This window comes from Abramis brama, assembly GCF_963993115.1.
Source record: "Abramis brama genome assembly, chromosome: 4".
Lineage (NCBI taxonomy): Eukaryota > Metazoa > Chordata > Actinopteri > Cypriniformes > Leuciscidae > Abramis > Abramis brama.
In genome coordinates, this window is record NC_139966.1 from 27407450 (window position 1) to 27479185 (window position 71736).

A 71736-nucleotide genomic window follows, 5' to 3' on the forward strand; every position below is an offset into this window, starting at 1 on the left:
TTTCCATGGCTCCATGTCAGTCCTGGTGTTGAGGGTGTATTGTGCTTTTACTGCTCCAAAGCCTTTAACTCTGAGACATCACCTCTTGCCAAGAATGCTGATTCAGCATTCATTTCATCTGGGTTTAAAAATTGGAAAAAAGCCCTTGAGCGATTTACTGTGCATGAGAGATCTGATAGTCATAAGACAGCCATGACAATGCATATCTATGAAGATCGATCCGTACAGGTTCAGCTATCTAGTGCGAGTGTGAAACAGCAAGAGGAAGCAAGGGGATGTCTTCTCAAAATCATTGGTGCTGTGCAGATGTTGGCTAGGCAGGGCTTACCTTTTAGGGGCCATGAATGTGGTGAGGGAAACAGGTTCTGAAGTACAAATCAGAGGATGACCCCTCTCTAACCAAGTGGTTGACAGGTGGTAGAAAGGATGTATATACTTCAGCTATGGTTCAAAATGAAATTCTGACTTTGTTCAGCAGCGTGATCATACGCGAAATAGTTGAAAACATCAGATCACTTCCACACCTTCAGTTCTCTGTGATGATGGATGGGACACGAGACGTGTCTGGAAAAGAGCAAGAGGCAGGGTGTTTGAGATATGTTGACAAGGATTTAGTCCCTCGTGAAGAATTTATTGGTCTTTATGAGGTTTCTTTGACAACAGGAGAAAATCTAGCAAAAGTAGTCATGGATGTTTTGCAGCGCCTAAACTTGCCTATCACTGGGTTGCGTGGCCAAGCATACGATGGGGCCGCAAATATGGCTGGCAAATACAATGGAGCACAGGCCATTGTAAGAAAAATACAACCTCTGGCTCCCTATGTTCATTGTGCTGCCCACTGTGTTAACCTAATTACACAGAGGTCCTGTACTGCCTCGATATTTATCCGGAATTCTCTGGATTGGGTCAATGAGTTGGGAGTGTTGTTTGGGCAGTCAGGGAAACTGATGGACATATTTAAGGGAATTGCAAGGTCTGAGGAGGGTGAGGGTCCATGTCACACTATAAGACCTCTGTGTCCAACAAGGTGGACGGTCCGCACTAGTGCCATCCAAAGTGTGCTAAACCAGTACGAGTGCATAAACAAGGCTTTGGCTGAGATGGCAATGAGTGAGTCTGATGCGGCTAGTAAGGCACAGGGGCTGTATGAGACATTTCAGCAGGGAAATGTTGTCCTTGTGTGTGCTTTGGAGATCACAGGGGAGTTGGAGGTTTTGAATATGTCCCTCCAGAGAAGAACACAGACCCTAGATGGTATGCTTTCAGCTGTTGCCTGTGTTAAGGAAAGTTTCAGCAAAAAGAGAAACACAGAGAGTTTTCAGGCTCTTTATACGAAAGCAACAAGGATGTGTGAGACACTCCATCTCACTCCAATTGCCTCTCCTCGTGTCCGTATCCCACCTCAGCGCTTCACAGGTAGTGCTCCTGCACATGTACATGTGTCCCCTTCTGACTACTACAGGACTGAATTCTACAAAGTTCTGGATGTTGCTGACATGCAGTTTAGAGAAAGATTTGAGCAAGAGGGAATGCAAATGTTAAGGCACCTGGAACAAATTCTCTTAAATGGAAAGATACATGATGTTGTCCAACAGTACCCAGAAATCAACCCAGACATCCTCAAAGTTCAGCTTGCGTTGTTCAGAATGAAGTACAGCTTCCAGTCTAGTACTGAAATTGTTGCTGTTCTTCAAGGGATGACCCCAGAGGTCCGTGGTCTCTTTGACCAAGTCGAAACAGTTGCCCGACTCCTCCTAGTTGTGCCTGTGTCATCAGCAGAGTCAGAAAGGAGTTTCAGCAGCCTCCGGAGGCTGAAAACATGGCTACGCAGCACCATGACCCAAACCCGCCTCAACAGTGTTGCTGTGTGGCATGTACATAAAGACAAGCTGGACAGGGTAAACAGAAAAAAGATTGCTGAACAGTTTGTCTCCTGTAAGGAGGGCAGAAAGAGCACTTTTGGTTCTTTTAAATGAGAGGTAGTTTGGTCATATGTTCATTGGTCAGTTGGTTGTTGTTGGTTGTTGTTGTTTGCATATATATATATATATATATATATATATATATATATATATATATATATATATATATATATATATATATATATATATATATAATATATTGTTCTTAATATATGTTGTTTGTATATCTGGAGTTTGTAACAAAAATAATTTCCCCCTCTGATTATTAAAGTATTTCTGATTCTTTAGCAAGTCTACTGTTGTGTATTTTCACTTATTTTCTTATTTTCCGTGTGTTCCGAGTGTGTTTTTATACTTTTCTAGTATCACTAATTTAAATGGGAAGCTTTTTATATCTTGTATGCTATACCTTTTGTACCCTTCTGTCATTGTATTCATCGTTTTTATTATTAATAAACAAACCACATCCATCCCCGCACTTTTAAAAAGCTTGCTACGCCCCTGAAGTCATGGCTAGCTGCCTTAAAACTGGCTAACCCTCCGACAGCCCCTGGATTTCGAGTCTGTAGTGAGCATTTTTTAGCGACAGACTATTTAGAGAGTTGTACTTTCAATACAACAGGTTCACTGGTGAGGGTTAAGACCAACAGACTGAAACCTGAGGCCATTCCGTCAATGTTCAACTTTTCAGGCTATAGTACAGGGCAGACCGATAGACCAACGGCAAGTACTAACACCACCGATGCTATCTAAGTTACCGCAGAGACAGGGCGCTGAAACGCTCACGTCAGGCAGAGGACAGAGAAGTATGTTAACTGTTATCATACTAGCAAGTCTACTAAGCAAAGGGCTGGATGTAACGTTATCACATACACAAAACATGTACATATTCACTTGCGCGCACATATAACGTGTAACGTTAGGCTTTATAGCGTTCAACAAAACTGAGACTGACACACTCGGCATTCATTGAAATTGAGCCACAAAACCAAGCTAGATACCAAACGATCCAACCTAGGGAAAGGGCTAGCAGCTAAACACGTTGGAAGCACTTTTGTCAAACTCCACAAGCTAGCCACCACTCCGACCATATAAACTGTATAAATAAATCATGACTCCGACAATATCACAGATCTATAATGCGTTTACTAGTTGCTAACTAAACCGCAGCAGGTCTGTAAACAGAATCCAATGTCCCTCTCTACTTGTTTGAGAGTACAAACATTAGTTTTTGTTTGTTTGAGAGTACAAACAAAAACATTGTACTAGTTTAGAGTACAAATCAAGTTCGACTCGAACTTGAACAATGTACAAACATTGTTGATGCAGGAGTTCAACTCGCAGAATTAGCTGCTAGGTCCATAGTAAGAGGTATCTGTGCAGTATCCGGCCGTGCAGTATTTTGGTTTTAACATTTTGCGTGCAGCTAACTTAACAAGCGATCCCATTGGATGAATTCGTCCAATCAAATTTTCCATTTATCTACCTCGATTTTCTAAAACGCACAGTACCTCAATCATGTTTTGGTATTTTCTCTAAATGCACACGACATATACAAGCAGTCTCTATTTACTAAAATGCATAATGTGCTTGGATGAGAGTGCATGACAGGCTACAGCCCTCCAACCTCCCACCACATTTCCCTCTTATAACACCATGAACCACTATTGCTCCATTAATAATTGACTATGTACATACATTGCAAATACAATCTAATGCATATTTTAGACACAATTTTGTATTGTATGCAATATTTTGAGACAAAATTAATTGGTGCGTTATAATACATTAGGAAACATAACAAACCACAAGAAAACAATTACTAGTAGTTCATCAGCACAATGTGTATTAGTTTATAAATGTGTAGTGAATAAATGGTTTCTCAGAGCTCCTTACAAATCCCAAATGAGGTGTCCTTTGAGGACCACGATGAGGACTTTTTTTTCTCAAGTGATGACAATGCCAGTTGCAGTGATGCAGAGGAGGAAGACACAAACTGTATTGAAGACAGAAAAAGCATTGTCTCTAACAAGCAGTTAATGTTATTTTCTATGTGTCACTGGGAGGGTTGTGGCAAATGCCTAGAAGGACCACCAGCTTTGTCCAACAGTGGTTTTGGGGTGACTGTAAAAACACACTGTGTGGATGGCCATAATTACATTTGGCATTCACAAAATCAAATCAGGGGAGTCATGGAGTGCAACATCACTGTTCCGGCTGCTGTGTTTTTGACAGGGAATGAGTGCAGTCCTTTCCTAGAGGTATGCAAAACAATTGGTTTGGAGGCCATGTCAGAGAGGCAGTGGTATAAGATCCAGAAAGCCTACGTCATACTGGAGGTCAACTATGCCTGGGCTATCCACAATGAGGGGGTCATGAGTGCTGTGAGAAGCCGATCACTAGGGTTGGGAACCGAGAATTCTTATCCAGAACCGGTAGTGTTTTTGAAAAAATACCGGAACCGTGCGAAATTCCTAAAGTTTTGGTTCCGAAAACGGTTCTGGTGCGCTGTATGGGCGAAGTGCTGGGAGCTTATCCTTTAATAGCGACGTCTCACCTCATATTAAAATAGTAATAAATGCACTGAAAAGCCCTCGGGCTAACTTACTCAAATATGTTTTGCGTCAGATATCAACGCAGAGAGAGAGAGAGGGTGTGTATTAAAGACAGTAGAGCTGCACGATTAATCTTTAAAATATCTCGATTCAAACACCCACGTGATCTTATTCCTAAATTACAAAAACCTCACCCCTGAACATTCAAATCTGTTTGCGCTGTCGCTGACCCAGAGAGAGCAGTTGTCAATATGAAACAGCTTTACAATCACAGTATCGATATTTCTGTTACAAATATTCAAATAATCACAGAAGTACTGAGATAAAAGTTTATAATTCGAGTATAAACACTGATGTCTACGGTAGCAACCAAAATAGAGTAAATCACCTTTTGAAAGTCGCTGCCTTCAAATAACGAGTGTATCGATTACATCTGATGCTTCAAAACATTCATAAAGACGTCCGTAACTTTTTTGTGTTCAGAATTTACAAAATATATACAATGAGCGAGTGCATCATGAACTTATCCTGAATTACTACGTTAAGCCTGCAATAAGCGTTTATACTCGGACTATACTTAAGACTGGCGGATCGCAGCCGCTGCGGAGTAGCCCAGTGCCTGCGTGACTCGTCATAGACATAAATAGAGAGAAGTAGCTCCGGCAACAATGCAATCCGGCTTCTTCCGCAAGACGCATGCAGTTCTGTTTATTAACCCTTAGAGGTCGGCAATCACGCCGGCGTGATCTGATCGCTTTTTCCTTATCAGTGCAAAAAGTAATCAAAATTCTAATATTAATTTTTATTTTATATGCTTGTGTTATACATCAATCGATCCTGTTAAATGTGTATTATTTTTGTGTATACTCACAATAAAAACAAACTGTTGTGCTTTTTGCCAAATAAAGAAAAATAAACATGAGGCGAGTTCTGCCTTCTCTCTGCCAGTGTAGTCCATTCTGAAACGCGTCCGAAAATGAATCATAACTCAGCGAATACTTCTCACACAGGCATGTGAGTTATGTCTCTATGAAGCTTGAAATCTCTTCTTTTAAATGAAGTAATTTATATAAAAAACAAATGTTTTCAACTCATGTAATCCGTTTGAAAGCAAGGAGAGGTACCGTTTTTCCTTCTGCCTCATTATCTCTAAATGAGCTGAGGCCGCCCCGCCCCCCGGCGCGATTCACATGTAAATAGTTAGGTGATCTAGTATGCATCGCATACGCCCCCCGATCAATGCCTCAGACGACGAACGGCAGCATTTTGAAGAGCGAATTCCGCCGAGGACACAATTTCGGAGTAAGTTTTACTTAAAAGTCTTTTGTCTTTTATTTTTCGTGTTCGCATTTATGAGGAAAAAACAATATTACGTGACAGTTCTCCATTATGGACGCGAGCGCTCTAAAAAAAGCACTAAAAGACTTTCAAACTTTCACAGAGACCTCAAAACAGAAAGTACAAATCCTTTCTTTAAAACGAATTTCGTTTTGTATCAATTGTATCTTAATTTTAATATTTTTTTCATTAACAAATTTCCTGGATTTAAAGTAAATATAGGCTAGCAATCCCAACATAAGGTGCTTGAACTGGAGATCATCATTAACCAGACCGTAGCCTACTCGCCTCACATGTCTAAAAAATGTGAAATATATTTACAGAAAGTTGGTTCTAAACAAAACCATCCAAAACAAAAAACTATGTAGCCTAATAAATGTGCATTTCTCCGGTGCGTTCACTAGCCTACTGCGAAGATCGCGAGTCAATAGGCTATCGTCAACTTCATCTTTGCCAGAAATTAAATTTAAATCGCGTGTGTGAATGAATGATGATGTTTTAGCAAACTGTATTGCTATACTGAGATGAGTAAAAATCGACTGAAATATGTTGAAATAAAATGTAGGCTATTTGTATAAGCAACGTATTAAACTGCAAATTAACAATATGCCCTAATATTTCATGAAAACAACGTTATAGTCAGGCGAAATATGAAAGACAACATCTTGTTGACTAGATTTGGGTACAGTTTTTACTGTAGAATATACTGCCACGTCAAATAAGCTTTTGTTTAGCAATTCCTAAAGTCAAAAATAAAGTCATCAACTAAGATGTTAGCTGTTCCAATGTTGACTATATTCAAACTAATGAATACATAGATAAAATGTAGGCCTATAATCTTTTTTTTTTTTACAAAGAAAGAGTACACTTGAAATATTGTTGAAATTGTAATTATTGTTGTAATTGTAACCATTTTAATAAAATAGCAAAACATATTTACAAGATAGATGTAAGCAAAATCTTAAATGGTCAATATAAGTCTTTTCTAAATATATCTTTTGTCCTTGCATTGTGGCTCAGTCAGTTTCACACCTGAATGAATGTCTAATTTTGCAGAGTGGGTGGGACATTGTATTTCTCAGGTGTAAACCACTCCTCGTTCACGCCCCCCTCGCATATTGGCTTTCCAAGCAAAACCTGTTTTACATCAATTTAAATCAATGTATGGTTTTATGTGAACGATAAAGCAAGACTATTTTCACATAATTTTGAAGAAAAAACTCTAGGCGAGGACATCCATTAGTCAAAAGTCTTATTGACACATATTTACTATGTGTTTTGTGGCCTTATTTCAGAAACTTTAGTTTTTAGTTTTTTCAATAACCATGCATAAACATTATTCTCTCAAAAATGAAAACATGTACATACACGTGGCTCACATATTATGCTAGCCCTGTTTGTGCTTTATAGAGTGAATTTACACCTTTGCCATTAATATGTTTATAAGCAACTGAAAAAAGCACAAATGTCAGGGCATGTCAGAACATCTCAAGGGCCCTAAAAACAGCCCAGACCCCAGAGGGTTAACTGCTAGAGCGCTGATTTATCCAGTAACGAAACAAGTAAAGTCTTTATGAATCAATCATTCAAAACGATTTTAAAAATAATCTGTTCTACACACATCTTACATGGGTGTTCAAGCATATTCTACCCCTTCTGAGAGGGTATTCTCCACTGCTGGAGATTATACAATAAGCTATAGGAGAGGTCCCAAATTATTAGAGAATGCAGAAATTTTTATTTTCCTTCAGAAAAACTATTTTTTTTGCAAAAATTGCTTAACAATATGTTGAATTTGTTGACATTACCAGTCTGTTAAACTCATTTGACAGGTATAAGAAATAAACACAAAAAGGATTGTGGATTTTTCCCGTACTACTATTTTTTATTAGTTGTTTTAATATTTTTTATTGAATGGGAACCGGAACCGGAATCGTTTGGCGGAACCGGAAAATTTCTTACGATTCCCAACCCTACTGATCACTGTCTCAGGGGATGCACGGTATGACAGCCCTGGCTATAATGCAACCTTCGGCACCTACTCTCTGTTTGACACAGAATCAAAGATGATCGTGGCTCAGGAAACTGTGCGGGTGACTGACGTGAAAAATAGCTACTGGCTCAAGGTAGAGGGTATGGAGAGAGATGCCTGGCCAAGCTTGCGGACCACGGAGTCTCCATCTCTGTGTTGGCCACTGACTGCCACCCATCTGTGCAGAAGGTACTAAGAGAGAAACATCAGGAAATCAAACATGAGTATGATCTGTGGCACATTGTCAAGAATGTAAAAAAAAAAGAAACTTTTAAGATGCAAAAATCCTGATCTGAGTGAGTGGATCCGGATGATAACTAATCACTTGTGGTATTCTGTTTCCTCTTGTGGGGAGATAGAGTAAGACTCAGGGAAAGGTGGATATCTCTGCTACACCACATAACAAATGTTCATGAGTGGGTGACCGGGGAAACAATAACAAAATGTGACCACCCTCCCTACACCCCAGATGAGGAGAGCAGGCGCCCGTGGCTCCGTCCTGACTCTGCAGCCTTTTATAGCCTCCAAAAGGTTATCCTGAACAGGCAGCTCCTCCAAAATCTTGACAGGGTGACAGAGGGCATCCACACAGGTGAATTAGAGAGTGTTCATGCTCTTTATAATAAGTATGCAACAAAGAGAAAGGCCTTCAGCTATGAAAGCTTTGAAGCGTGTCTTCGCCTGGCTGCACTGGACAACAACATCAACATAGAGAGAGAGAGGGCAACAACCAAGACAGGTGGACACAGATTTAGGCAACAATTTTCAAAGGCTGCTGGTCAGTACGTGGTGGCACAAATAAAAGAGCAGAAAGCCTACAGTTTCCGAAAGGATATCGTCAATGGAGATTGTATAATTTATTATCTATACTAACTCTTATTCCTACATAAAATATTTATGTTCCTCTATAATAGTCATACTGCATAACCATATTCCTTTAGGCAATATCAGTTCAAATGTTTTTTTTTTTTTCTATATGCTCAGTAAAGTTACTTTTCAATTATTTGATATTATCCAATAAAATGATTACTTTACATGTACGCGTCTGACTTCAAATGTTTTATTATTAAAATTGACTACAAGTCCAGCGCATACTCGAATCCTTGATATTCGGTTGAGGGGAAAAGATCCCTGATGTAGTTCACTGCACAGGATGGGATTGGGATCCCATTCCTTCTTCCCAAATGCCCCCTCACCCAAAGAGTGAACTGCCGGTACGCTGTTAACCTAAACCGTCTGAGAAAAGGATATAACAAATTAGCCTAGCCTAGCCCAGTCGCCAATTCATAAAATACACTATTACATACCTGCTACTTATGGGGCGCTCCAGCGTCTCAGCTCGGACATCCCTTAGAGATAGCATAGCCACCTCCAACACATCTCTCTCACCGCACAGCATCCGAAATGAACGGTGCATGGTGATGCATTTTTTACCACTCAATAAATGTTCCAGGTTGACCTCTCTGCAACAGATCGATTCTGGTGCAGTGTCCATGCTCCGGCAGCGCCCGCACCCACACCAGTCACTTCCCCCAAAACGATCCTGTACTGTAGGTGGAGCCTGAAACTGATCGTCCTCCATGTGGTTGTAGTCACGTACTACTGGCCTGTCCCTCACAGGCTCAAATGCGTAACCCATGCGGCCATTAAAATTACTAATTTTCGTGTGTACAGGACCTGCAGCTGCAGCTGCCTATATACCTTCGCAGGTCCTACCATGCCAGTGACGTCATCAGAATTGCCAGCTTTCTTATACTAACAAACGCAATTTTTATGTTGCTTAAAAAAAAGCTATATTGATATTTTTAATTAAAAATTGTGTAATTTACTTTTAATTGTCATAAACAACACGTTATCAATGTTGATTCTTTCAGTTCAGTTCATCTTTAAATACCCACAGCCCATCCAGAACAGGTGTTCACAATATCACAATCACAGACGGACAGTGACAGAAATAAAAACTGAACCAAAAGTCAAAGAAAAGGAATGCCTAGAAATGTATTTGTAATTAATTCAATGCAAATGAACACACAAGAACAATGCAACTTCAGTTAAGAATCATCAGCTTTATTACCTTACTGTTTTGTGAAATATGTGTGTTAACATTACAATAGTTATTCAATACAGGTGTTGTGGAAGAATATAAAAATAAACCTCCGAACGCTGCTGATGCCTGAAGAGAGGTTTAAGAGGACCTGCAAATAAAGATACTGAACAGTAAGATTTAATGACGAGTATAATTGAGAGCCAGCAACCTTTGGAGAACATGGCAGATGACCATGATTTACTGGTAGACTAGATCAACTTTAAGACTAAACTGAGGGGCATTTACACAACATTGTTTTCAACTCAAAAATGGAAACCTTTATGCATTTTTGCTGTTCATTAACAAAACAATGGCGTTTTGGGGCGTGAAAAAAAAAAAAAACGGGTTGGGTTTCAACTTGCAAGTTTTTGAAACCGATACTGCAACCGTCTCTGTGTAAACTATAAAATTTCACTGCAGAATCTGTGAAAACGGTGATGTCTTGCGGAGCTGCCCAGATGCTTTTGTGCATTTTGACTTAATGCAGATCATGTCTATTTCGATCCAGTTGCATTGCGTAATTAATTTATCAGTGGTGATACAAATACTCTGTCAGAACTGCGTGCTTCTGTTGCTTTCGCAATTCTCACGTTTTAATTCTCACATGTTAATAGGAATGTTCAGATTTGGCTCACATTCAACTGCAGTGTAAATGCAGCCTTGATTTTAAAGGTCCCATATTGTCAAAAAATTAAATTTCCTGACTTTTTTCATGATGACAGAGGTCTAGGGAGTATGTAACTGCCATATAAGTTTCAAAACAGTTTATCCACAGACAAATGCACACAGCCTGCATAAAGTAGCTGTGCCTTTTCACAAGCCGTTGTGACTTCCGTAAAAATGTGATGTCAGAAGTACTCAGTCACCGCCTTCAGTCCCACCCCAAGCACTGCCCACCATCCCTCCCTCCTTTTGTCCAACCCCCAGACAACAATGTTACTGAGCAACAACACAGCGCTGTTCAGTCGATGGACAGTAAAGACCTGCACTCCCGCGGGACCCAACGCAACAGAGTACGGTGCGGGACTAGATTTGATGGCCGAGTGCGGGCGTAAGGTACTCGTGTGTGTGCGGGTTGCGGGACGATAAAAGGATTCGCGAGACTCCCACAAAATAGAAATATCTAAAAATAAAACATCTAAAATGTTATTCATATGTTGCACAAAAACAACAAGAATAACTCAAACTAAATAAAAACGATTTACAGACCAGAATGAGCCTCTATTTATAACATGTTTGCAGCATTGAGCAATGTAGCCAATCACAGACATGTGTGTTGATTTCTTGAACACAATGGCCAATGAGATGCATATAAGATAGAATCCACTCACCGCTCCAAACTGAGTTTTTGTTCAGTGCTGAATTCTGCATGCTGGCAAATCCTCTGATTATAAGAAACGAAGTGTTGCCGTTATGAAAGATTTATTGTGCAGTCAGCTTCATTGATAATAATGGAGTTTTGTGAGATTGCAATGAACTGATATCAGCTTTTTAGGAATTATTAAGGGAGCACACAAATTATTTATCACCATCATTACAGGTGTTTTATTTACCTTACTTGTGAGCATCACCAAGCCACAGCAGGCTACAGCATACATGACCCTAGTTACTTGTGGTTGGCCTGGCCGTGCGTCACTCAGAAAACAACAGGCCAATCAGAAGAGAGGCCAAAATCGACCTGCTCTTGGCAGAGCTCCTGAGAAAGGAGCTGTAAAAATATATTGAGATGGTTTTTGGTACTTGTACCACAAATATATATTCTTAAGGATATCAAAACCTAAAATAAAACTTCAGAAAGGTGAACAATATGGGACCTTTAAACAGATGAGTATTTTCTGGTGCCATTTTAAATTGCTGAGCCATTTGAAACTCTTTCCACATGAAGAGCAAGAATGTGGTTTCACATCTGCATGACTTTTCAGGTGTATCTTTAAGTGTAAAGGCAAAATAAATTTTTTATAACACTGATCACACTCAAATGGCCTTCTTCCAGAGTGAATAGACGGATGATTTTTGAAATTGCTCCTTTTTCTAAACGTTTTACTACTTTCAGAACTCTGCAGTTTCTTTTCAGAATGAGTTTGCAAATGTTGTTTCAGGTTTAGTGCTCCTGTGAAGCTTTTTCCACACAGTTTGCAGGTGGACGGCTTCTCTGTGGTGTGAGTTCTCATATGTTTTTTAAGGTTTCCTTTTTGAGTGAAACTCTTTCCACACAGTTTGCAGGTGTAAGGCTTCTCTATGGTGTGAACTCTCATGTGCACTTTGAGGTTTCCTTTATCAGTGAAACTCTTTCCACACACCTTGCAGGTGTAAGGCTTCTCTCCAGTGTGAATTCTCATGTGGACTTTAAGAGTCGGTTTATGTGCAAAACGTTTTCCACATTGAGGGCATGTGTAAGGCTTCTCTCCAGTATGAATTATTATGTGACTTTCAAGGCTTCCTTTATGATTGAAACTTAGTCCACACAGCTTGCAAGTGTACGGCTTCTCTCCAGTGTGAATTTTCATGTGCCTGTTAAGGTTTCCTACTTGGTTGAAGCTTATTCCACACTGTTGGCATAGGTACGGCTTTTCTCCAGTGTGAATTTTCATGTGGGAGTTAAAGTATTTTTGTCTGTTAAAACTTTTTCCACACTGTTGGCAGGTGAAAGAGCCCTCTTCAGTGTGAACTCTCATGTGGACTTCAAGGCTGTGTTTTCTGTTAAAGCTTTTTCCACACTGTTGACAGGTGAAAGAACTTGGATCAATGTGAATTCTTATATGGTCTTTAAGGTGTCCTTTTTGACTGAAACTCTTTCCACACTGAGGGCACGTGAAAGGCTTCTCTCCGGTGTGAACTCTCATGTGCCTGTTAAAGCTTCCTTTCTGAGTGAAACCTTTTCCACACTCTTGGCAGGTGTAAGACTTTTCTCCGGTGTGAATGCTCATGTGCTTTTTAAGGCTTCCTTTTTGAGTGAAACTATTTCCACACTGTTGGCATGTGTAAGGTTTCTCTCCATTGTGAGTTCTCATGTGGACTCTAAAGTTTCCAAGTTGATTGAAACTCCTTCCACACTGTTGGCAGGTGTAAGGCTTCTCTCCATTATGAACTCTCATGTGGACTAAAAGATTGCGACGTTGATTGAAACTCTTTCCACAGTGTTTGCAGGTGAAAGGCTTCTCTCCTGTATGAATTCTTGTGTGGACAGTAAGACTTCCACGTTGAGTGAAACTCTTTCCACAATGTTGGCAAGTGAAATATCTTGTAGTTTCTGTCTTTTTAGATCTTTGTTGAGGGGAAGTATTTTCAGTTTGTAAGCAACTAAATTTTTTTCCAGTTATGAAATCATGATGTTTCTCAAACTGATCTTTTTTTTCCATTTCATCTAGTACTCCACTCTCATCTTTCAGTGTTATCAGGTCTAGGGTAAAAAAGAGAAATACAAGTTAACCCCAGTTTAATGGTATGAATCAACAAACATCAAAACCAACATGTATGCTAGATACCATGTGCACTAAGCTACAGAAAGAGGTGTTATATGTCTATAATATTAGACAAATAGTGTACTCTCAACTGTCCAGTTTTGCAGAATAACAGTAAGTGTGAAAAAACATTGGTCAACAAATTACCTGCTTTTGGCATTTGATCATTGATTTTTTTTTTTCCTAGTGTTACATCTTTCAACAACATTCCATTCCTCACCATTCTCTTAGATGGCTTGAGAATGAAGTATACTGGTATTTGTGGACAAGCATTGGCATGGGTTAAGTCCTATCTATTTGACTGCTACCATTTTGTCTGTGTAAATGAAGAGACGTCTCATCAAACCCAAGTATGGAGTGCCACAGGGCTCAGTAACATGTCCTTTTGAATTTTTTCTTTGTATATCCTTCCTCTGAGCGACATTCTTTTTTTTTCACTGATGCAAATGATACTCAGTTCAATAGTTCTTTACAACCTACACTCTTAGAAGGAATTTATAGAAAAGTTTCACAAATTATGTGCAACACTAATTTACACAATTTTGTGTCCGTATTAAATAAAAACGTGTAGAAGAAATAACCTTTCACATTTATGTGTAACTTAAAAATGTACCCACAGCAGAATACAGTCAGTCCATAGTCTGTTAATGACAGAGACTTGCCAATTTGTTTTTCCTTGCATATTGTTGCAAATAAAACATTTATACAATAATCACTTCATTGCGTTAATCAACTACCCCTCGCGTCAAAACCACCTTTATACCAGGGAGCAGACGATTTGCGCCGGTGACTGCTAGCAAGATTCTTTGATTTAAGCTGTACTCTAATATTAAGCAGCTTTCTATTGGACAACGCAGTAAATACAAACTCAAATTTTTGAAACTTAAAACTGATAAAAAGAAATTTCCACTTTCACATTTAATCCCTGATAGATTTCACACACAAAATTTCTCAAGCACGTCAACGTCAAAGAAATTGTGCCAGTAATGGTGTATTATAAATAGCATTAGTGTTGTCACGTACCAACATTTCAGTATTCGGTACCAATACCAGTGAAAATACACGGTTCTCAGTACCAATTTCGGTACCAAAGCTTAATTTAGATTAAATTTACATATATTAAAGTGTATATCACGGTTACAAAGATGGAAACTGTAGTATTAAAAACACTTTACAGTAAGATTCCATTTGTTAGATAACAATAGATAAAATGACCTAACAATAAACAATAGTTATATACTGTCGCAATTATTCTCCTTGGGGTTCATTTAAAAATACATTTTTAAAATCAAAAGTTAACATGCGCAATTTAATGCACAATGAATGAAGTGAACAAACATGACCAATCAAGTGTTTGTATTAAATAACATTCACAAACATTAATTAATGTTGTAAAAATATATTGTTCACTCAACGTGTTGATGTTAGATAACGCATTAAGTAATGTTAATGAATGGTATCTTATTGTAGTGTCACCAAACTATACAGGAGATAAAACGTGTTTTATTTGACTTGACTGTACTTTTATTTAATCCAAAACTGCATTCATATTTAATTTTAAAAGGGCTTTTTAAACCTGCTAAGAGTTATCCAGAACTGCTAACTGCTTAAGAATAAGCCTAGAACTGCTTTTCTGACGGACTGATATTAATTACGGCTTTTTATTTCTCATCTCCATAAATATATCTAGTAGTAAATCTAATGCAAGGGCTAGAAATCAATTAATCGTCATCATGGAGAGCGCAGTTTGCACCGCTTTCTCCTTTCCATAAGCGCTTGCTCTCCCGTGGCATCTGTCGTTGCTATGCAACCATAAACATAGGTGCGCCTGGAAAAACGAGCAAAAAAAAAAAGAGCCTACATTTGAAATAACGAATCTGCACGCGCAAAAAAAAAACGCGCTATGCGAACGACCCCTTGTGGCAACGTGACATTAGCCTAATCCAAAATATTTCCATATGTGGCTCTTTCCTCCTTTCTTATCAACAAGTGGATTTACAGCCACCACATCAGCAGCACCGCCGGTCGCCTTGTCTCAGCGCTTTTATGAAGAGGAGAAGAGAAGAGAACTGCACAAGCTTCGGGCATGCACGCGCATCAAGTACCGGGTTTGAGAAAACCTGGTACCGTGACATTTAAAAAAAAAATTGTACCGACTTGGTACCAAAGTAGCGTGTCTTTGACAACACTAAATAGCATTGTGTCTAACATTATATTTATTACACACAGAATGGTCCATATTCAGATTGGTTCATTTCCTATGTTCTCACCAGATTGAATTTATCCAGGTAAGCACTGCAGTAAAACTCACTAAATCATTCATTCAATTATTCCAAATCAAGCATTCTAAACAACTTTAGTTTTTATTTTTGCATTATTTTGATCTTTTATTAGGCTGAAGACTCTCTGCCATTGCAGCCCCACCTCACCTGGGGTCTCATTTATAAAACTGTATGTAGGATCCTTACTAGAAATGTGCATGCGCCCGAAAGCCAAAAATGGCTTACAAAACTGTGTGTACGCCAGAACCTGCGCTGAATTCCCTTTATAATTCCCAGTCAGCAGAAGATTGTGCGCATATGCATCTCCTCCCTGAAATAACCATATATGGAGCTTACAACGCCTAGCTTTACTATGCATATCCTCATCTGCATATCATTTGCACATGCATATTCATCCACGTGATTGTATGCGTACGCAACGGTTATAAATGAGGCCCCAGGAAGGTGCCTAATATGATTTCAGCATATAAGCGCACAGGTTCGTTAACTACAGAGGAAAAGAAAAAGATCAACACATGGTGATTTCCTGCATATCTTACTGTGTATTTGTCTCAAACAGCCTCATCACTGCAGATGAGCTGAAATTGGCTAAAGCCTTGATTGCAATCTTGAGAGCATGGGTCAGCTGTACACATCGTCATGTTTTGCGGTGACTGTCCCTGTGTCTACGGCTTCTGTCAAGCGGACATTCTCAGCCCTAAAGCGAATTAAAACTTATGCCAGAAATACAAGGGGACAGACTCGACTTTCAGCATTAACCTCGATAGAAAGACTCATTGTTGGAACTGAAATGCACAGATAACCTGTACAACAGAGTAATTGATGTCTTCTTGAGGAAAGAAATAAGGATGGATTTTGTGCAAAAATAATCAGTAGTTTTGGTGAGTATTATTTTTGTCCACGTTTTTTACGTGCAGAATATGATTTTCTTCTTAATTTTTCTTGTCAATTTATGATCTAAACTTTTTTTTTTTTCAAACATTTATACTTTTGTTATATCTGAAGAATGACAGACAAGGGAGGCTCCGTTTCTGAACTTTTTAATCGGAACGCACCAGCCTCACTCGTTTCTCTCTACCCGACCTTTTCCGAACTCACCGCATTAACCCTATAACTGCTGGTGCAAAATAAAACAGCAATATCACAACAACTATAAAGAGTCTGTGCGCTATTAAAAGCGTATTAAGAGGTGGATTAATTCATGTAGGACACCACAGAAGCCCTAGGTGTGAAATGCACCGCCCACCACTGATATATTTATACAATGGTTCTTTCTGGTTCTCGAATCTGATTGGCTGAGAGCCTTTTCCAGGCGTACGATACTCGCGCAGTATCAGCACTCTAACCAGTTCACCGTTTATATCACTCCGCTTGCGGCTACTGTCATGGCGGTCGAGCAAATCCACCATATGTTTTAAAAATATCCTACTACTGTAGTTGTGTCACGAAATTTAGTTCTAAGAGTTTTTTAAGGCAAGAATGTAGTTATTTAGTCCTCAAATATGTGACTAATATATAATCTTAGTGCCTATTTTATGATCTGTTGAGACCCTTTCACAGGTTCGTGCTCCAGGCTGTCAGTGCTCGTTCAGCGCTCATGTTCCCGCAGAGAACAGCGTCATCTCGGCCAGTCCTTCGGGAATTTGCCGCTGGCTCTTTTTTGGATATAATACTATGGACATCGACCTGAAGAATAAATGCTACATCAGATGCAGGTAATACACTCGTTTAGTCGATCTCTCTCATAATACCAAAAAACTCAACGTTCCTTCGTTACTAGTTCTAAAGTGACGTTGCAGAATTAGTAACGGAGGCTTGAGCTCAACTGTCAAACTGTCAACTTGAGTTTTGAATCCGTGGCGGAAGGAAGTAGTTCTGCACAAAAGAGGGTTTTTAAAGACACTCCGTTGTTATGTCTTATTTACTTGCGTGTGCCGTCGAACTGTTACAATATCACACTCGTACCCATGCGAGATATAGATATAAATATATATATATATATATATATATATATATATATATATATATATATATATATATATATATATATATATATACACATCCCCAGACCATATTATAGTCTCCTAAATTACTCAGGATGCCCAATACTGTCACAAACAAGTTAGGGTCATATCAATTTGGAGCATGTGTTGGCCAGATACTGTCAGGTCTAGGGCTGCACGATATTGGGAAAAAAATTACATTGCGATATTTTTTTCCCAACGATATATATCGTGATATTGCGAGCCATCAATCCAGGCTAAAGTCAATAATTACCATTCCATGTTATTAATAATTTCACTAATAAGCAAGCTTCATTACAAGTAACAAAAAGGCCACTTAATATTTTATTCCAGAAACATATTTCTCTCAGAATTCGGTGAACGTTCTACACAGGACCTAACATTCTTCAGGTTCTAGGACCCGAAAAATTATGTTTTCTGTGCTGATTCAGTGACGCGTTCATGTAAACGGCACCTAGAACCAGCATAAGTAATGATTAATAATATGTAAAATATTACAGTGAGTCATTTTAATTGTTTATTAATAAACAAGTGTTTTCTGTAAAGATGAAGTTGACAATTACTGACTCGCGATCTTCGCAGCAGTGATCGGGAGAAATGCACTTTTCATACAGATTAATTTTTTTTTTAATGGTTCTTCTGTAGATAATAGTTATATTTCTATTTTTTATTATTGTTATTTTCAGGTGTGTGAGGTGAGTAGACTACCTTTTATGCTGAGTTTCGGTTCATGGATGATAGCTTAATCTCCAGTTCAGGCGCTGGCTGCTATATTTAATTTTTAGGCTAGGCCCTATTTATTAAATCCAGAAAATTGGATAATGAAATACTGATTAAAATTAAGATACAATTAATACAAAACGAAGTTCGTTTTAAAGAAAGGCTTTGTGCTTTCTGTTTGAGGTCTCTGTGAAAGTTTTAAAGCCGTCTTTTAGTGCGGCTTTCATAACGGTCGTGTGACGCGTCCATAATGTCACGTAACATTGTTTTTTCCTCATAAATGCAAACACGAAACGATTTTTTAAAAAAGACAACCATCCACGACTTTATAACACTCCAGCAAAGTAGCCTACCTCTTTTTGGTCAACATCCTCCTTTTTGTAGACGAAATAGGCTAGTCCCAAATAGCTGATTTTGATTTTGTTGCGGCGGATCCTCTTCGTCGCGCATTTTTAGCAATAGGATTGCCAGTGAATGTTGGCTGTTGGCTGTGAGCGTGAGCGCGGCAGAGCAACTGTGCAGGCACGCGGAACGCGTATGTCACCCCAGCAAAAAGCCATACAACAAACTCGTGTTTACTGTGTGCTACCGTTCTCTTACACTATGGGTGCTACTAACGTTACCCTTCGCATCGCATGTTCCGGCGATGTGACTATCGCTCATTTGCACATCGCGATGTCGATGTTAAAACAGAATATCGTTCAGCCCTAGTCAGGTCAGCTTGAGGCAGGACCAATAGTATGACATCACGTTTTAGGCCAAAACCTGTAAGTGATTTAGCATTTTAGCACATCCGGTTCCATCGTCCCGAAGTCAATGGTTTTTTTGAATGGGGTTTCGTGATTTTCTAAAGCCGTTAAGTGTCTTGAATGTCTTACGTGTCTGGGACTACAGACGTTGTCGAGGAGATTAAAGGTCATCACACTGAAGAGGTAAACTCAGTCTGGCTTTAACAGCATTGTTATGATTATAATTGTGCTCTTATTAACTATTCTAACTCAAACGTTCTGGGAAAATGTTTTTGTGGTAAGTTAAGCAAGTAAGTAAATAAGTGTGGTAAATAAGTGGTATTTCTAAAACACTGTTAGACAATGTTGATATTTGAAACCAACCCAAACACACCCCTCTCTTCATTGCTCCGCCTCCACAACTCAGCCTCCAATCCTAACAGCCCTGTACTTAGTCGGTCTCGAACCCCGATACCCCTGCATGCGAGTCGAGTGCACTAACAATGACGCTAAACACCGCATTCACTAGCAAAAACAAGGACTAACTTTCCTCCGTTTCGCACACAATACAAGAGAGGATGTTTGTTTATCATAGTAGAAGAGCAACAAAATAATGCTTCACGAAAAATAAAGCGCAGATGTGACACGAATGACAAGGAAGCACAAAAAAATTAATGTACACTACTTAAAGGAGAAGTTCACTTTCAAAAAAACTTTTGCTGATAATTTACTCACCCCCATGTCATCCAAGATGTCCATGTCTTTCTTTCTTCAGTCGAAAAGAAATTAAGGTTTTTGATGAAAACATTCCAGGATTTCCCCCCACGTAATGGATTCTATTGGGACCCAAACGGTAGAAGGTCCAAATGACAGTTTCAGTGCTGCTTCAAAGGGCTTTAAACGATACCAGACGATGAATAAGGGTCTTATCTAGCGAAACGATCGGTCATTTCCAAAATAAATAAAAAAGTTTAAGTTTTATAAGCACAAATGTTCGCCTTGCTCTGTTCTGTGATGCGCGTTCGTGACGTCACGTAATACGCAATTACGTTGAAAAGGTCACGCTTGAAAAATTTCTGTCCTGAAGAAAATGTTCTTTTTGGCTTTTTAATATTAAAACACCCAGGATACGCACACGAAATGGGCATTTTAAATGATAAACTGACACAAATACATTTGAAAATGTGTATATGGTCCTCATTCCGCACATTTGTAAACACGTCAAGCGTGACCTTTTCAACGTAATTGCGTATTACGTGACGTCACGAACGCGCATCACAGAACAGAGCAAGGCGAACATTTGTGCTTATAAAACTTAAACTTTTTTATTTATTTTGGAAATGACCGATCGTTTCGCTAGATAAGACCCTTATTCACCATCTGGTATCGTTTAAAGCCCTTTGAAGCTGCACTGAAACTGTCATTTGGACCTTCTACCGTTTGGGTCCCAATAGAATCCATTACGTGGGGGGAAATCCTGGAATGTTTTCATCAAAAACCTTAATTTCTTTGCGACTGAAGAAAGAAAGACATGGACATCTTGGATGACATGGGGGTGAGTAAATTATCAGCAAAAGTTTTTTTGAAAGTGAACTTCTCCTTTAATAGTAACTACAAACAAGAGTTAGTTGTTATTTGCCAACAGCACAGCAGCTCCAGACACATAAACCCAGTGTTACTTAAGTGTGGAGTGAATCAAAGCAACATCTGGGTCTGTTTTCAGGCCTTTCCACTGAGGTCTCTCCAGCGCTGGACATCGTTTCTAATATTAACACGGGTCCTAAAGCTCTTGCCCATAAATAACCCTTTATTTTCCAGTGATTTCTGCAGTCTTCCTTCAGTTCAAATCTCCCTCTTGCTCGTTCTCTCTCCTCCACCGTCAACACGCCCCCTAATGCTGATTGGCTACACGTTTGTTGTTGTGTCGGCCCGACTAACTTCCAAACAGCATATTTCAAATCCTACTTACCCCACCTTTAAGTATTGGAGGAGGTCCATAATTTTAACTAACAGTGATGTCATACCTGCACCACTTAAATTAGGACATTCATATGATATTCTGTATGATATTCATATGATATCATACAAATGACTGAGTTCAGCCGTGAGAATGAAACCAACCTGTTTGTTCCTCAGTTTCTTCTTGTTTCACTCTGAATGTTTCTTCAATCTTCACGTCTTCACTCTCCTCTTTAATAAACGCCATCTTTATAATAGTGTCATGTGGATCTCAGTCGCTTCACCAGGAGTTTTTCTGTGCATTTAAGATGAGAATAATTAACAAAAATAAATCCACACTAAATCTCTGTGTGCGTCTCAATCAGCTCTAGTTCAGTAGTTCAGTTCACTGGTAAGAGAGTCAGTCAGAGTGAGAGTTAGACGTGAATCACCTGATTAGACTAAAAACACTTAAAGCTAACACTACAAATAAAGAACATAAATTAAAACAGACACTTCATGGTTATGCATTCATGGTGTATATTTATTAATTCAATCATTTGTAATTAATATTTAATAGACTGCACTTTTATGAACGCACTGGCAGTTGTTTCACAAGTTCTCATTACATATGTTTGTTTGTTTGTTCTGGTTGCATTTACACTGTTTTGATCAGCATGTGCAATACACAACACTATTTATACATTTATTTATTTAACACACCACACTTCTTATTTACATTTCCTTGCATTTGTACATACATACCATCTATTGTCTATTTTATTTTTTTGTATATTGTGTTTTGTACTAATTCTATTTTTGTTGTTTTATTATGTGTGTCCTGTCACTACTATTCTGTTTGCACTGTGGAAGCTTCTGTCACCAAAACAAATTCATTGTATGTGCAAACATATCTGGTAATCTCTGATTCTGTCTCGAAAGAATCACCGAATCATTTTCGAAGCATTTGGTTCAATTGACTCGCTGACTCGTCTGAAGCAATGCATTTTACAGTTTACACTTCGCGACCTTTAAAAAGTACATTCTACAGTATGAATAGGGTTAGTATTAATGACATTCGGACATACTACTCTTTTTGCGTACTGTTTTTTGCATAATATATCGGTAAGTATTCGATTTCGAGTCTAGAAAGGCTCCGGTTCTCTCATCACTGTGTTAAATTCTTGTTTATGATAAACTGATTCACGATATTGGGTGCGAAATGAGACGCATCTTTTCTGTTAATCATGTGTGGATGCGATTTACTCACACAAAATAACGTTCATTTATGTTATATGCAGCATCGCAATGTCACTTTCAACAATGTTGAATTCATTTTTAAAAAACACACACACAACGATTGAAATGCTTAAAAACACAAACCTTTCTTTAACCGTATCATAACAGACACTGGAGCGCGGCGCAGCCTTGTGACGTCACGTCGTCAGTCATATCAAAATGAAAGTCCCTTATTGTGCATAGAAATGTAAGTCCATAGTGCATGCAGAAAACAGAGGTATAATATCACAGAAATAAATATCATTTTAAAGATAATTTAAATAGAAAACTATTATTTTTAAATTGTTATAATTCTTCACTATATTACTGTATTTCTGTATTTTTGATCAAATAAATGCAGGCTTGATGAGCAGAAGAGACTTCTTTCAAAAACATAATAGTAATGTTTCCAAACCTTTGACTGGTACTGTATATTTATGTTAGCATTCTGTTCACTTTCTTCAGTATTTAAAAATGCAATGTGTGCATTTGAATATATATATATATATATATATATATATATATATATATATATATATATATATATATATGTGTGTGTGTGTGTGTGTATATATATATATGTATGTGTGTGTGTGTGTATATATATATATATATATAAATGTGTATATATATATATATGTGTGTGTGTGTGTGTGTGTGTGTGTGTGTGTGTGTGTGTGTGTATATATTTGTGGTTACACATAAATCTGTCTTTTTGTGTAGATATCAAGGCATCTGATGGGACCATTACCCAAAACATACTAACTTGACTGGAGGATGGCTTTTGCACAAGGCTCTTTGTAATATAGTTTAGTCTAATCAATATCGAAATATAGATGTATATAATTTAAATTCAGATACAGATATGTGTAAATATTAAGGATATAATGTGATTATGTGACAATTCCGAATGTGATGTATTTGATTATTATCATTCATCAGATTTGTTGACTTCAAAGGTGGATCAGGACAGAGAAAACTAATGTTTGTCCCACCAGAGGCTGACGGTATAACAGTGTTTGCGATCAGTCAGTGAAGGTGTAAAGATCACAATGTACATAGTTCCTCTCCAAGACTGAGACTGAGGATGACACAGATACCCAGCAAACATGCTCCTCTGGGGCCCTTATGGGGCCATTGCGGGCAGCCCACTGTTGGCCCATATACCGGTGGGAAATGCGGGGCACGTGTGGCCCCACACTATGGGGTCCAGGTGGGGTCCCACAAATTAGAGTGGGCCCTCATTGTGGGCTGATGTGGGCAAACTGTGGGTGTAGGTGCGAAGTTTGTGCACACTAAGTGTGGGTACACCCATATTACTATATATATGCAGAACAATTGCACTTGTTAAAAGATAGCAAGGGTCATGTTTTTTTATATTGGGATTTATTTTTAAACAGCAATAAACACACAAAAACAGAACTACAGAACACTTAAAATACATGTGAAAGTAAATTAAAACCCAATCCCTTCAGGGGCACCAGTAGGTATTTCCCTCACTGCAGTTCTGGTCCTTCCTTGCCTTCCCCCATCTCTGTCCCTTGCATTAAGGAGCCACGTTTTTATGGAGGCTTCCACTTCACATGCAGTGGCTTGGCTGCTTTTTGCCACAAGCATCTAAGCGAGAAAGGATCAATTGAAATACAAATGTTAAAAACAAAATAAGGGTTGTTCAAGTATTGTTACACCATTTCAACCTCAGAAAGTTTCTCAATCTTGAACTAAACTTGCACTTTGATTGGGGGAACCTGAGATTACTTTGCATTTAATGATTGTTCCAGGTGCTATTTATAAATGCTCAACTGAGAGAATGACTGAATAGGACAATGAGAGAGCTGTGGTTTATTGGGATAGAAAATTAGACTAATGGATGAGCATTGAGAGTACACAGTGAATGAGTAAATTTAATTTGTCAATATTTTAATATTTATGTTTAAACAAAATACAGTACAATTTGTAGTTGTAACAAAGGCCCTTGAGCTGAAAAGTCTCCAGGATTATGCTAAATGTGCCATCCAGTGGACCTTTGCTGACAAACAAACGAGGATTATGGGTACAGGAAACATGGACATAGATCAAACATTGTTCATATACTGTACATATACACCTGACTACTGATTTTTCCTTCCCATTTATTTTTGTAATTATCAAAAAATCCTTTTATATGGGATATGCTTATCCCATATAAACATTATATACTGTACCTATAACTGCTTTGCAGACCAACATCTGCCCAAAGGCCATCTTCTGGCCAGAGCCCTTCCAGCACAGTTGCTGGGCAAGTGGAGTGGTCATTTGTGGAGTGGTCAACATGCAGACCAGGATACGTCTGGTGTTGGAGGTTGGGCTTGTACCCCCAACTGTTGCCAGATACTTTGCCTAAATTAAAGCATTAACACATTAGTGTATTCAAAAGACAGCTATAATGAAACTGTAGTGAAAAAGTACACAACTTTAGTTATTTAAATGCATTTATTCATTTAGCAGGCTCTTTTATCAAAAGAAACTTTTAAAGAGGTGTTAAATACCAAATATTTAATAAAACCAAGTGTACCATTGCACTGTAGCACGCCTCATCCTTCAGTTTGATTTCTAGATTTTGAAGGTCCATCATGTTATTCAGAGGCAAATGGACACACACCCTCTGGCAGGTCTGCATCCAGAGAGCTCTGTTTGGTCAGCTTTAATAGCAATTGCTTTATGACAGCAACCTCTCCTTTCAGGTGTTCTAACTGAGTAATTATTGTGACGTTCTGTTGCTGGAGAGAGAGAGACAGACAGGCAAGGAAACATTGAGACAGAGAAAATATGAAATCTTGAAAAAAGTAACAAATATATCCACTTTTCATGATATGTAAAAACCTGACATCAGTGCTTCCATGTAATTGTCTGCCTTCTTGACAGAACTGGTCCTGGTGGGGCAGGTGGTGCAGGGGGAACTGGCGGGGCTGGTGAAATTTGTTGAAATGGTGTCGACAGCGGGGACGGTGGGGATGGTGGAACTGGTACAGAGTTCTTTCTTCCTTTAATGATTTCTTCTTCAGAAGAGTGGCCCTGATCAGGGTACCGTGAGTTAGGTCTGGTTAGTGATGCACCGATGTGAAAATGTGGCCGATACCGATAACCGATATTAATATTGCTGTTATGGCCGATACCGATATTTACCAATGTTGATATCTCTGTATAGAAAATACATTTTTATGATAATCAAATAAAGAGCTATTTTCCAAAACACTTTTTTTTTTTTTACTTTTGTAATTTATTTTCAGAAATGACTGATATTGGGCAGAAGAACAACTAAATATTAAAAATAAGTTTTTATAAAGGATACAAGTGTGTCCTTAATTCACACTATGAATAAGCCAACCCTGAGTATTCTCACTAAACATCTAACTCACTTGAGACAAAGTCACTGTATTCTGTGAACATTGTACAACAGTTCAAAACTTTAAAGTACAGTAGTAGGCCTTAAATGGCCAAAGCCAAAAGTATTGAAAACGGTAAAATGTGAAAATGGAGCTGGAATGAATAAACACTGGCTTTTGCAGTCTTCTGAACTGTAAGTACAGTAACTAAGTACTGTAGCTGCCAAGTACTTCAGGGTTAGGCTTAACCCTTGGCCTTCCCGGGCTTTGGAAGCAGACGAATGTTGTGCTTAACAAACAGGAGCATTTCTGCTCTCTCTGTACCGATCCTATTCCTCTTTTCACTGACAACATTTGGAGCGGCGGAGAAGAGACGTTCACTTTCCACGCTTGTACAGGGAGCTGGTACTTGCGTGCCACTGGGGCAAGGGCAGGGAAGCGGGTCATGTTGCTTTGCCAGTACTGCAGCAGGCTCACATTTCTGGGGATGGTGGGCTCACTCAGGTAACCATGCACCTAAAAGATTTCTTTTTTTTTTTTTCTTGAGAAATATAGACAAGTGTATAAATATACATCTCTGGCAAATCATCAGGAAATTATTATTCAACATTTGTATTCATGACACCAAAGGAAATAAAATAACTGTTCATTCAATTATTTTTTTTTCTTGTGAGGCCAAAACTCTGGAGTCCCAGAATATGTATGCCTAGTCATTTCAATGTAGTAGCTAATTGATAAGATTGTTTCGCCATCTATCCACTGGAGGGAGCACCTACTACCCCATCATTGGTCAGCCCAGTAGACCCATTACAACCCTATCACTAAATTTTAGAAAAGACAGACTATTGAGATGCACCCATTTTAACCGTGGCATGCACCAGCAAAAAAGTTCAATAATAACTATGGACCGCAGTTTTTCATGAGATTTGACTGTCAATAAATGATCTGATCATACAAAGAAATGTGAAATACTTCATTTGAATGAAAGACTATTACAAGATTATCTGATTCAAATAGTATAGTAACTTATGCCTCGTTTCCACTGAGCAGTACGGTACGGTACGGGACAGTACGGTACGGTTCGGGTCTGTTAACCATGATCTGGCTAGCGTTTCCACTGCCAACAGTACCCTTACTTGATAGGCGTGGTGTTTCGATCGACGTCATTTTCGCGCGAAGAAGAACATAGTAAACTACAATGGAAGACATGCAGCAGATCTTGTTCTTGCTCCTCGTCATGCTTGTCACAAGAAGACAAGCGCCGACATTAGGCTTTTCTCAATATCAAGTACGCAAAGTTTGTAGGCTACTTGCCATGTGCGACTCCTACATGCAAATGGTACAGCGCGTTCTCAAAAGAGTCACTCAGCTCGCTCTGCTACTCCGGTTATCTCTGTTACTCTGTATGTACATTTTAAGCAACAATAAAACGAAATGTTATAAAACACCACTCTGCCTCTTTTCGTTTTCATTTAAATAAATTAAACATTATAGGGACACGAATGTGGTTCATGCACAACGCATATTGATTATTCACTGCACGTTATACGTTATTCTATTTATAACAAAACGAAATTTAAAACACAACCCTAACGTTACCTCTTTTCGTTTAAAAAAATAAATAAAATTAAACATATTCCAGGCAATATATGCGTTTGTACAAATGTTGCAATAAGCATCAGTGATAATCTTGTAATAAAAAATGACAAGAAACCATATTTCTTTTTGTAAAATTTCAGTTTTATCAATAATAGCCTATATAAAAGTTTAAGTAAATGTACAAGAAGCTATACAATAAGAAATAAAGCAAACAATTCAGTCAAATATCCAAATGCAGCGCTCTAGTCTAACATTACAAGTAAAGTTAAATACAAATAGCCTATAACGTTAATATGAAACTAAACTTAGCCCTCAGCCAAAACGATTGACAGGGAACTCATTATATATTCACGAGAGCAAAGATCGCCCGTTAGGTCTACACAAGACGAATTATATCTCATGTTTAACCACTACCGTCGGAGTCAGCGTCTCAGCGACGAACGTCAGAAGACTAGCCGAGGAAAGGCTCATCCAGCCGGGAAACATGAGCGCCGAGCGCCCGCTGACCGCATGGATCTCACAACCGGGGGAAAAAAAATCATCTTTATAAATAAACCACAGATTTGAGCTTTAAACAACTACATTCTCGCCTGAAAAACTCTTAAAATTACATTTCGTGATACAGTAACAGTAGTATTATATTAAACTGTATATTAAAAAATGGCGCTTCTTATGTTGTCATTCCCCTTGTAGCACGCGCAAGTGACGATTCTCTGTCAACCAATCAACGTCCTGCAGTGAGTCTAGCTCCACCTTTTAGTACCGTTCCACTGTGCTAGGTACCCCAATGGAAGGGTACCTAAAAAGTGGTACGGTACGGTTCGGCATTTTGGTACCATTCACAACTTTTGATAGTGGAAACGCAAATAAATGCGTACCGTTCCGTACCGTACCGCTCAATGGAAACGAGGCATTAGCCTACCTGCACCCTCGTTGAACCTGTTGCCTGTTCATCCTGCTCCTTTTCCTCCAGAATTTCATCAAACATGTCCAGGGAACGAATGCCCTTCACTTGGTGTACACATCCTCTTTTCTTGTGGTTCACCTTCTTCTGGCTCAGTGTCTTCTGCGTCTGGTGTAGGGCCATCTGTGGCACTGGCGCTGGTCGTCGCTGACGCTGTCATCTTGTCCACTTCTTTCTCTAGCTTGTTTTTTGCCACTTGCTTGAGGTCTGCGTCAAAGTAGCGATCTTTGTATCTGGGGTCCAGGATTGTTGCCAAGTAGTAGAGTTGCTCGGAGAAAGTGGTTTCGGATCTCTTGTTCACGGCTTCAATCAGTGCAGACTTGGTTGTTTTGACCCCACTGTCGGTTTCGGCTGTCTTGTTCAGAAAACGCTTGAGTGCCACAACAGACGGGATCACGTCAGCAGCTGTAGCTGTATGCGAGCTAATCTCTCTCGTCAACTCTTCAAAGGGTGCCAGGAGGGTGGTCATTTTCTCAATGAGACTCCACTGGTTTGTGTTGAGAGATACAGGCAGTCCGTGGTAAGCCTTGTACATAACCAGTGCGCGCTTCTGTTCCAGGAGAGTTGTCATCATCAGGAATGTACTTTTCCAGCGCGTCGGGACGACCTGTTGTAGCATCTTGGTCTTCATTCCCATCTCTTTCTGGATGTCTCTCAGCCGAGAGGTACCAAGGGGGGAGCTTTTAAAATGTCAGACTATTTTTCTCGCTATAGCCAAAGAGTCAACAACGCTTCGCTGGCTTTGCACATTTTCTTTCCGGATTCTCCATTCTGTAAACATGGCGTAAAACGCACTGGCTATAGCGGTACCTGGAATTAAAGGATTAAAAAAAAAAAAGTGTAATCAAAGACATGTTAGCAAGCTGGCACATGATATAATGCGTCTTTTTTTTCCCCAACCAACTTCTGCCATTCCCGCATTCTGATCAGTCACGGCAGAAGTGGGTTGGGTGGGGGCACGTAACGAGAAAGAATATAGGAATATATATGAATATATCTCAATGTCTAAGTGTTTTGTAATGAATATTAAAATAAGAAAAAATAAATAGGCAATGTCAATGTCTGAGAGTTTTGTATAACATGCTCATTGGGTTAAATGGTGAGATTGACAAGTGCTGAAAAACTGTGCTGTTGAATTTATGCCTCCAGCCTAGTCCTACAACGATTGTGTAGGCTGCTCTGTACCTAACCTCTGTCATTAAAAAACATCCAGAAATTTCCCAGATATTTATAAACACCCCTCAGCAATCTCTGATATATTAAATGAATCCCAACAAAATCCCAGTGCATAAACTTTCAATTATGTCCATGGTTCACGTCAACACATGCTGAACACTTGCTACGTGTAGGCTAGAATAAAGTTGGGCTGCAGCTACAGTGGATATTTTAATTGTTAGCGTGCTTTTCATCCATTCAATGGTGAAACGAAACTCTTCTTATCACTCAAGGAAGATATTTTTATTGGCTCTGCCAATAAAGCACCTAAAAGCTGTCACAAAGAACTGGCAAAAGTAATGACTATGAATATGTCAAATATAGCAAGGAGACATTTAAAATTTTTACTAATAAACAAGTGTTTTCTGTGTCTGCTGCAAAGATGAAGTTGACGATGCTGACTCGTGATCTTCGCAGTAGTGAACGCGCCAGAGAGAAATGTACATTTCATACGGATTAGCCTACATAAGCAGAGAACAGTCTGTTTTCTTTTGTTTTGAATTGTTCTGTTTAAAAGTAGACATTTCAAGCTTTCTATATATGTCTCAGGTCTGTGAGGCAAGTAGGCTACCTATATGCTGAGTTTCTGTTAATTTATGAGACGAGCTCCAGGTTCACGCGCCGTCGCCTCCGTGTCGTGATTATCTATTTTCTACTATATTTACTTATTTATTATATATTATATATTTTACTTATATTTATTTTCTTATTTATTAAATCCAGGCAATTGGTTGATGAAACATTGATTAAAATTAAGATACAATTAATACAAAACAAAATTAAATTTAAAGACAGGCTTTGTGCTTTCTGTTTTAAAGCAGTCTTTTAGTGCCGCTTTCAGAGCGCTCACGTCCGTGACGGAGAACTGTCCCGTCCGTAACATTGTGAAATAAATTCATCGTAGATATTTAAATATATTAGAATACATTGCTTGATATTTGATACCAGTTCGAATTTGGTTTTTCTCAAAAGTGACAGCCCTAACGACCATATAACTACATTCTGCCTGATACACAGTTATATTTAGCCTACCGCGAGAGATATGTAGTGCTAGGTGTTAGGCTATTGCAGCTGACATGCAAACCAGCCATCATACACAACTTTCCCTTTTGCCCTGACTTTAATTTAATTTGCATCTGTCCAAAAAAATAGCCAGGCCTATCTGTATGCGAGCCAGGGAATTCTTGGGCATGTAACACGGCTCTCTTCATCTCGAAGTTGTCATCAATCCACTGAGCCGTGAGGCTCAACATGCTTGTTTGGTTGAGGTCGGAACTCCAGATATCCGTTGTAAAACTGATGTCATTGACATCGCTGTTCGAATAACTTGTGGACGTGGGTGGCTACGATATCACGTAAGGCAGGCAGGGTGACATCCACAAAGTAACGACGACTTGGCTTGTCATAGTGGGGCTCAGCGACCTCAAGCACCTCGCTGAAGCCTTCATCTTCCACTACTGAAAACGGTTGGTCATCAACAGCGATCATCTTTGTTATTGCTATGGTAAATGCCTTTTGCTTCGGGTGGTCCTTGTGGAATTTCTTGGTCTTTTCCAGCGCTTGTTCTATGGGGCTACCGACTGGTGCAGCTGCCGTAGCATTAGCAGCAGCTTTCTTCCGCTGCTTGTTAGCATTAGCTAGTTTCTCATATTCTTTGTAGGCTTCAGGATGCTTGTTTTTTAAGGTGGTGATCAAATTGGTTGTATTGAACGATTTGACACAAACTCCCCCTCGCATCACCCGGCCCTCAAAATCATTGCATACCATAGCGAGGGTCCTCTTCAGACACTTTGAAGAACGACCAGACAGACGACATCGTTGCTCCCTCACCAAAAGCAAAGTCAAACTGACTTATTATGCGCTTGTGCAAAAACAAACATCCCCGCCCCCACACTCACATCTAAGCCTACACACACGTCAAATACACAAGAATGATTATCGGCCCGTTCAAATCGGCCCTATTTTGACATCAGAACGATAACGATGTGTAAAAAAATGACCATATCGGCCGATATTATAGACCCTTTTACAGTTGGTAAACATGGTGACGTATTTGTGTGGGCGGGGCTTAGCTGGAGGCAGAAAGATCCCTCTGGCCGCTTCACTAACGCTAGTTTGCAAGTTTTGTTAGCTTGTTTTTTTAACAATGACTGGAGAAAATCCGATTTTGTCTTAATGTGCAATGTCACTCACTGTCCAGGACCGCAATTGTTATTTGCAAAAGTTAATTTTAACGGACGGAACCAGATGACCGTACACGCTCAGTCAATGGACGATCTGACAGGATTAACGTTAACGCTACCTCCGGTTGAGTGGCCTGACTTCTACACCTACCCGATAGAGAAACCGAGGGTAAAGAGAAACTGAGGGCATATATATATATATATATTTAGATGCCTATAACTATGTGCTGAATGGTCATGTAAAGACTTGTGTGGTACGATCCGCAGTTCTGCCTAGCCAGCGCCAAGAAGACGACAATGTAAAGAGTGACACTACGGTGCAATTTTAATGATATGAATATTTTCTAGAAATAAAAATTCCAGATACAGCATACTCATTTTTCATCGATTCTTGCACCCAACAACACAACAAGATGACATTTAATAATAAAAATAATAATTTAAGCTCCTTATTATGAAGCCGAATCTGTGCTGTTTGTATTGGCCGCCTCCAGTTTTCCGTTTGTTTTGCCCCCAGCTAGCACCGTGACGTAACTGTGACGTCGGTGCAAAAGGGGTCTATATATATATTGTTTTACGGTGTGTACTTTACTCTTAACACCTTTTACCTATTTATTTATTATTCTCAGGTAAGGTAAAGAAAGTCAAATCTGACCTAAACCATAAGCATTCAAAAGGTACTTAAAATTTGGTCAGAAGACTCCTCTGTGGTATGTTCTCATTAAAAGTCTTCCAGCATCATAAATCTCAGTAGGCAGATTTTGTAATCAATTAAATTTCTTTTAATTGGTTACTTTTCTTTTTATAATAAACAAAAATATAAAGGTAATATAAAGGCAAATAGAACTTCATTGTTTAAGTATAAAATACAATAATCACGTTTTGAATCAAAGGTGTAGTAAGCTCTGGGCTTCTTATCTTCTGCTTGGGGTTTCTTGTCCTCAGCTCTGGGCTTCTAGGCGTCGGGGGCACTGGCGTATCAGTATCCCAAGAGGCAGTCAGTTCATCAGTCTTTTATACTCCTTGTTTACAACAGGCATTTGGTTGACACTCCTCCAAAGTTTCCCAGATCCTTCTCCAGGCAGGTGCAAGCGGTCCACCTCTTCATGTCCTTGAACTCCAGTAAACTCAACTAAGATGGCTGAGTTCATTTAAAGTTCTAGGAGTCCTCTAGCGCACACACATAATCGCACTTTTCTGCTCCTCTCAACATGGGTTGGCACAGTCACATATACATACATAACCAATTACTGTACATCTATGCCAAAACAATATCCATCTTTTACAAACAAAATAAATAACAACATTGAATGCAATGCATTATATCCAATATTGGCTAAATATGTGTAACAAAAAGGCATCTACAGTAAACAAGGAGGCAGGTAATTGCATTTTCTTGATATTATACAACAATATATATCGTGCACTACTAGGTCTGGTGTAAATAAAAGTCACATAGTGAACCTTTAATCCTAGATTTACATTCCTACTCTGAGTACTTCTTTCTCCTGTGTAAGTTTATAATCAATGTGAAAACCAAGAAACGGACTTCCTTTTGCAATTAAACTTTCCCAGCATGCTGTCAGTTTCTGAGTTGAGACAGGAGGATGTCTCAGCCTTTTTAGCCTTCTGTCTTGCTTTCTCATAATTTGCTACAGAACAATAAAGAAGGACTCTGTGAACTATTATAAGCTGAACATTTGTCATCACATTTCTACAAATAAAAAAATCTTAAGGCACCCTTAGATACACAAGGTGAAACTAAGTTTGTTAGACTTTCAACAAATAGTCTCATGGTTCACACAACAAATCTATTATCGATTAATTACAGTTAACAGCTGTCTGTGAATTCCTTGACTTCTAAAGATACACAAATGCTTTATATAAAGAACAGAATTAAATCTAGCATATTTTTTTCCTAGCGGGCACCTTGATATCAATTACATCAAAAGTTAGTCAAGACTTGATGAAGACTACATTTTAAGATCAGTTTTGGAAGGCAATGTCCTTCCAGTGGTAATTGGAAAGAGGAAAGTGGAAAGAGAAGGTTAATACCCACACTGAAATTGGTTTAATGTACAGAGTATCTCACGAAAGTGAGTACACCCCTCACATTTCAGCAAACATTTTATAACATCTTCTCAAGGGACAATACTATAGAAATGAAACTTGAATATATTTTAGAGTAGTCATTGTGCTGCTTGAATAGCACTATACATTTACTGTCCTATGAAAATAACTCAACATACAGCCATTATTGTCAAAATAGCTAGCAACAAAAGTGAGTACACCCTAAGTGATAATAGCTGTACGTCGTTTAACCATGCAAAGCCACATGTCCTATTCACCATTTTCATGTTTTTGTCTGCTTGACAGGACCATACATAAGAAGATGCCTTATGCCTAGGCTATAAGAAGATTGGTAACACCCTGAAACTGAGTTACAGTACAGGCCAGGGTCATACAGAGGTTTTCCCAGATGGGTTCCACACGGAACAGGCTTCACGAGGGTCAATCTAAGAAGTTGAGTCCTCGTGCTATGTGTCAGGTGCTGGCTCCAAAAAACAGACGCATGAGTCCTGCCAGCATTGCTTTAGAGGTTGCAGAAGCGGAAGGTCAGCTTGTCAGTGCTCAGACCATACATCAAACACCGCACACTGCAACAAGTCGGTTTGCATGGCCGTCATCCCAGAAGGAAGCCTCTTCTGAAGCTGGCTCACAAGAAAAGTCTGATGAGACTAAGATGCTCAGATGGTGTCCTGTATGTGTGGCGACGCCCTGGTGAGGAGTACCAAGAGAATTGTGTCTTGCCTACAGTCAAGCATTGTGGTGGTAGCATGATGGTCTGGGGCTGCATGAGTGCTGCTGGTACTGGGGAGCTGAGTTTCATTGAGGGAAACATGGACTCCAACATGTACTGTGACATTCTGAAGCAGAACATGATGCCCTCCCTTCAGAAACTGGGCCGAACGGCATGATAACTACCCCAAACACACCGCCAAGATGACAACTGCCTTGCTGAGGAAGCTGAAGGTGAAGGTGATGGAGTGGCCAAGTATTTCTCCAGACCTGAACCCTATTGAGTACCTGTGGGGCGTCCTCAAGCGGAAGGTGGAGAAGCGCCACACAGAGAAAAATGATGGGTTAAAAATAACCCAACTTGGGTTGTTTTATAACCCAACCGCTGGATCAATATTGCACCAGACCAGCAGTAGTTAATTTGACAATTCGTCCCCTTGGAATTATAAGGTTCTATCTGACATTTTTGTCAAAATTGAGTTATTCACATATTCTTATTCTGTGACAACTTATTTACATTATGTGATGTTTTTTTTTAAGTTGTGTACATTTTGGGACTTTATTGAAAAAACAAAAAGGTTCTATCTACAAAGTCGAACTCTAACTTGGCTCTATAAGGTTCTATCTGCGTGAGCCAATCAGCACTTCGAATACACAGAAGAGGACCAATCAGGATCAACTTTATATGTCGTGTCGCCAGCTTTTTCCTTGAAGACAGGAAAGATCGCAGACACACAATATCTGTGAGGATTATGGCACGCAACGCGAAGTTTTTAAGAAACCTCAAGATCGACAATTTTATTGAAGATCTTGTCAAGGACAGCAACCCGAATTCCAGGCAAGTTCAGTCTTTTTTTTTTTTTTTTTTTAGGTCTTGCTGAGGAGATTGTTTTCATAGTTAGACACCACACTAGCCAGCAGCACTAGCTTCATAGTTCCTGATATTAAGAGGCAAGCACTAAGATAAAAAAAAAAAAAAAAATACAGAAAAAACAAACGAACCTATCCTACTCAAAATAGTGCAGTTACAGTAAGTTATGTGAAAATGTGAACATGTGAAAGATCGTTAAAGCAGTTACCTCAGTATTAAAATGATTTCAGAATGATTGTAGCCTAAAGTTACTCAATGGTATACCATGCTAAAAAAAGTTTTTTTTGTGTGTGTGTCTATTTTTGTAATGAACCTGACATATCCAGGAGTGGAAAAAGTAATGCTAAAAACAACAGCAGGAGAACGAGAAAGAGAGCACCAGGCAAAGAAAATATGAAAAAAGAATAATCAGAATGGGAGAGAAACTAATGCAGAAGAGGGAAGGAGCAATGTTGTAAAGGAGAGCAATGTTGTTTTCTGAATTTATTGCATGCCTATTTTTTACATTGTATATTTAAATATTATGTTTAAATATGAATTTTTTCAAATGTATTTTTTTACTCCAGGCAGGTGACAAGGTAGATGCAGAAGGGCCTAGGGCAGTGATCTCAAACTCAATCCCTGGAGGGCCACAGCTCTGCACAGTTTAGCTCCAACCCTAATCAAACACACCTGATCCAGCTAATCAAGTCTTCAGGATTACTAGAAACTTCCTTGCAGGTGTGAGTTGGAGCTGGTTGGAGCTAAACTGTGCAGAGCTGTGGCCCTCCAGGAACTGAGTTTGAGATCACTGGCCTAGGGTCTTACCAGACAAACCAGTGGAGCCAGTGACCGCACCAGTGGAGCCATTTCAATTTCCAATGATTATTAAACTTTATGAATTAATTTGCTGAAGCATGTCTGTTTTCTTGCAGTTTTTAAAGTCTTAAAATGTCTTAATTTTTACAATATTATGCCTTAAAAGGTCAAATAGTCAACAATTTAATTGATGGGGTCTTAATTACAACAATAAACGTTAGCATGTTATTTCAGCCATACTGATGTCTAGAGAGAAAGCCATTTTACCTGGCCCACTTTAGGTGGAATAAAGTCCTGCTCAGATGTATTACAGTAGCTGCTTTCTGTCTAAACAAAAGAAAGATTAAAGTAACAATTTCTGCAATAATGTGTTTAATTACCCACCAAATTGGTACCAAAAATTAACATCTGCACTGGACAAAATATGTAGACCTACCTTGCTTAAAGTACTTTTGCTCTTAAGACACTTCACTTTCTAAGAATTGCTCTTAAGAATAGTCTTAAGCTTTGACTTAAATGTCAAAAAATTCTTAGTAAAGAGTAGGACTTTTCTAAGAGTAGGACACTTTTATAAAGAAGCTAAAAGCAACTTTCAGTAAAGTATAAGACTGATTCTTAAGTGCTGACTGAAGTAGCACTTAAGTGCTGCAAACTAAGGACTACAATGATGTCAACACAAAATGGCCACCCTCAACCACTGAATAAGCCAATAGTGAGCCTGCAAGGGTGAAGTCACAGCAGCATGACACAATTCATTCATTATTTAAATAAGACATTACAATTATTTCAATATTTAAATTTATTTAAAAAAAATTGTTTTTGCTTTGTAGTACATGCATTTATTTCACACAATTTTAATTTTCAACACATTAATTAAATGGACAAATGTGATGCTATTTAAGTAATTAAGCTAATGAATCACATCATTCTAAATTGCACTCACAGCTGTATGTAAAGGAAAGACCAAAGTTGCAAACTGTTAAAAAATGGATGCAAAAAGAAAACCAAACTGGTCCAAGGAAGAAAACCTTCTAGTGCAGTCAGTCCTTAAATGGAAGGACGTGAAAAGAGGAAAATTCAGTCCGACTTTAACAAGCAAGGACAACAACAAAAAACGCATGGCAACAGATTGTATTGACAGTAAATGCAGCATTTCCTCGGACAAGACGTTCAACAGAGGATTGTGAGAAAAGGTGGTACAATGTGTTGTCAACAACACGCAAGGAAATTGCAGCATATAAAGAAAGCATGCGAGCCACTGGTACATTTTATTTTAGCTTATTAAATCCTTTTATATTAAATTATTGTCTCCATGTGGTCAGCAGCTGAGTTCTTGTTAAACAGGTGGGGGCCCTCTATGTAAACCTCTGTCTGAGATTGGCGAAATAGTAGAGGAGATACTTGGAACGGCCAATCCCTCTATTTGTGGCATTCCAGATGACCCTGACCCTGCACTTCTCAAATTGAAGGAGTTATAAAGACGGTAAGAAGAAAATTATGCATGTAATAATGTGTTTGCCTTTTTAATAAATTGATAGTATTTCAATCACCACATCGTATTGAATAAACATGTTGCACTGTTTAATATTTTCTGAATGTGAATGTAGTGTGGATAATGCTGGAGCCGGTCCATCAGATGCATCTTCTCCTGTATCATCTCAGGACATCTCCCTGTGTCCTCCAGATGAGCCTTCTGCCTCACAAGACACTGGGTTTGCACAGGACGCAGCCACTGAGGACGACATTGAGTCCCTTAAAAGAAAAAAGCTCCAATTGCAAATTAAGTTGCTAGAAATTCAAAATGAATATTACGCACTAAAACTGAAAAGAATTAAGAATACTCAATGATTGTACCATATGTGACCCTGCCTGTGAAAACCCAGCTAAAGTAATTTTTTTGTGATTCAATGTTTTCTACATAAAATCATCCTACACAATGTAAAGAACATTCTGTGAAAATATAACCTTGATAATCTGATAACCTTGAAAATTCGGGCTCAGAAAATCATATTTTTGAGAAATTCCAATTTAAAAATAGGTTATTTGTTAAAACTGCAACACATTTGATCCATAGTTATCCTCCATGTGTGCCATATAACACATTAAAGCTGAGATTCTCCCTTTTTTAGTGATATAAGAGACATCAGTGGAAAAATTCTTAAAGTTTTGTAAAACAGGTCTATTTATTATGATGTGCATGTCCAAAATGTAACGTACTAGCTCAAGGAAGACGAAGGCAGATAAATATAAACGTTTAGTTTAATCAAAAACTCACTGGATACAAGATTCTCAGGATACAGGCAGAACAGCAAGCCACGAAACACAAACAATACCGGACACTGAACTGAAAACAAGCAGGGACTAAATACACAGGGGTGATGAACTTAAATGACAGGCAGCTGTGAGGAAGGTGATCAGTGTCCATGGAAACAGATGGGTGGCGGGAAACAGAACAAGGAAACAGGAAACAGAATACAAACTAAAAGTCCATGACAATAAAGCCAAAACCGTGACATATCGCCCCCTCCCGGTAGGCGCGACCTCGCGCCGTAACAGAAGGAGACAGGGACAGAAGGGTCCTAGGAGGTGGGCGAGGTGATGCCGCAGACGAGGATCCAGGAGATGACGAAGAGATGACCAAGGAAGCAGGAGGAGGTTCGGGCAGAGGACGGCTGACCGGGAGGAGGCTAAACAGAAGGGTCCAGGGTGGTGCTGATGATGGTGAGAGCCAGTGGAGAGCCTTGAGCAGGGGCGTGATGGAAGTACCCCAGGCCACAGCCAGAGTGGCACCCCACGGCGGCGTCGACGGAGGGAGGAGCCATGGAGAGATGGTGATGAGGGCCGCCATGGGGCTGAGTGGAGAAGACGACGGCGAGGAAAGAGCCCACCGCATAGCCGATAAGCCGAGGTAGTGGAGAGATAGTGGAGAACCAGATGACCGCGACGGAGACGCAGCGACGACCTCCCGAGAGCGAGGGGGGGATCCGGAGGTCTGAGGGTGAGCTGGAGCGACCGAGGGCGTTGGTGGAGCCTGAGGAAGGGCGGAGCAAGCCGTAGCAGAAGGGGTGGAGGACCAGAGCATAGCGGAAGGGCCGTAAGTCCGCAGCAGAGGTGAAGTGACGTCTGACCTCGGTGGAGCCGACGTGCCGAGGGAGACCGGCGAGACCGAATGGCCGATGGTCCACGGCGAGGTCGAGGGAGGAAGGAGCGCAGGTTCGGGAGCCAGGTCAGCAGGTCAAGACAGATCGTAGCAAACCGAGGATGTAGGCGGAGCCGTGGGCTCAATTAACTCAGGCGAAGATGGCTCCCGACAGGTCCGAGGTGGTATCCCACTACTGAGAGGCAGAGGTGGTACCGAGGGACTGAAGGGTGACATAGAGGGCTGGGTGGTAACGAGGGCTGGAGACTGGGGTAGAGACTGAAGTCCAATGCAAAAACCAAAGAAGAAAACAGTGTTCGGGATGTTTAGGAGAGGAGGTGGAACAGGCGGATGACAGACAGGTTCAGGATAAACAGGTTCAGGCAACAAAACAGGCGCTAAACAAATCTCCTCTCCAAACTCAAAGTCAAATGGTGTGCTTTCCAGAGACGCACTCTCAGTAGCGGGGGGGTGGGCGGGGCTCACTTCCGAACCCTCGAAGTCCACCAGTACTCCCTCGGCGATGGAAGGCTCGGCCGGCTCACACACCTGGTCAGGCGCGCGCTGCTCGGGCACCGTCGTGATGTGGTCCTCGGTCGCTCTAATAGGCACGGGCTCGTACATCGTCGCAGTCTCCGTCGCGCTACCTGCTGTGGGCTCAGGTCGATATTCCTCGCCGTCTGGGTGACTCTGGCTGGGCACTGGATGGGGAGTGGAGCTGGCGGCATCCTCAACGGTGAACGCAGACCCGCAGGACGCCAGCACCCACTCCACAAATGAAGCGAAGCTCCCTCGAGGACCCTCCCCGGACAACTGTGCAGTAGTGACAGCGTTGAGTCCGCGTTGCAGGAACCCGCACAGGCAGTAGTCCGGGAAGGTGGTCTGATGGGCAAGATCCAAGAATTCTTCTAGGTGTTCCTCGAGGGAGCGATCTCCCTGCTCAAGGCACATGAGACGAACCGCAGGGAAGTCCATAGTGAGAGCAGGGGTGAAAACGGAACAAAAAACACTGAACACGAAAAGGAGGGAAAAAAAAAAATATATATATATACAAACGCGTTCTTTAGTGTTGGTCCGGTATTCTGTAACGTACTAGCTCAAGGAAGACGAAGGCAGATAAATATAAACGTTTAGTTTAATCAAAAACTCACTGGATACAAGATTCTCAGGATACAGGCAGGACAGCAAGCCACGTAACACAAACAATACCGGACCCTGAACTGAAAACAAGCAGGGACTAAATACACAGGGGTGATGAACTTAAATGACAGGCAGCTGTGACGAAGGTGATCAGTGTCCATGGAAACAGATGGGTGGCGGGAAACAGAACAAGGAAACAGGAAACAGAATACAAACTAAAAGTCCATGACAATAAAGCCAAAACCGTGACACAAAAAGCTAAAAGCATAAAAACATTGAAACAAATGGGGGTACTACAAGAGCTTGATCGTAGCAACAATTACCATGTCAATTCAATGGAATGATTTGTATAACTTTATTAGTAAAATGTAATATAAGTGAAAAAAAATTTCAATAATATATCAATTAAATAACATAGCATTTATCATTCTCTTACTGGCCCACGGTGTAACATTGAGTAAATTGGGGTAAAAAATAAATAAATAAAATTTCAAGGGATAGTTTACCCAAAAACTACAATTCTGTCATAATTTACTCGCACACAAAACCGGTTAAATCATAATTTGGGGCAATTCCACCGAGATTAATTTTAAGCAAGCAGCTATTTTCCGTTCCTGCTCATACTTCGGTGTCGCCATGTCAGATGTCAAAACAACGCATTACCATCCAGCAAATAACACGTAGCAGGCCAAAAATGTCCTTAAAATAAGTTTAATGTTATTGGCAGAATACTGAGCTACAAAACAAATAAGCAGTTCTTAAAATATTGGCTATGACAAGAAAAAATCACCACAGACATCTAAACGCGGCTGACATCTCTTTTTTTTCCATTTCATTTTCTTTTCATTTCATTTTTTGACCTGATTACCGCTCGCGGATTGATATTAAAGTCTGTTTTTACTCTTTCTAATAGAAAAGACACAGAAAAGAAGTCTGTGAACCGAATGATATAAGAATCAGCAGTGTTGTTGCGCGAAATAAATCCAGAGACGATTGAAATCAATGTTTAGGAAGCCCTCGTCCGTTTTTTTTTTTGTTTTTTTTCGCAAAAGTATAACACAGTGTCAATAAAATCATTAATTTCAGTATTTATCATGTTATAAATGAAAATGCAAGTATTGCATCTCAAAACCATTGGTATAATCTATCATTTACAGCAATAAACACACATGGCCTATTTTTGTCATTTTTATGGCTATGACTACTTTGACGCTCGTTAACTCATAATTCGATTCTGCGACTTTAGCCGGGGTTTCACAGGCGGGGTCACATATGCTTTGTGTAAATAAAATTGTTCATTGTTACTTATTGTCTACAAGTTTGCTTACCCAAAATGTGAGTTAGCAAAGCAGTCCCTTATTGATGCTCTCCCTGAAATGCTTTGTAATGTGTGGTTGGTGGTATTGTCATCATTCTCATCATAATCATGATCACTGTCATCATCTCCATGATCGTCATTGTCATCATCATCAAGCAGTGGGAGGTTACGACCTTTGCAAATATTGTGCAAAATGCCACAAGCACGCTCAGGTGAATGTCGAATCTCTCCATGAAGGACATGGTATCTTCTTTTTAGCTGTCCAATTCCTCTCTCCACCACAGCTCTTGTTACTTTGTGTGCTCATCATGATGCAAAAACAATAAAAGAACATAGCTCAGATAAGTCAAGAATGCACTCACTGAACAAAATTGGTATCTTGTCTACAGTTCGGTCCAGTACAGTACCTGTTATAATTGAGCTGCTGTTCTCCTTGAGGTCTTCTGTAAGGGGTGAGAAGCCAGTGTTTTAAAGGGTAACCCGAGTCTCCCAGCAGATGACATCCAGGCCGAACATAATTGTGTTCGAATAACCCAGTGAGGCCACTCTGGGAAAGAACCCGAGCATCATGTGTTGACCCTGGCCAATTTGGCACCAGATCGAGGATCTTGTAATTGGCATCAAATACAACTTGAATATTGATGCTGTGGAATTCTTTTCGATTGATGTATCAAATCAAATCAAATCAAAGTTTATTTATAAAGCACAGTAAAAACAACAATAGTTGACCACTGTGCTGTACAATGTCATACTAAAAAAGGTATAAAATAAGTGATATACACATATGCATATATACACATACACATGTACACATGCACAAATATACATACATGCGCATATACACACAGTACACACCTATACACAAAAACATGCATAACACATACATACATACATACATAAATATAATAAAGACCGCAATGCAAAAAAAAAAAAGAGAGAATGAGTAAATCAGAACACTGATAAATGGTCTAAAAAGTCTAGGAACAGTTATATGCCTGAGAAAAAAGGTATGTTTTTAGCTTAGATTTAAATTCAGCTTCTGATGAAACTGATCTGAGGGAGACCGGGAGACTGTTCCACAACTTTGGCCCAACAACAGAAAAAGCCCGGTCACCTCGCAGCTTTAATCTAGATCTAGGGACCATCAGTAATTTTTGTTCAGAGGATCTCAGAGATCTAACAGAGGTTTTTGGGTTCACAAGGTCTCAAAGATAAGTAGGGGCTGAACCATTCAAAGCTTTAAAAACAAAAAGTAAAATTTTAAAATCAATTCTGTAGTGGACCGGCAACCAGTGCAAAGCGCAGTACAGGGGTAATATGTTCGAACTTGCGAGTACCAGTCAAAAGTCTGGCAGCTGCGTTCTGAACCATCTGAAGTCGATTTATATTAGATTGACTAATTCCAACATAGAGAGAATTACAATAATCCAGCCGAGATGACACAAATGCATGGATCACTCTCTCAAACTCAGAAAAGGTTAAAAAACTCTTGGTTTTAGATAACAATCGTAGTTGGAAAAAACAAGATCTAACTACAGAGTTTATCTGTTTGTCAAATTTGAGTGAGGATTCAAAAATGACACCCAAATTTTTTGTAGAGGGTCTTTCATAGCAAACTAAGTCTCCCAATTCATAATTAAAGGTGCCTGAAGGCTCAAAAACCATAACCTCTGTTTTGCTCTCATTAAGGTGCAAAAAATTTGAAGAAAGCCAAGACTTAATATCAGCCAGACATGCAGCTAAGGATCTCAAAGCTGTTTTGTCGTTGTGCTTCAGGGGCAAATAAATTTGGGTGTCATCAGCATAAAAATGAAATGACAGCTTGTGCTTGGTAAAAATAGACCCCAAAGGAAGCATATATAATGAGAACAAAACAGGAGCCAAAATGGAGCCCTGAGGAACTCCAAACATCAGGGCGCAGCTGGATGAAGAAAAACCATCAAGACAAACAGAAAAAGTCCTATCTTCGAGATATGATTTGAACCAGTCCAGAGCGCGACCTTCAATACCCACATATTTTTCTAGGCGCGATATAAGAATTTTGTGGTCGGCGGTATCGAAAGCAGCGCTTAAATCTAAAAGTAGAAGTATCATTGAGTCCCCTGAGTCTACAGTTAATAAAATATCATTTAAAACTTTTAAAAGTGCAGACTCCGTACTATGATGCTTCCTGAAACCAGATTGAAATTTTTCAAATATATTGTTTGATTCTAAGAAGCTCTGTAATTGTACTAAAACAACCTTTTCTACGGCTTTAGAAATGAAAGCCAAATTTGAGATCGGTCTATAACTTGATAAGACGGCCGGGTCGAGATTAGGTTTTTTAAGCAGTGGATGTTTAAAATATCTTGGAACGGTTGCTGTAAGAAGTGACTTATTTATTATAGCTAAAATACTTGGTCCGACAACATCAAAGACCTCAAGAAAAAAACGAGTGGGAACAATATCAAGTGGGCATGTAGTGGGTTTCAAATGCTTAATTATGTCTTGAAAGGAGCTTAAAGAGATTGTCTGGAATTCATTACAAATTGGAGTGCAAAGATGCGGGACAGATAGGTCATAATTTGAAGATACTATACGCTGTCTTATGTCAACTATTTTATCTGTGAAAAACCTGAGAAAATCTTCACATACTGCAGCTGAGGCATTCAAAGAAACAGCACTATTTGGATTTAAAACAGAGTTTAAAATGGTAAAAAGAGTTTTAGGTTTATGACAATTTTTTGCAATGATATCTGAAAAATACTGAGATTTTGCCAGTTTAACTGATTTTTGATACCCAATTAATGATTCACGTAGAATTTCAAAAGATACTTGTAGTTTATCTTTTTTCCACTTCCTAAAAAGCCGAGTTTGCTGTGATAACCTCTTAGATTTCATAGTTTTACCATTTGGAAGAGAGCAAGTGAACATAATAGGCATATGATCTGAAAAACTCAATTCAAGAGTTTCAAGTTTGCAAACTGGAATACCATGCAATAATACAAGATCTAAGGTATGGCCTTGTTTGTGAGTGGGACCATTTACCACTTGAATGAAGTCCAGAGAGTCAACCAGACTAAGAAAATCTTTAGCCAGGGAATTTGACTCGCAACAAACATGAATATTAAAATCCCCCACAACTAAAAGCCTATCATATTTAAGAACAGCTTCGCTCAAAAAGTTTGAAAACTCCTTTAAAAAGTCCTTGTTTGGTTTCGGAGGACGATAAACCACTGCAATCGATAACTGATGTTTATTTAGCTGAAAGAGTAGTATTTCAAAGCTTGAGTAGGATTCAGTCTTTAGGGTATGACAACAAAATCGGCTTTTGAACACCGACGCAAGCCCACCGCCCCTGCCAGAAGTTCTAGGGCAGTTTAAAAACGAGCAGTTTGTTGGCACAAGTTCGGAAAAGGGGCTTGTATCCCCCGCAGTCAGCCAAGTCTCAGTGATTAACAGAAAATCCAATTTATTTGAGGTAAAGAAATCTCGCAAGATGAATGTCTTGTTGATCAACGATCTTGAATTTACCAAAGCCATCTTTACCTGTACCGAATCGCAGTTCGTCTGTGTAGCACAGCACAGCGAGCGAAGATTGTTGAGATTTACACCCCCGCGGCGAAGACGTGGTGTCCGGAGACGAGGAGAGCTGGAATACTTGCCCTGAGTCACAGGTAAAATCCAATAATACGCCACTTCGAGCGAGCGCCATGATGCAAATCGGCCACATCCCAACTCAAAGTGACCCAAGCCATGGCATGATGGATGTAAGCTTGTTAGATGCAACTTTAATTTGACCGCAATACCCCCTCTTTTCCCCCTTCTTCTGCGGCGCTTCTTTTCAGGAAAGCTCCATGGCAGCTGGCTTCGAAAGGCCGGGACATTCGTCAAGAAGGGAGGGGGTGGGCTGTTAAAATTCTCAGATCTTAAATCAGTGTTTGATACAGCCTCAATAGAGTCTCTTATGTTTAAAAGCAATTGACGGTCATACGTAATCAATGTAAAAACTTTAGGAATAAAAATAAAAAACAAAGCCAGGACAGAGAGCAGACGGCCAGCCAAGCACACCGGCGCCATCTTGTCACCTTCTGTGTTCTGTGTATGTCTCCTCATTTACAGTTGGAGCAATGATACGTACATGGGTGCAATCGATGGCTCCAACAACTCCAGGGAAACCCGCAATCCTCATAAAATCTGCTTGCTTCTGCTGTATAGTTTGAAGGTCAGTTGGGAAGTCAATGAACTGCCTTACTATGTCTGGATGACACACTAGAGCAGCTAGAGGAGGATTGTCTGTTTTGGGGAGGGCAAAATGTTGGCTCCGACACAGATGCAGAGCTGGAGGATGGTGCATGTTGATTTTGTGGAGGACATATGTTTGGAGGATTTACCGTCATGGATGCAACAAGGCTCTGCTCGGTGTTGGAAGCAGAGGTACTGGGCTTGTCAGAGGCAGCATGTTCAGTGTTGCTAGCAGATGCGCTAAGCTCGATAGAGGCAGCTTATATGGAGGGTGAAGGACAAGATGCCAGTTTTTTAATGAGTCACTTATGCAATTTTTATGTTTAATAAAAACTTGTATTATAACAAATGTACTTGTCTAATTATTACTTATCTAAAAGCCAATTTCATTGACTTCAGAGCCAACTTCAGTGACTAGAGACTACCAACTTCAGTGACTAGCAGCTAGCTAAGCAGCCTGAGCTAGGGTATGTTACCCAACAAATTAATAGCCTGCTAAAATGACAAAAAAAAAAGTGCAAACAAAACTTAACTGTTCAACTACAACTACAAGACTTTCAGGAAAAGCTTATAAGAACACACTAGCATTAACCCCCTGGGGTCGGCAATCACGCCGGCGTGATCTGCTCGTTTTTTTTTTCATATCAGTGCAAAAGAGAGTCAAAATACTCTGTTGATTTTGATTTTACATACTTGTATTGTACATCATTCAAAACTGTTAAATGTCTTATTTGTGTACACTCATAATAAAAACAAAATGTTGTGTTTTTCGTAAAACAAAGAAAATAAACATGATGCGCGTTCTGCCGTCAGTCTCAATGTGAAACTCATTCTGAAACGCGACAGAAAATGACCTGTAACTCAGCGAATGTTTGTCACACAGACTTGAAACACGTCTATACAACGCTTGGAGTCTCTATTTTTAAAGTATCTAAATTATATAAAAAACAAATATTCTCTGTTTAAGTAATCTGTATGAAAGCAGCGACATGTACAGTTTCTCAAACGCTTCCTCATTAACTCTAATGTGACCACGCCCACGCGCGCATGAGCGATTGACATGCAAATGATCCATGTGGAGAAACGCACACCTGTAAACGCCCTCATCACCTCAAAACAAAGAATCAGAGACTTCGGTAACTTACTCCTCTGCTTTTCATCGAGATTGTTTGGTAGACTGTTTGTGCTGTGCTGTGCACCTTGGATTTACCTCAAGAATTAGAAGAACGTGATTTGAAGATGAGACGATTTTTAAGGTAAGATAAAAACTGGTGGTGCCAGATTAAAATGTACAGTGAGGAAAATAAGTATTTGAACACCCTGCTATTTTGCAAGTTCTCCCACTTAGAAATCATGGAGGGGTCTGAAATTGTCATCGTAGGTGCATGTCCACTGTGAGAGACATAATCTAAAAAAAAAACAATCCAGAAATCACAATGTATGATTTTTTAACTATTTATTTGTATGATACAGCTGCAAATAAGTATTTGAACACCTGAGAAAATCAATGTTAATATTTGGTACAGTAGCCTTTGTTTGCAATTACAGAGGTCAAACGTTTCCTGTAGTTTTTCACCAGGTTTGCACACACTGCAGGAGGGATTTTGGCCCACTCCTCCACACAGATCTTCTCTAGATCAGTCAGGTTTCTGAGAAACACGGAGTTTGAGCTCCCTCCAAAGATTCTCTATTGGGTTTAGGTCTGGAGACTGGCTAGGCCACGCCAGAACCTTGATATGCTTCTTACAGAGCCACTCCTTGGTTATCCTGGCTGTGTGTTTCGGGTCATTGTCATGTTGGAAGACCCAGCCTCGACCCATCTTCGATGCTCTAACTGAGGGAAGGAGGTTGTTCCCCAAAATCTCGCAATACATGGCCCCGGTCATCCTCTCCTTAATACAGTGCAGTCGCCCTGTCCCATGTGCAGAAAAACACCCCCAAAGCATGATGCTACCACCCCCATGTTTCACAGTAGGGATGGTGCTCTTGGGATGGTACTCATCATTCTTCTTCCTCCAAACACGTTTAGTGGAATTATGACCAAAAAGTTCTATTTTGGTCTCATCTGACCACATGACTTTCTCCCATGACTCCTCTGGATCATCCAAATGGTCATTGGCAAACTTAAGACGGGCCTTGACATGTGCTGGTTTAAGCAGGGGAACCTTCCGTGCCATGCATGATTTCAAACCATGACGTCTTAGTGTATTACCAACAGTAACCTTGGAAACGGTGGTCCCAGCTCTTTTCAGGTCATTGACCAGCTCCTCCCGTGTAGTTCTGGGCTGATTTCTCACCGTTCTTAGGATCATTGAGACCCCACGAGGTGAGATCTTGCATGGAGCCCCAGTCCGAGGGAGATTGACAGTCATGTTTAACTTCTTCCATTTTCTAATGATTGCTCCAACAGTGGACCTTTTTTCACCAAGCTGCTTGGCAATTTCCCCATAGCCCTTTCCAGCCTTGTGGAGGTGTACAATTTTGTCTCTAGTGTCTTTGGACAGCTCTTTGGTCTTGGCCATGTTAGTAGTTGGATTCTTACTGATTGTATGGGGTGGACAGGTGTCTTTATGCAGCTAACGACCTCAAACAGGTGCATCTAATTTAGGATAATAAATGGAGTGGAGGTGGACATTTTAAAGGCAGACTAACAGGTCTTTGAGGGTCAGAATTCTAGCTGATAGACAGGTGTTCAAATACTTATTTGCAGCTGTCTCATACAAATAAATAGTTAAAAAATAATATATTGTGATTTCTGTTTTTTTTTTTTAGATTATGTCTCTCACAGTGGACATGCACCTACGATGACAATTTCAGACCCCTCCATGATTTCCAAGTGGGAGAACTTGCAAAATAGCAGGGTGTTCAAATACTTATTTTCCTCACTGTGTGTATATATATATATATATATATATATATATATATATATATATACACATATATATATACACATATATATATATATGTGTGTGTGTATGTATATGAATATATATGTGTGTGTGTGTATTCTGTACATTTTAAAAAGCTATTTTAACCTGAAAAATGTATTCCCCAAATTGTGCAGCCCTATAGTTTCTCTTGATATCAGCATGTTCACAGCTGTTTTGTTGTTGTTGTTGTTTTTAGAGGGACCAGATGTCACTGATGAGTCCTGCTGACTTCAACATTCAAATAAGTCACCATACATGAACATGGTAAATTTAAAAACCAAACACAATGAAAGGTATGTACTATGTTTCAGGATTGGCACAAAGATGTGTGACTGGTTAAGTCTCTGTCTTTAGTTCAGTGTGTTAAATAATGTGGGGTGTTTTTTTGTCATTTGTTGTGTATATTTGGATTATGTTGTGTTGTAAATAAATCCAAACAATCAAAAAGCCATTCTTTTTTAAATCTCCTCATTCTTTGTGCAAGGTTGCTCAAAATGATAGGGCCTGTTAGCACCTAATAGGGCCATTAGGGGTGGGTCTTTGTCTTTCTCAGGTGTGAAAGAAATTAAATATTCATGATGTTCACGCCTCTTTGCATAAAGCTTTCTTACACAAAACATCTTGCAAATTTTAAATCAATATATTGTCTTATCTGAATGATTATGCAGGGTGATTTTCACATAGTTTTGAAGCAAATATTCTAGGCTACGTCATACAATTTTCAAAAGTCTTATGAAGAAATAATCAGTATGGGTTTCATGAACTTATTTCAGTGACAATTTCTTTTTGTTTTTTCACAAACCACGCATAAATGTCATTATCTCAAAACTACAAACTTTTACATACATGCTGCTGACATATTATTGTAGCAGAGTTTGTGCTGAATACAGTGTAATCAGACTTTAGCCATGAAAATGTCACAAGTAACACAAATAAGCACAAATGTCAGAGCATGTCAGAACACCTCCAGGGCCCTGAAAACCCCTCAGACCCCAGAGGGTTAAATGAGAAAAGAACGAAGTTGTGAATAGTGAGCGTTTTAACACGAGCTGTCAACAGATAAAAAAATTACCACCTGTGACATGATTATATACATTGTTTTGCAAATATGTACAGAACAGATACACACAGACAGTCCAGCCTATACTCATACCATTTGGGTCAATTTCAGTGTCATCAAGTTTCTTTCCTTTGTAGTCAGACAGTGTTCCTTTCTCCATGGCCATTAGGACTTTACTCATTTTTGCCAGCTGCAATGTACCTTCTGGTAACCGGTAATACGGTCTGTGGATTCTGATATCATGACCAAGGAAATCAGCCAGCTGGTCTGCCTCATTCTTATTAAGGTTAAGAATTTTAGACATGGTTGCTATGTGCTTCCTGAGCCTAGCTGATGACAGTGCTTCAGGGTTCTTTATGCCACATTCGCAAGCAGCTTTGTTGATGCATTCTCCTCCTATGTAGGCAGACATTGCTCCACATCTAGATAACGTAAAGGGATTCTCTGCTGGAACACCACAAAGCTCACGCGTTTCAAAGAGCAGCTCCATGGCAGAAACCACTGAAGGCTTGAGGCCACGGATCTCAACTCTTGTGAAGTGCAGACACAGCTTCCTCTCAAACTCAGACAGGCAGATGGCAATGTCTTCGTGTAGCTCAGAAGAATCCCTGCTTTTAAAAGATGACAAAAGCATCTGGGATACCTCACCTTCTCTCCTTCGGTTGAACAGGATGACCTGGGGCAGTGTGACCTTGGCTAGAGCAGCGTAGCTGTCAGCAGAAGATCCATTTGGCTTCTTTCAATGTAGTTATAACACCAGCAGAAATGTACTCATTCCACCTTGCCTGGTGTGTTTTCCTGAAGCCTCGGGCACACTCAGCACGATCATGATCTCCATACATCATGGCATTGCTCTCAACAATGCTACAGATCTTATTTAAAGAATGCCCAAGTTTGAGAGTTAAAGGAATGCGGTAGGAGTTTTTCCTCTTCATCGTAGCCAGATACAACTTTAACGGCTATGACATGTTTGAATTTTGCTGGTATGATGAAGTCTACCATTGTTCTCAGTGGGGTAATCTTCCTTGCTTCAAGAAGTCTGCCTACTTCTCTCATCTTCTGTCAGATGTAGTCATGTTTGGTCAAATCAGACCCCATCCTGTTGAATATGTGCTCCCCCAGCTGCATGATGCATCTGTCAGTATGAACTACACACGAAACTTCATCATAGTTCATAAATTACAGTATTTTCTTGAAACCTTTGCTCACTTCTAAGCCGACTGGTGTGTTTAGAGCACACAGAGATTTTCCTGCCCAGGCCATCATCATCTTTAGGTTTCAGGGGACAGTTTTTGAGATGTTTCCAAAGACTACGCCTGTTATAAAGCCCTTGGCAGTAAATGCAGTGAATAAATTCTTTGGCTCTTTCTCCATTTTTTGGATGGTAGTAGGCAATCATCTCCCCATGTCCTTGTCTCACCACATCTGTGTTGTGGGCAAAGTTGCCCCTTTTTCTAAGGAGGTTTAACTGGACTCGTTTTTCTTTGGAATGTTTTGGAAATGTTACTGCCTTTACAACCCTCACTTTATTGCGATGGACAAATTCAAGGTGTCTTGCCATTTTTTAATATGGCTTAGAGCAATAAAGGCAATACTGCTTCTTGTTGTATGCCTTGCGTTCCTGCTTTGGTGATGGCATTGACTGAATAAAAGTCTCAATCACCAGACAAGGTGTTTGTCTCTTTAGATTGGCATTTAATCTTTTTTACTGATGGTACTGTCATAAATTGATCAGATGAACTACCTGCCTCGTTGGGAGATGTTGGATGTATCAAAGCACTTTTGACCATGTCATGTCCAGAAGAACTACCATCCGATTCATCTGAGCTGATTTTTGGTATGTAGTCAACATCGCTGTAGTGTAATGATGAACCGGACGGAAGCAAATGCAAGTGCAAAGATATATTTATTAGATAACAAATACTCAAGGGTAAAGACAGATTGATGCAATAATAGTTCCAGCCCTGAAGGCAGAAACTTCTCCAGGGGGAGCCGATGATCAGGAACACAGCCAGCAGGAGAGCGTGACGCAGGGACTGAGACAGGCAATTCCAAAGTGCAGAGTGAAGGTGATGGTGAATCCGCGGTGAGATCAGAAGTGAAGTAATCCAGGGTCCAGTACACAGGAAACACGAGGGAACAGGAACAGGCACAGGCACGAGGACGGGATACTCAAACAACGATCTGACAACATGAGACGGGAGAGAGGGCATTAAATAGGCTGCGAGATGACATTTAGCTGCCGCTGATCGGGATGATTAGCGCCAACGCCCACCCGAAACAATGAACTTAACGAGACACACCCACAAACACACGAGACTAGAATGAGACAGTGGATACACCAACCGTGACATGTAGTCTGTGACTTTGCTGTAGTCTGTGTCACAGATGACACTTTCTGAATACTGAATGAGAGAATTTAACACTTAATCAAGGCAGTGGTTCCTGTAACATTACGTTTCATTGTATTGCGGATACTGGCAAGCAAAGTCATAATTATGCATAAAAATTGAGCATATAAAGTATCACATGGCAAATCACATACCTGTCTTTTTCTTGATGGCCTTAACCCCCTGAGGTCGGCTGTCGCGCCGGCGCGATAGGCTCGTTTTTTTTCCTTATCAGTGCAAACAAAATCAAAATTCTAATATTAATTTTTATCTTATATGCTTGTGTTGTACATCAATCGATCCTGTTAAGTGTGTATTTTTTTTGTGCATACTCATAATAAAAACAAAGTGTTGTGCTTTTCGCCAAATAAAGAAAAATAAACATGATGCGCGTTCTGCCGTCTCTCTCAATGTGAAACTCATTCTGAAACGCGACAGAAAATGACCTGTAACTCAGCGAATGTTTGTCACACAGACTTAAAACACATGTCTATACAACGCTTGGAGTCTCTATTTTTAAAATATGTAAATTATATAAAAAACAAATATTCTCTGTTTAAGTAATCCGTAAGAAAGCAGCGACATGTACAGTTTCTCAAACACATCCTAATTAACTATAATGTGACCACACCCACGCGCGCACGAGCGATTGACATGCAAATGATCCACGCGGCAGAACGCAGACCTGTAAACGCCCTCATCACCTCAAAACAAAGAATAAGAGACTTCGGTAACTTACTCCTCTCTGCTTTTCATCGAGTTTGAAGATGTGCTGTGCTGTGCTGTTTACCTTGTGCTGTGCTGTGCTGTTTACCTTGGGATTTACCTCAGAAGAACGCGATTTGAAGATGAGAAGATTTTTAAGGTAAGACATGTTAAACTGGTCATGCCAGATTAAAATGTATGTTATGAAATGAGTTTGGAGTAAAAACATGAACTAAGCCTAATATCGTACATGCATCTATAAATAGACAGAAACATGTTAAAATGTGAACTAGACTGGTAGGCAACCTTTCAGTGCTAAATTTATATACTTCATATATATTTCACTCAGTTTTGATTAGCTTATGACACTGAAATAATGCTAAAATACTTCTTTATGCGTAATGTAGCTTGTTTGCGAATATCTACTAATGTGATTTAGTGCAAATATGTTTCAGCCTCCGGTAAAATATGTGATATAGGCTACTGTCTACATTATATTTTTATATAAATGCTCGATTTTGGTTAGCCTAAGACACGCTTCAATACTGCCTTATGCACAGATGTTTGTGAATACAGGTGTAAATGTTTGAAATGTAGTGATGTGTGTCGTTCGCGAACGATCCGTTCATTGCGTGTGTCACTAAATGCGTGCGGATACCCATCAACAGATACTCGCGGTGACGCGGTCTATGGCCCATAAATAGATATTTCTCCGTTCTATGGCCCATCAACTATACATTGTTTGTCCATAACCATCACTTGCTCAGCAGTTTACTTTGTATAATGTATGCTAAAAGTTTTATTTTGATGTTGTTTTTTAGGAATGTGAACCTTCAGTTCTCAGTGCGATCGAGAAATCATACCGAGTAAGTGCATAGACGTAATATTTTACAGATGAAATGTAGCCTAATTGTGTTTACATCGTCATAATATAAAAGTAGCCTACCTATTCTTGTGTGAAATGACAAAAACCATCCATTCTGCTTATACAGGAGACACTGCGCAGATGAGGGTGAAAACACAAGATACATGGAGGACAAAGACATTTCCATGTCCTGCACCTGTGACTGCCTACAACAAACACATGGGGGTTGTTGACCTGTCTGATCAGCTGATACAGTACTACACAACACAGCACATAACCATGAAGTGGTACAGTAAGATTTTTCTACACTTCTTGGACATTGCTTCCACCAACTCTTTCATTGTGCACAAAGAGCTACATGGTAACTTGTCACATAAAGAGTTTATGGAGCAACTTATAACAGAGCTCTGTGGTGTGTCACAGAAAACGGCAATGAGTTTTAAATCAGTGTTGGAAACCGTTGTGCTGCTTAATATATATTTTTTATAACCTGTAATAGTTTTTTCAGGATTCTTTGAATAAAAATATTTTTTTATAAAAAAAACAAAAGTTTGGTCTTTTTTTCTTTCTTTTTTGGAAAGGATGTAAGTGATAGTAATAACTTTAAGTCTTTCCATTGTTAGAAAAGATTTCTATTTTGAATAAATGCTGTTCTTTTTAACTTTTTATTCATCAGTGAATCATTCTTAGGTCATCATTCTTTGTTCAGGCTGCCTCACAGCACCTTGATGGCCCATTAGCCATGGGGGGAGTGTCTTTAGTCACACCCCTGGTGTGAATCACATTAATATTCATGGCCCACATACAGCAGTGCTGACACAAAAACTGACATGCAAAATTAAAATCGTTATATTGTTGTTTGTGAAAGAGTGGTCAGAATGATTTTCACCTCATTTTGTAGAAAAAATTCTAGCCTACAAGAATAGTAATTCCAAAGTCTTATGGAAAACTATTCAGTATGTGTTAAATGGCCTTATTGCAGTGACAATGTTTTTCCCAAAACATACTAACCACGCATAATATTTTTTTTCTATAAAATGCAAACATGTACATCCATTTTGCTCACATATTATTGTAGCAGAGTTTGTGCTGAATACAACAAAATTACATGTTGGCCAATAGTATGTTGTAAGTAGCTGAAATAAGCACAAATGTCAGGTCATGTCAAAACATCTCAAGGGCCCCAAAAACACCTCAGACTCCAGAGGGTTAAAGCTGCTGTCCGTAACTTTTTTTGTGTTAAAAATGATCCAATATATATATATATATATATATATATATATATATATATAAAAACATAACCAGCCAGTGTTCAAAACTATCTGCTTGCCTTAGCTCGATTCAAATCGGTTAGCTTTTAATAATGATTTTAATTCCAGTGGTACTGGTGGATTTCCGCGAGAAATCTTTTCATGTCTTTGCGTCATTACATCACATCTGTACACATAAAGAAGGAGTGCCGGCTAGTAGGCTATATTGTGTGTGATAAACATCGGCAGGGCTTTTGAAAGATGGTGTGAACTCCGTGTTTTAAAGGGGTTCAAAACGGACACAGAGACGGCTTTATTTTGCTAAGTAAGACATTTCAATAGTTTAATTACGTAACAGTAGCGCACTTATTCGCTTAATTTACACAGTTACGGAGTTTCCTTTGTTCGGGCTTTCTCATTTTGCTATTAGTAAATATGAATTATTTTGTGCTAGCTATGACTATGAGAGGAAGCAATTCACCTCCAAGAAAATCAAACCCGCCTCCTCCATTGTCAGGTATTGGATCTGAATCAGATCGGTAAAGTGAAAATTTTCCTGACGTAAGATGTTTATATGTTATATTATAACATGTTTATGCATAATAGGCATTCCGTTCATACACCGTTAATTTCATAGCACTATGATTGTTATTTGTTTGTACAAAATAACTGCTCTTCTATGATTTGCACGGTTAGACATGATATGAAGCGATCGTTAGATTTAATCAGCGCGATTTACTGCAATGCTTTTTTCCCCTTAGTTGATCAGAACAAAAGTGGATGTTACTTACTTGTTCAGACATCATTTTCCGTTGAAAATTCTTATGTTGGTCATACTTCCAAAAAGTATATTCTGTGATTCTGAATGCCCGTATCCACACCGGCGCGGTGATTGACAGCCGCACACACTCTCCTCAAAATTAATCCGCGCTGTTTTATGCCGATGTACAACCCACGTAAAGTTGATAATTCTGCAAATAACTGCAATTGCAGATTTCGAACAGAGATGGTGACAAAGAGGAAAAGCTATGGACTGCAGCTTTATAGAAGATAGCTGGAAAAGGAGAAATACAAACAAATATAAATAATGTATAATTTCATATAATCAATTGTTAGTTCTACCTGTGCAATACAGCCAGACCATCCCAATAATTCAGGAAATGAATCTACCCACCTCCCTTCATGAGAGTGTCTCAGACATCTGTGATGAGTGAACCACAGGTGTTGATGCAGCACAAGGTGAAGATAAAGGTGGAGCAGGCGAGGATGAGGATAATGAAGGCTGCCCAGGCAAGGCTGAACATGACGTGGGTGGCACAGGAGGTGGTGACGGTGAGGAGGACAGGGCAGGATGGCGTGAGGTTGATGAGGCCATTATACAGGTGAACACAGCACAGGGTGCCGATGAAGGGGGTGCATTAGATGTGAATGCGACTGAGGATGACTGTGACAGTCTTGATTGAAACCTCTGCTGCAAATATATGAAGAGGTATTTAGCTTAAACAAGAATAAAATGTACATTAACAATATTGAAAACTGTGGCACCCATATAAGACAAGAACAAACACACTGTAGGGGTGAACAAAAAATAAAGAAACATGTTTTGCACATTTCAAAGCAAAGATCATTAATAAAATAAAAAAAATCTAAACAAACATTTAAACAAACTTTACAAACAAATTGTGACAATAGTCACATTAATAGTTACGTTGGTTCAGACCACTACTTAACTACTTAAAGGATTAGTTCACTTCAGAATTAAAATTTCCTGATAATTTACTCGCCATCACACCATCCAAGATGTTCATGTTCAAGATGTTTCCTGGAATGTTTTCCTTTCTTCATTGGAACAGAAATTAAGGTTATTAAGGAAAACATTCCAGGATTGTTCTCCATATAGTGACTTCAATGGGGTCCAACGGGTTGAAGATCCAAATGTGAGTTTCAGTGCAGTTTCAAAGTCTCTACACAATCCCAGCCGAGGAATAAGAGTCTTATCTAGACAAACCATAAGCCATTTTATAAAAAGAATAAACATTTATATACTTTACGTAATCATGTTGAAAGGTCACGCGGAAGGTAGGCAGAAGTACTGACCAAGTGTTTACAAAGTGAATGTGCAAAGACTAAGTCAAACGCCATTCAAACGACGATGTCAGACGATTTTGAAGTTGGAGGAGAAAACGAGATGGAGTTTTTCGCCCTATCCTACCTTTTTGAACCGCAACATGCATGACCTTTCAACGTGATTACGTAATGCATGGTGCATCGCAGAACTAGTGCAAGACGAGCATTTGTGGTTAAAAAGTATATAAATGTTTATTTTGTTATAAAATGACCAATGGTTTGTCTAGATAAGACTCTTATAGAGCATCACAGTCCCGCCCACAGCCGGTGCCGGAAGTAAGAATTCAATACAATTTCTCCATTGACAGTTGGGGTATAAGCCATAAAAACGTAACCATACATGGTAGACTTAAAACCAGCTACGGCTGTACTAAGCGATTGTATATGCTCATATAAACGGCAAAAGTTCATGGGGCACTAACCTTGTTTTGGGATAAATGCCTTTTGTTCGCGATGTCTTGGATAAGTACTTCATTACCCACAATCCTGAACAATCCCACAGTGATGCATCTGATTGGTGGAACTCGTGTAACTGTATGGTTAAACCCCGCGAAGGTCCGTGAAGACTGAAGATCATTAATAAAAAAAAATTAATAAAAAAAAACCTGTGTTGCGTTTTTACACGGTAGACTTATCAGTGCAATCATGATCTCCTTGGCTGCCATGATGGCTTTTTTCAAGGAGGAAAACAAAAGTGTTCAAAGGGGTGAAAACCACTTCAAATCGGGTCATGTAGTTGAGTGTAGCGTGTCCGAGGGTCAGCTTGTGGGTTTTGTAAGGGCCAGCATGAGGGACAAGACCTACAAAGTTGTGGTGAGTTTTGCAGGGAGGTTGGTAATGTTAGTTAGCATTATCGTTCACTTTAGCTAGGCTATATATGGTATGAGTCATATCAAGCATTTTATGATACCACTGTCAAAACAATATTTAGCCTAGGCATACCTCTTCATGCATTTACTGAACATTTGTGTAATAATTCATGGCAAGTTAATAAACTGAATATGATGGTGGTCCAAGAGCAGACCATGCACCGGTCCATGCATCAGACCGGTGGCGTGGTGCACTTTCTGGTTTGCTGACCATCACTTTTTAATTTTCACTTGTTGTGGATATTAACCCTTAGAGGTCGGCAATCACGCCGGCGTGATCTGATCGCTTTTTTCCTTATCAGTGCAAAAAGTAATCAAAATTCTAATATTAATTTTTATTTTATATGCTTGTGTTATACATCAATCGATCCTGTTAAATGTGTATTATTTTTGTGTATACTCACAATAAAAACAAACTGTTGTGCTTTTTGCCAAATAAAGAAAAATAAACACGAGACGAGTTCTGCCTTCTCTCTGCCAGTGTAGTCCATTCTGAAACGCGTCCGAAAATGAATCATAACTCAGCGAATACTTCTCACACAGGCACGTGAGATATGTCTCTATGAAGCTTGAAATCTCTTCTTTTAAATGAAGTAATTTATATAAAAAACAAATGTTTTCAACTCATGTAATCCATTTGAAAGCAAGGAGAGGTACCGTTTTTCCTTCTACCTCATTATCTCTAAATGAGCTGAGGCCGCCCCGCCCCCTGGCGCGATTCACATGTAAATAGTTTAGGTGATCTAGTATGCAGCGCACCCGCCCCCCGATCAATGCCTCAGACGACGAACGGCAGCATTTTGAAGAGCGAATTCCGCCGAGGACACAATTTCGGAGTAAGTTTTACTTAAAAGTCTTTTGTCTTTTATTTTTCGTGTTCGCATTTATGAGGAAAAAACAATATTACGTGACAGTTCTCCATTATGGACGCGAGCGCTCTAAAAAAAGCACTAAAAGACTTTCAAACTTTCACAGAGACCTCAAAACAGAAAGTACAAATCCTTTCTTTAAAACGAATTTCGTTTTGTATCAATTGTATCTTAATTTTAATAATTTTTTCATTAACAAATTTCCTGGATTTAAAGTAAATATAGCAATCACAACATAAGGTGCTTGAACTGGAGATCATCATGAACCAGACCGTAGCCTACTCGCCTCACATGTCTAAAAAATGTGAAATATATTTACAGAAAGCTGGTTCTAAACAAAACCATCCAAAACAAAAAACTATGTAGCCTAATAAATGTGCATTTCTCCGGTGCGTTCACTAGCCTACTGCGAAGATCGCGAGTCAATAGCCTATCATCAACTTCATCTTTGCCAGAAGTTAAATTTAAATCGCGTGTGTGAATGAATGATGATGTTTTAGCAAACTGTATTGCTATACTGAGATGAGTAAAAATCGACTGAAATATGTTGAAATAAAATGTAGGCTATTTGTATAAGCAACGTATTAAACTGCAAATTAACAATATGCCCTAATATTTCATGAAAACAACGTTACAGTCAGGAGAAATATGAAAGACAACATCTTGTTGACTATATTTGGGTACAGTCTTTACTGTAGAATATACTGCCACGTCAAATAAGCTTTTGTTTAGCAATTCCTAAAGTCAAAAATAAAGTCATCAACTAAGATGTTAGCTGTTCCAATGTTGACTATATTCAAACTAATGAATACATAGATAAAATGTAGGCCTATAATAATTTTTTTTTTACAAAGAAAGAGTACACTTGAAATATTGTTGAAATTGTAATTATTGTTGTAATTGTAACCTTTTTAATAAAATAGCAAAACATATTTACAAGATAGATGTAAGCAAAATCTTAAATGGTCAATATAAGTCTTCTTCTAAATATATCTTTTGTCCTTGCATTGTGGCTCAGTCAGTGTCACACCTGAATGAATGGCTCATTATGCAGAGTGGGTGGGACATTGTATTCTAAGGTGTAAACCACTCCTCGTTCACGCCCCCCTCGCATATTGGCTTTCCAAGCAAAACCTGTTTTACATCAATTTAAATCAATGTATGGTTTTATGTGAACGATAAAGCAAGACTATTTTCACATAATTTTGAAGAAAAAACTCTAGGCGAGGACATCCATTAGTCAAAAGTCTTATTGACACATATTTACTATGTGTTTTGTGGCCTTATTTCAGAAATTTTAGTTTTTAGTTTTTTCTATAACCATGCATAAACATTATTCTCTTAAAAATGAAAACATGTACATACACGTGGCTCACATATTATGGTAGCCCTGTTTGTGCTTTATAGAGTGAATTTACACCTTTGCCATTAATATGTTTATAAGCAACTGAAAAAAGCACAAATGTCAGGGCATGTCAGAACATCTCAAGGGCCCCAAAAACAGCCCAGACCCCAGAGGGTTAAGAAAATACATTAAATGTTATTACAATTAAGGATGAACTATAACTTCATAAATAAAATGAGCATGGACCACAAGTGGGAAATTGTTGAGGCATTTGTCAGCAACCTGCCCGTGGGCCGCTGAAACTGATGAGCAGAACGCCGCGGACCGCCAGATCTGCACCCGTGAACCGTGGTCCACCAGCCTTGCTATCGGACTCCCAGCCAGTCTTTTCATTTTCCTCACCCTCGCAGGCGGTTGGTCTAAGAGCGTGACCCGGCTACCAGCAGTTTCATAAACACGTCCACACACAACACAACATGCTAGACATTACAAATAATTGTAAAGTAGGCTAGGCAGCCTAACCCACCTATCCTGTCTTAACATAGGCTTTTGCATAAGAATTGCTTAGGTTGACAGCCTATGCGCAGGCCGACATACCAAATATTGCGTATGGGTCGGGTCAAAATCCCTGCTGGAAAATTGGAAAATATCTATGTGCAAAATAGCGTGTGATTTACACCTTTTCCTCTTTTATGGCTCAAATGGCATGCACAGGTGATTCCCATCCATAGGCTACAACAGTCCATAATATTTCACAGCCCAATCCAGCCTATATTATTAATTTGGGATTAGGCCTACGTTTTCCTTAACATTAGGCTCTTTTTGAAGGTCAACAAGAAAAGCGGAGACTACTTGCTTAGAGGTATGAAATATGTGGGATAGTTGTAGCCTATGTTGTGTGCGTGTGTGAGAGGAGCGAGAGAGAGCTTCTCGTGTCGGGTTTGGGTTTAACGCATAGGCAACTTTGGATGGGTTGGGGCGGATTGGATCTCCAGTTTGGGTCAGGCAGCTGCAGCACTTCCATTTCACTCCAGCCCTCGTCACTTACTGAAATAAGTCGGATCTACTGCATCATAAGGAGCTTGCTCCAACAAACGCCAACAAACACCAACAGTTGGGTCAGTGTGCGCCGGCCATCTGTTTGTTGGCGTTTGTTGAATGGAGTCGTTAGAGTTTGACATGTCGGGTCTGGTGAAGTTGTAGAATGCATGCTACATGTTTTGGAACCTTTGAACAGAAACATCTTCAACCTGTCCTGTCAGCAGTGTCCTGTGTCATAAAGGGCTTTGAAATAAACACACAAACTACACACTGAACACACATGCTAAACCATCTCATTAAACACAGATTAATGTCTTTTCAAAATAATTGTAATTTTCTTTCTTTTTTTTATTTTGTTTGAAGTCACTGGATGAATTTTACTAATAGTCTTTGTCAGGATAAAACCAATTACTCTCATTGTCAGTTAAGGTCGAGTGCTTGTTTTGAGATTGACAGTGATACTGATGGCTACAGCACATGGCATGAAATTATGCATCATACAATCATCTGACATTCACCAGCTAACACAAACAGAAATATCTCTACACCTTTCAGCTGTGACAATATTCTAACATGAGATTAAATCAATGAATGAATAAACAAATGAATAACAATGTAAAGTGTGTTGCATCCTTTCAGTTTATTTAGAACCATCACATTGATGCATTAAACATATAAATGAAGTTGTCACAAATAAATAGGTGGTTGAGTGTGATTTTTCATTATTTCTCTTCTCTTCAGGTTTCCACTGGTGACTCGGCCGATGTCACCTCTACCTCCTGTGAATGTCCTCGTGGAGAATATAAATGCAGTCACGCTGCTGCTCTGATGATCTGGGCTGTGCATAACCTGAGCTCCACTAATGGCCATCCAGACAGCAACAGTGGGCCAAAAGGATAATCACCTCTGGCATGCCCTGCGGAAAGGTCGCCTAACGGCTAGCAATTTTGGGAGCGTGCTGTCCGCAAAACGTGCCACCCCTTCCCTCATCAACAGGCTCTGTGGGAACCAGGACCTTTCTGGAGTTTTGGCTGTGCAGTGGGGCATAGTGAATGAAAAAGAGGGTATTGCTGCGTTCGAGGAGGGCACCGGCCTGAAGGTCAGAGGGTCTGGTTAATGGTTGGCTGACTCTGGGATCCTTGGTACCACCCCTGAAGGTTTCGTTGGAGAGACGGGCATTATTGGGGTGAAGTGTCCATACAGATGGAGGGACAGTACCTTTGAGGAAGCGGTGAAAGAGAAGAGCTTTTACCTTCACCAGGAAGGTGGCACCTACCACCTGAAAAAGGACCACAGCTACTGGCACCAAGTGCAGGGGCAGCTGAACATTACAGGGAAGACCACATGCCACTTTATCATTTGGACACCTAAGCAGTGCATGATATTCCCAATCTCCCGTGATGACTCCTGGCTGCCTAACTTGGGGATTTTGGAGGCATTTTACAGAGCTCATATGCTCCCACATATTGAGCAAAACTTGTAAATTGTAAATAGTGTATGATAGACTGAGTAATTTTGTGACCATGCATGCGCAACATCCTATAGGTTCTGTACTGGAAACAGAAATGATTAGTTCATCTCTCGAGTCTTCAGATCAGAGTCTTTCGTTCTTCCCGTCAGTCCCACAGAGGCTATGCTGTCAGTTACGGAAAGAAAAATAATTAGTTCATCTCTCAAGTCCCGAAGATGAACTAATCAATTCTGTATCTGGTACCGACTGCATAGCTCATCCTATATGTGGGGCAGTCACGTGATGAACGAATGACTTGAACCCGAAGTCAATAGACTTGGAATCGTGAACTAATCAATTCTGTATCCGGTACTACAGACTGCAAAGTTCAGTTTATGAGGATGTCACAAAATAAACTAACAGACTGCATAGCCTGAAGATCCAAATAAATTAATTAATCGTTTCTGTTTCTCATTATTAGGCCTTTTCCTTGCATTGCAATTTTTTTCTTATTCTAAATGCGATCAACATTTGATGTGTTTAGGGAATTTGACTAACATGTAACATTTTAAATACATTCTTCTGAAATGAACGTAATGACTCGAAAAAAGATTTGTTCATTTTGATGAATGAGATTCAAAGATCCGAATCAGTAAAATGATCCGAACTTCCCATTACTATTACACAAGTGTGCTGGACGAAGTGGATATCAAGGGCTTGGAACCAGAGGGGCGTAAGTGGCATTTTGGGTGAAAATGGAGTTCTATATATCAAATTAAAGGTTTTGATGAGCTCTATCTAGTTGTGCCAAAAAGACGCATCAGAAATCAACCTGTATTGAATAAAGCAACAAAACAACAAAGACCTAACACAAAAGTTTGAGCATTGTTTGGAGCCAGAGGGGCGTATGTCCACTTACGCCCTTCTGGCTCTAAAAAATACATGTATGGCCTACACATTGTTTGGAGCCAGAAGGGCGCAAGTCCACTTACGCCCTTCTAGCTCTGAACAATACAAGAGCCTACAGTATTTTTCAGAGCCAGAAGGGTGTAAGTGGGTGGTGCCCCTAAACAGCACTAACTAAAATGGCTGACACGCATGCTGCCCACATGGAACTGTCTGAGGCAGAACAAATTTTGATGAATATAATGAAGCAAACGGATGAATCTTGTGAAGAAGTAAAAGATGAAGAGATGTTTTTGTATGCTGCTCCTCACTTGAGTGTTGGAGGTAAGACACATGCATTGATAGTCTAGCCTTGTTAGCCTAGCATGCTAATACCTTTGTCTTGGTCTAATCTGGCTAACTGTGATTTAAAGTAGCCTAATATTCTGGCATAGACTATTCGGTAAAACTTTATAATAACTGCATGCTATTAATCATTAGTTAAGCATTAGAAAACAGTTAATTCATCCTTTATAAAGCATTAATAGACATTAATAAGCAGTTTATACAGCTATAAATGCTTTATACTCGATTTACAAGCATATCTATAATGTGTTTAATAAATGTATTTTCATACTTTATTAATGATCAGTTTATTTCTAAATGAAGTATTGCATTATTTACACACCCATTATTTAGGAGTTGTCAGTGGTTCATAAGATTTAGAAATTGTAAGTAAATCAAGAATAAAGCATTTATAGCTGTATTTATAAAATGCTTATGATGTTGACAACTGGAAAAAGAACAAATGCAAGAGGTTAAGAAATTCTGGCCAAAGCTACATGAATTCACATGGCATTCAGGTCCCAAGAAGGAGGATGAGGGAGAAGAACCGTGCCTCCTGTTGCTACAAATGCAATGAAAACTTCCCTGAGGAAGTGAGGGGAAAAGTATTTGAATATTATTGGGAGATGGGAGATGCAGCGAGGCAGAAAGACTTCATTGTCAATCATGTTGTCGAAAGAGAGAAAAGAAACAGGGAAACAATCTCGAGAAGAAATCATACATTTGAGTATTATTTAACCTCAGAGGGAAGACAGATTAGGGTATGCAAGGACTTTTTTTTGAAGACCCTTGATGTGTCAGAGAAATTTGTACGGTCTGCAGGCGGCCATACCTCTAGTGAATTGGGAATTACCCCTCCAAGCAAGAAAGGGCGGCATGCACCTCAAAACAAAGTCCCTGAGAGTAGCAAAGATAAAATACGAGAGCATATCAATTCTTTCCCAAAACTTGAATCCCACTACTCCAGGAAAGATACAAACAAGCTCTACTTGGAAGGATCTCTGAATCTGCCAAAAATGTATGCACTGTATAAAGAGAAATGCGAACAGGAGTGGAAGATTATACCAGAAAAACAAAGTCTTTATAGAACAGTGTTTGACAATGAGTTCAATCTTGCCTTTTACAGAGCTTTTGTGGTGGAGTAAAACCTAAAAGGCAAAGTAACAGCCACATTTGTCCAAAAAAAAAGTGAAAAACTTAAACGGAGATATAAAGTAAAATGATTTTGTTACTACTAATGCAATAGTTGATGACTATTTCAATTGTGCAATTAAATGACTGATTTTGTATTCTGTTTGAACATTTCTGCAGGATCTGAAATGTCCGCAGACAGGTGAGTGCTGAGGATGGAGAGCCCACCGCAGAATCCTGGAAGTGATGCAGTGCTATGGATGAGGCAATTGGGGGCAGACCTCCCATTAGTCCACCGGCCCTCGTTGCCTCATGTGGGCCAGATGTTGCTGTGGCCTCTTCATCCTCAGTGAGGCCCGAACCAAGGAGGGTTCCCAAGAGACCAAAAGACCTGGAGGACTTGATCAGGGAGATGGAGGAGAGGGAAGTGGAGAGAGAGCAGAAAGCAGCTAAGAGGGAGGAGAGACGATGGAGAGAAATGGAGGAAAAGGAAGACAGAAGCAAAGGAGAGAGACAAGCGAGGGAGGAAAGACGAGCAAGAGAAGCAAGGGAAAGCGAAGACCGATGGTGCCGGGAGGCAAGTGACAAAGAGGAAAAGAGAGAGGGAGGCAAAAGAAAGGGAAGAGAGAGGGAGGCAAAAGAAAGGGATGAGAGATTCCTTTCCCTTCTTGAAATTCTGGCAAAATATTCATTTAAACCCCTCCATTAGTCCACCTAGCCTTATTGCCTCATCTGACCCAAATGTTGCTGTGGCCTCTTCATCCTCAGTGAGTCCAGAACCAAAGAGAAACAAAAGGAAAAGGAGCAAAAGGAAACCATTTGAGGACCTAATCCGGGAGATGGAGGCTGAGAGAGAGTGAGAGACAGCTAAGAGGGAGGAGAGATGATGGCAGGAAATGGAGAAGGATAAATTAAGAGAGAGACAAGAGTGAGAAGACAGACGGGAATGAGAAGCCGAAGAAAGAAGATATCAGGAAGCAACAGAGAGAGAGAGAGGAAAATTATTAAAAATATTAAAAAAATGTTTAAAAAAAAAAAAGGATGTTGTCTGAACATTGTTGTTGTAAAATACCAAGGTTTATTATTTTGTATTATCTGACTAAATGTTTATAGAGCATAAACGGCTTTGGGAAGCTTAGGTCCAGTTTCAATTGTGATCAACCACACCAGTGTAATTTCGAAGTAATCGTAATACAACGGTTGAGCAGCATGCATGTGCATTAACTTGATTAATTGATCAATACGTTTTTTTAAATTAAATTATTATCTGCAATTCATCATAAAACAACTTGATGACATTGTCCAGGCGCGTTTGATTATGACAGGACCGTTGAGTACCCCTGGCTACACAACCCCCGATTAAAGAAAATGTATGCATTTATTGAGGAAAGAATATTTCTTTACAACCTGTGCCTGATAAACTTACAAAATAGTTTAGGAAAAAAACAAACTACAACAAATCTATAATACAATACAGTGCTTTTGCGGAAAATATTAACCTGTTTAATTCTCTTGGAGAGCGGGAACACAAATGTTCGGAGCAGAAAACGCACCCAGATTGTCCCGCACATGTTCTCCTGATCTTGTTTCGTGGTTCTAGGCTTCAGATGGGGCATCATCATGATTCACCCCAACCTCTGGCTCAACGATGACACAGGAGTGTTTGCTGTTAAAGCGAGCCTGTACTGGGTTCTGTACAAGTGCAATCATAACACCTTTGTTATTGTCCTTTGTGTTAACGTGTTTATGACATGTACACATACAGTCAGTGTGGATCAAAGACAATAATTTAAATAAAAAACAAATTGTGTGTGTAACACGCAGATCACAACTTTATTTTGCTGCTGTGCCAATGTGGCTATACAAAACTCACAATTGATGCAGATGTATACAGAACTCTGGCTGATGCATCAGTGCTGGTGTTGCTAGTGGGAGTAATGGGAGTAATGGTGCTGATAGAGGCACGTGGAGGCCTGACAGGTGTAGAAACGGGGGTGTTGGGAGTAATAGAGGGAGTAATGGTGCTGATATGGGAGTGTATTTACTGTATATAGAAATAGAGGTTTTGTGAGTGTGACCTGCTGTCAACTCCCCAGAGATGGCTGTTACTAGAGCCTGAGCCATACTCTCTACAGTGTTCTATAAAAGACTAAGTGTATGTAATTAACATGTAATTAACAATTTAACACAGAAATATGCCAACAATGCACTTCTGTAAACTTTTAACTTGAGCCAAGTTTAAAAAATGTGTTAAGGTCTAAAATTCTTATAGTTATTGTCAAATCAGTTTTCTCCTCTTGCTCTCACTACAGTTCACAGCATATTCGTCGAAAATTCGCTATATAAAATTCTTCATCATTTTAAATGAAGCTGCATTCCCTACTATGATAGTACTGCTTCCATCAATGACAAAAAAACAACCCGGGACGTTAATAAAATACGGCACTATCTTTACTTACAGCAGTAACAGTTGTTGACACTGGTTGTCCTAACATAAAGTTAACGTTGTGCAGCCTATCGACTCCGATTGGGGCCGTGAGCCACGTACTACTCTATAATATTTACCGTGTAAATAAAGTAATCAAAAAAGACAAAAGATAATTCATACAATGGTCAAAACGAGCCTAATATAAATTAAAACTTAAAACTCGAAAAAGAAATCCTTTTTGCATGCGGAAATTATGACACTTTTGAGACACCTGGATCTCACGTCTCCATCCTTGGTCAGAAGATGGTGGAACATTTCAACTGGGCTGAAGAGTGGCAAAGTCAAAAATCAGCCTTCAAGGTGTCATCAAATATCCTTACTAGTACAGGCACCTGTTCGTTCGTCTGCATGTATTTCACATACTAAACCTGTTTAAAACTTGCAACAGTAATCTATCTGGAAATTAAGTTGTTTTTTTTGTTGCAACTGAGAAATTTTTCCAGTCATTTGTAAAGGTTTTTGAAACTTATATTACAGTATATTCACAGTTTGTGAAAAGAAAATACAACTAAAATTGTAAAATATTTATTTAAAAAGAGTTTTTATCTCACATTTAATTTTTTTTTATTTTTGCAATTTTGTAACATAATAAAATATTTAACTGTTTTGATCTGTTTGCTATTTGCAATGGTTACTAATTTTTATTGTGATTTATTTTTAACTGATCCAGTTAAGTTCAGTTAAACCCACAAACATTGTATTAATTACTGATTATAGTATATGGAACCTACGACAAAAAAACCCCCAAAAAAACATACAAAAAAGTATTGTCCCCGTTTTTTGATTCATAGATAATAACCAGTGAGAAATCAAACCTATGAGCTTAGGAGAGTTGAAGCTGGAGAAAGAATCCACTTCATTCTGCTAAGGCTGATCTAGATGATTCAGTGGATATAGGAGGGGAAGACTTCAATGAAAAAAAAAAATATATATATTATTCATCAAGTACTCCTATTTTGAAATATTGTTGACACAGTGATGTTAAATGTTTCTTAAAATGTCCATTACCCTTCCAGAACTACCCAGCAAACATGCCAGTGTGGGCCCACTGTGGGTTTTCTTTGGGACAGTGTGGGCAAGGGCAAATTGGGCTTGCCCACAGAAAACCCACACAGGCCCCCCAGTGGGTTAGCCCATGCAGGGCCCATAGCAGTATTGCCGACACTTGTAGGCCGTATAATTTTAATTTATTAAGTAGGCTATCTTTTTTTCCCTTTTTCCTTGCTCTAGTGACGTTACATTTGACACTCAAGCTTCAAAGCGCGTTTCGACGACGCAGCGCAGTTTCGCATAAAGCTCCATGCCGGAGCGCGTATTGCTTTCAGAGAAACACGTGATCAATGAAAAACGAAGCCTCACTTTCTTTCCAGTCACGTGAATGCTTCACTTTGCGTGTCGGAATGTTTGAACCCAGACCACTACTCTACAGGTTTTTGGAAGTTTAAGTCCATTTACTAACACATATACATTATATTATATTATATTATATTATATTATATTATATTATATTATGTTATATTATATTATATTATATTATATTATATATATATATATATATATATATATATATATATATATATATATATATACACATACATATTAGGGCTGGGAATCGATTAAAAAAAATAAACTAATTAATTGCACAATTTGCTGTAATTAATTGCATTTCCCCCATGCTTGTAATCATAAATATTTAAACTTAGAATCACCTAATTAAATTAAACAACACAGGAAAAAAAGGAACAGAAAATAGCCCTATATTAAAATAATATTAAACATCAATATATTATTCTTTTTCAATAATCAATCAACAATCAATTTAACAGATTTTTTTTTATTTTTTATTTTTTTTTATAATTATCAAAATAAAATATAGTCCTACAAAGCTATTATTATCAGAGAATGTGATCAGAGCAGGTCATTTTACCATTGTTGCCCAGCATTACTATACCAGCTCAGTAGGGCTATTGCAAACAGAAATCTACTACAGAGAAATTTCACGTTATTTGAGCGGACTTTGCTTTTCCAGTGCGTGATCGGTACATGATTGGAGCGTTTGGGCCATTAACGACAGAGCAGAACACGCAGCGCAAACACGGAGCGGAACATTGAGCAGAGAGCGCGCCGACACACACAGAGCGGAAAAGACCCGCTCATGAAAGCTGCGCGAGAATGAAACCTGATTGCCGAACACGGGGGGCCGGGACGGCATATTTTCGGCTTTTTCAATAGCAGCCGCAACAGGAAATCATTAAAACGAGGCAAAAAAAAGTGCTGCGTTAATTGCGTAATTTTTTCTTTTACGCGTTAAACATCTCAAATTAATCGCAAAGATTAACGTAACGTGTTAATTCCCCCAGCCCTAATATATATTATATATAATATATATTTATATATATCGTCCCCTTGGAATTATAAGGTTCTATCTGCGTTCTGAGCAGTTTTGAGATATTGAGCTTTAAAGTTTTTGCATTCCATTCGACTGTGTAAAAAGAACCTTTTTATTTTCTAAATAAAAAGTTCCAAAATGTACACAACTTAAAAAACAACATCACATAATGTAAAGAAGTGGTCACAGAATAAGACAAAAGACAAAAATGTCAGATAGAACCTTATAATTCCAAGGGGACGATATATCAAATATAATATATATATAATGTGTGTATATATATGAAGAGTTCAGATGCAAAAGCCTCTAAGTGCCATCTGAAATTTTCTTCTAGAATGATAATTTTTATTAAGCTCATATATTTAAGTTCAATAATTTCACTTAACTGTACGAGCTTAATAAAAAATATCATTCTAGAAGAAAATTTCAGATGGCACTTAGAGGCTTTTGCATCTGAACTCTTCATATATATATATATATATATATATATATATATATATATATATATATATATATATATATATATATATTAGGGATGGGGCCGATCCGATCCAGTATCGGTATCGGGACCCGATACCAGCGTAATTCACGTATCGGATTTTCCCGATCCAACCTGCGGAGATATCCGATATCCATGAGTCATGTCTGCGCTCTGCTGAAATGACTCCAAAAGTGATTCCCGCCGGCTAGTCTGCTAGCTGGCTGCAAACTGTGGAATGGATTTCCTGAACGGAGGCGCGGCTCAATGAGACACAGAGTTATGAGACACGCCCCCGCTCAGGAAATCCATTCCGCAGTTTGCGGCTAGCCAACAACGTCCGCTGTGTGGAAATATTTCACACAGACTGAAAACACCGCAGAGCAAGACAGCAAAATGCAATGTTTGCAAAGGTGTAATTCAGAGTCCCTTGAAGCTCCCTAGCGTCATACAACACAACGAACGCAATCAAACATTTAAAAAAGCACCACGTTACTGTGCGTTCACACCAAACGCGAATAGCGCGTCAAATTCGCGTCTACCGCGTCTAGTTGGACGTTTGAATATTTTGAATCCATTCGCGCGTCCAGAGAAAAATTTACGTGCGTAAAAAGCAAAAGTTTGAAGCGAAATCGACGCGCGTCTGAGGCAAAATCCGCTTGTCTGTTTGCACGATGCTGATGTTGATCGAGCATTTACTGCATCGGAGCGAGGATCACTGCACTTTTCTTATATTTCAAGCAAGTATTTGACATTTTGGGAATGTAATAAATATTGACATGACAATCAATTTGAAACCCCAGTTGCATATTTGTTTTCAGAATGGGATTTTTCCTGTTTTTCTGACTTCCTTTTCTGACCTTATAACTTACCTCAAGTTGCCTTTTGGGACATACATGCATGCATACATAGGCTACGTACATAACACATCATTACTTGCCTGTTGAGAGAAGTTTATTTCAGCATCATATAAAATAAACAATAATGATAATAATAATATTAAAGCAAACACAGCTCTGGTATCGGAATAGTATCGGTATCGGCCGATATCCAAATTCAGGTATCGGGATCGGATCGGAAGTGAAAAAATGTGGATCGGTGCATCCCTAATATATATATATATATATATACACATATTAT

General features: G+C 39.3%; 1 protein-coding gene and 1 long non-coding RNA gene across 2 annotated transcripts; one reads left to right on the forward strand and one right to left on the reverse strand.

Annotated features, from left to right (window-relative positions):
• Positions 1–9899: 9899 nt before the first annotated feature.
• LOC311080542 (uncharacterized protein) lies at positions 9900–22536 on the reverse strand. The gene is made up of 3 exons (XM_084110532.1): positions 22470–22536; positions 21270–21402; positions 9900–13333 (listed from the first exon to the last, which is right to left on the reverse strand). Exons 2-3 carry the CDS (start codon positions 21352–21354, stop codon positions 11724–11726), a joined length of 1695 nt encoding a protein of 564 aa, XP_083966658.1. The 5' UTR covers positions 21355–21402; positions 22470–22536; the 3' UTR covers positions 9900–11723.
• Positions 22537–52548: 30012 nt separating this feature from the next.
• Positions 52549–54485, forward strand: LOC311082003. The gene is made up of 3 exons (XR_014606078.1): positions 52549–53224; positions 53886–53930; positions 54057–54485. It is a non-coding gene; the product is annotated as an uncharacterized lncRNA (long non-coding RNA).
• The last annotated feature ends 17251 nt before the right edge of the window (positions 54486–71736 follow it).

What these genes read in the sequence shown, in the direction of transcription:
- LOC311080542 (XM_084110532.1), bottom strand. Translation starts at nt 21,354, where the DNA reads ATGGCGTTTATTAAAGAGGAGAGTGAAGACGTGAAGATTGAAGAAACA. An exon ending in AGAAACTGAGGAACAAACAG is followed by an intron (nt 13,334 to 21,269) that starts GTTGGTTTCATT and finishes TTTTTACCCTAG; the next exon opens with ACCTGATAACACTGAAAGAT.